At 34.1% G+C, this 72,089-nt stretch overlaps 4 protein-coding genes and 1 long non-coding RNA gene across 9 annotated transcripts in view; 2 read left to right on the top strand and 3 right to left on the bottom strand.

Annotated features, from left to right (window-relative positions):
* Positions 1 to 7,334, top strand: part of LOC18421936 (GDT1-like protein 5) — a 7,988-nt gene extending 654 nt beyond the window's left edge. Inside the window, exons 3-12 of the mRNA XM_006826809.4 lie at positions 2,097 to 2,156; positions 2,331 to 2,378; positions 5,133 to 5,221; positions 5,330 to 5,363; positions 5,703 to 5,750; positions 6,050 to 6,118; positions 6,230 to 6,274; positions 6,354 to 6,415; positions 6,539 to 6,611; positions 6,702 to 7,334. Coding sequence (XP_006826872.1) covers positions 2,097 to 2,156; positions 2,331 to 2,378; positions 5,133 to 5,221; positions 5,330 to 5,363; positions 5,703 to 5,750; positions 6,050 to 6,118; positions 6,230 to 6,274; positions 6,354 to 6,415; positions 6,539 to 6,611; positions 6,702 to 6,776 — 603 coding nt within the window. The 3' untranslated portion in view covers positions 6,777 to 7,334. The remainder of the gene's footprint in view (positions 1 to 2,096; positions 2,157 to 2,330; positions 2,379 to 5,132; positions 5,222 to 5,329; positions 5,364 to 5,702; positions 5,751 to 6,049; positions 6,119 to 6,229; positions 6,275 to 6,353; positions 6,416 to 6,538; positions 6,612 to 6,701) is intronic.
* Positions 7,335 to 30,537: 23,203 nt separating this feature from the next.
* LOC18422044 (G2/mitotic-specific cyclin S13-7) lies at positions 30,538 to 33,401 on the bottom strand. Its single transcript, XM_088865618.1, has 10 exons — positions 33,139 to 33,401; positions 32,981 to 33,040; positions 32,838 to 32,880; positions 32,469 to 32,690; positions 32,257 to 32,385; positions 32,057 to 32,146; positions 31,743 to 31,964; positions 31,334 to 31,432; positions 31,067 to 31,245; positions 30,538 to 30,958 (listed from the first exon to the last, which is right to left on the bottom strand). The coding sequence occupies exons 1-10, from the start codon at positions 33,237 to 33,239 to the stop codon at positions 30,814 to 30,816; spliced, it is 1,290 nt and encodes a 429-aa protein (XP_088721744.1). The 5' UTR covers positions 33,240 to 33,401; the 3' UTR covers positions 30,538 to 30,813.
* Positions 33,402 to 42,108: 8,707 nt separating this feature from the next.
* NDHL (inorganic carbon transport protein-like protein) lies at positions 42,109 to 44,517 on the bottom strand. Of its 4 annotated transcripts, none has more exons than XR_016054768.1 (5): positions 44,303 to 44,517; positions 44,138 to 44,227; positions 43,906 to 43,994; positions 43,600 to 43,694; positions 42,109 to 42,321 (listed from the first exon to the last, which is right to left on the bottom strand). XR_016054768.1 is itself a non-coding variant. In XM_011622897.3 (5 exons), the coding sequence occupies exons 1-5, from the start codon at positions 44,489 to 44,491 to the stop codon at positions 42,204 to 42,206; spliced, it is 600 nt and encodes a 199-aa protein (XP_011621199.1). In that variant the 5' UTR covers positions 44,492 to 44,517; the 3' UTR covers positions 42,109 to 42,203. The 4 variants fall into 4 exon arrangements, 2 of the variants coding, with proteins under 2 accessions (XP_011621199.1, XP_006826875.2); XR_016054767.1 differs by having other exon boundaries at positions 44,138 to 44,236; XM_011622897.3 differs by having other exon boundaries at positions 43,887 to 43,994.
* A 6,416-nt stretch (positions 44,518 to 50,933) lies between these two features.
* Positions 50,934 to 53,275, top strand: LOC110007111 (uncharacterized). Its single transcript, XR_016054769.1, has 3 exons — positions 50,934 to 51,416; positions 51,606 to 51,676; positions 53,026 to 53,275. It is a non-coding gene; the product is annotated as an uncharacterized LOC110007111 (long non-coding RNA).
* A 1,968-nt stretch (positions 53,276 to 55,243) lies between these two features.
* On the bottom strand, positions 55,244 to 59,090 carry PLA2-ALPHA (Phospholipase A2 family protein). 2 transcript variants are annotated; one of them, XM_011622905.3, is made up of 4 exons: positions 58,875 to 59,090; positions 58,709 to 58,754; positions 57,709 to 57,834; positions 55,244 to 55,744 (listed from the first exon to the last, which is right to left on the bottom strand). In XM_011622905.3, the coding sequence occupies exons 1-4, from the start codon at positions 59,001 to 59,003 to the stop codon at positions 55,572 to 55,574; spliced, it is 474 nt and encodes a 157-aa protein (XP_011621207.1). In that variant the 5' UTR covers positions 59,004 to 59,090; the 3' UTR covers positions 55,244 to 55,571. The 2 variants fall into 2 exon arrangements, with proteins under 2 accessions (XP_011621207.1, XP_006826876.1); XM_006826813.4 differs by having other exon boundaries at positions 55,244 to 55,747.
* Between the last annotated feature and the right edge of the window lie 12,999 nt (positions 59,091 to 72,089).

Below are 72,089 nucleotides of genomic sequence, written 5' to 3' on the forward strand. Positions count from 1 at the left end.
GCTCTTACTTCTAATTATGTATTCTGTTCCAATTCATTTATTGTTTCATATAAGGCTTGCATGAGGATTGGAATTACTCGACATGAATCAATTCCATTCTCTTAATTATGTAATTTCTTGTTTCTCTTTGTTTTGTTTACTGATAATGATCTCTGGTTTTTTCCCTTTATTTTATTGGCTCTCGTCCACAAAGTGTATTATGCTTATTGAAATAAACAACTTTTTACTTAATTGAGGTATTTATTTCTTGTTGATGTTGCTTCTAGGCCAAACCAAACTCAGTTAAGCATGAGTCAGCTTAGTTAGATCATAAGAAAGAAGACTTTTGTCAGTTTTGAATGAATTTGTCCTCCTTATTACTTATATACACATTCGAAGTTGTAGAGCTAGTTGATCCTTGAACGCGGGGATTTTATATCAATCACGCTATTGATACTATATTTAGTTGCATGTTACTTTTGTTTGTAACATATATACTCATTACATATAGGGAGAATATATAACGAGACCTTACCTTTAGTACAGGGTGGTTACAATTAATCTTGACCAATGGATGTGAAATTGGCTGGCTGCGTTTATTTCATTGACCAAGCTCAAAGTTCAAAGGAAAATTTCTTGAACTTTGTGACACACCCAAGACATCTGATTTCACATCGGATGGTTGTAAGTAATTGTGACTTCTCCGTACCAAAGTTAAGTGGTCCCTTACACATATTTTATCTTTCGCTTATATAGTTCTTATACCAAAGAGAGTGCTTGAAGAGTTGTATGCATCCCAAAGTTTAGTTCCTTTAGTCGTACACTATGTCAAGTGCTGGAAGAGTTGTACACATCCCAAGTTTAGTTACTTTAGTCATACTCTATGTCATATCTGTAGAAACCTAATTGCGGAGGGCTTTTTACAAGAACAAGGAAGATAGCTTTTCTTCATGCTCGACATTCTTGTTGCATGTTTCCTTGATGTTTTCTTTAGTTTTGGGTTCGCCTCTTGCTCTAGGTTAGGATTCTTTGATCAACTTGGTTTGGAGCCAATATTCGTATAAATTTCTTTAACATAATTGACAAGGAATGTTTTTACCATGAAAATTTGAGATGAAACTTATACCATTCTTTAGGAAGTTTGTTGTAACATTCAGGCTTTGTGCCCGGTGTTATTTGGAAAATCCTAAGTTGTTGGTTAATAAACCTGTTTAAGGTTTTCTATCTTCCTAATCGAATTTACCTTCTTTCATGATACTATGTCTCTTCAAATAGGGATCTCCCATTTGCTTTATTTTCTCATTGAAGCTTATGTGGCTTGGATTTGTATTTTGTGGATAAACAACAATTTAAGGGGTATCACAGTGCATTTTTGCTACATGATTCATTGAAATTCCCTAGCCAACCCCAAACAGTTGGGAGAAGGCCCTGTTGATGATGATGACGATTATTCATTGAAATTCTCTACAAGCCTGGGAAATTGCTCTAGATTTTTGGATGGGAAGAAGTATGCTCCATGTTCATTTTGCTTTGGAATTTTACTAAGGGGTGTGAGTTCTTGGGGGCTATGTAGATGGTTCCACTTCTAAACCTGTAGATTAAAATATGTTGGTAGCAGGGGGAACTAGGTGAGATCATTTCGTTGTGTGGTGTACTGCAAGTTTTAGGCATCATACTTGCTTTGCCTATGCCTCTATGTGCAGATAATTTCCAATACTCTGATAGTTGTCTTTCAGCTAGCCCATTGATGGGGGCTTTGAGTGAGAGTGACGAAGATGACATTTTCTGCATTTTCTGTTAGTTTGGATTCTTGTTATGTGGTTCTTGGATTTCTAATTCACTCTGGGGACTCCTCTATATCTATGGTTCAGGGAAAACCTCATCTAACAAACACTATATCCTTAGTTGCTTTTTGTTTTTTTTTAATGTCAGTGTTTTCTTAGTTGCTTTGATTGTTAAATTTCTAATGGAATAATTTCCTTTTGTTTTACATTATATATGTTTCTTTTCTTTATTTATGACTATTATACATTTGCGTATGCTATTTGTTCTCTTATATAATTTCTAGAATACATATTTCGTTCTGACTTCCATATGGAACTTCTGATGTTTTAAAGATCTTGGCAATGCGTCATCCTAGAAGGCTAGTCTTGGCCGGATGCCTTGTTTCTCTAATCGTAAGCTTGCTTCAGTTCATTCTTGCCTTTAAAGTCAACTTGTTATGAACCTAGAGTTTTTTTTCTTTTTAATAGATAAAATGAATAAAATGGACTAAGACTTAACTCTGTCGAAGATACTACATTTCTTTTGTTTTTGACTGTGTTAAATATAGATATATATTTCAAATGCAGGTGATGACCATTCTTTCAGCTCTTCTAGGTTGGGCAGCACCAAATCTTGTGAGTATCTTTCTTGCCAAAACTAATTTTTACTAACTCAATGATATTTCAATTTGGCAATAATCCTTTGATCGAATGTGTTTATGATTTGAGTGATAAATGGAAGTGTAGTTTTCTTAATATCTGGAAAATATTTTTGATTTCCTTCTAGGGGAAAGTATTGCTTTGGAAATGTTTTACTAAGGAATCTGTTAATGTGAATATAAGATTTTGTTACTATTAGATATATCACACTTAAAGAAGTCTTAGTAATGGGTTCATTGCATAAGTTTCACTTCTTTTGTTTCTTTCCTGTAGAAATTTGTGGTTTCTTAGAGTTTTAAGTTGTACTGACTTGCCAATTATTTCATACAACACATGAATTTCTGTGTTTAGATCGAATCTTCCACATTGACTAGTTATCAAGAAGGATATGGTCATGGCTGTGATTGATACAAATGGGGTGTGCTTTGTTCCATACCTAGCGGTCTCCAAGAACCATATCCTGCAGTCTTTTTGAATTGAGTTCATGTCTAATATATTTATATGCTTTTGCTTTGTGGCGAGAGAATTTTCAAACTATGTTTGATGGTGCATGGTTTTAATTGTACCTGATATTTGATGGTGCATGGATTTAATTATGCCTGTGTATCTGGAGGCTCTAAATGTTTTTGTGATTGTCTTTGCCCCTTTGTGTAAAGTTCATAGTGTCATTGGAACCAGCCCTTCCTTTTTCCCCTGAAATGTGCAACTTTGTAGGTAGGGTGTTCGTTGGTGACATCATAACTAGCTTTACATTGGCCAAGACTGATACACGCCATTCCCCTTTGCTATTAAATACGCAATGAGACGCGCTTCTCATTCTGATGGGCAGGGTGACTGGCTGTTGAAGGAAACATTGATCTGCTTCCACCTCCCCTCTCTCTATTGCACATGGACCAAATAAGAGTCGTTGCTACGTATGAACTTTTTTAGTGAGAAGAGTGGCGCTGAAAGTATGTTCTATGATATTAAGGAGGGTCACCATCACTCATTTTTTATGCTTTAGGACTTTAGTGATAATATGGAAGTCATTATCCAAAATTACAAAGCACCATTTGTCCAAAATTACAAATGTTTTGTTGGTCATATGGCTACTGATGGCTTTCCAAGTTTATTAAGAATATTTATATACCTTTTTTTAGTGTGATGTTTTGACTATGTTATTTTATTGGAATTCTATTTTGTGCAACATGGGTATGCCCTAGGTGGTTGTAGTTATATCTTTTAAGATCATGTTAATACATTGCTTTCTTGAAATAAATTTGATATATCTTTTATTTGCCAATCCATGAGGTAGTTCGAACTTTGAACTAGAAGTATTTAGGTGCTTTTCCATCAATTAGTGTTTTTGTAATTGTTTGCTCATCATGTCATTTGTCTATAACTTCAAAAAGGTAGTGCTGGATAGCAGTAATTGTGACCAAATTACAGAAGATAATAATGATATTTGTCATTTATTCATTTTAGGGCATGTAAGTCGCATATTGTCATTTAATTATGCCAATTAGATTCCTAGTCACTTGGTTAGCTTTGAACATGTATGTAAAGGCCAAAGCAGATAGAGTTCTACTTCAATAAGTAAGTAATTGAGGGATCCTAGGTCTGTTCTAACTTGGCTAGTCCATAGAAGTCCTTGTTCCTCATGTTTAAAATAGTCCTAGCAAGGTTCAGGGCCTTCATTTACAGTGTGCTTGAACTCTGTTTAAACAAGTCATTATGCTCCATGATGCGATCTCGTTCGTGTCACACTATAAATCAGCATTGTTGCATAAAGAGAAATGCAGGGGGTAGGATTGACCAAGGCAATGCTTTACCATCTTTCTTTTCCTTTTTAAGTTTTCTTCCCCTCTCTTTCCTCTCTACTTCTTCTCTATTATTCTCTTCTCCTTCTCCCCCACTCTATTATTATTGTCGTCATCATCATCGTCATCATTGTTATAATCGTCATCCTATCTTCTCTTTAGAATAAGAAAACACTGTAACGTTTTGACAATGAGCATCCTGTGCTTAGTTTTTATGTATATACATTAATTATTATATGTAGAGTTTCCTTTATCATGTATATTCGCTATTACTCCCTTGTTAGTATGCAAGGTCATTGATTCATTTCTGCCAATTTGTAATTACCATAGGGTAGTCTATAGACAATTCATTGGATAGCTTTTCCTAAGAATACTTCACACTATGGTCATTCAATGAAGCTCTCTATCATCTTGGAAGGTTTCCTTCCTTTATGGACTACACACACACACACACACAGAGGGAGTTCTCTTCTTTCCCCTAGAGACTCCTCCAGAGAGACAAGGGGGACCACCGGGGAGTTTTTTTTTTTTTTTTGGGGGGGGGGGGACGGCTTGGACAAGCACTCATATTTTATTAGTGCTCGAATAATTGATGCATTAATAAAAAATACTCGATAAATTCCATATAGACTGGAACCTAAATTGCAGATTACATTCTGTTTGTTCAATTGGATTGCACTAAATATTGGCCTGGAACTTTTATGAATCACAAGTTATTTGACTTAAACTACATACTTCAGAGACTTTGATGGAAGGTTTTGATGTTTTCTTGATCCTCTTGGCTGTTAATATTAACATGTGATCATGTTTGGTATGGTACTCTAAACACTAATCCACAAGGATGTTAGACCTTTTCTGTGGTTCTTTGTGCCTTTTTTTCTACTTCCATATGGACCACAATTTTACAATGTTCTTTCGATGTGGTTTACAGATTTCTCGCAAATGGACTCACCATATAACAACCATTTTATTTTTTCTATTTGGACTTTGGACCCTGTGGGAAGGATTCACTGAAGAAGGGTATGTAAGTCTGCCATTTTTGCATTGTTAGAACCTCCAGGGTACGACCTGAAATACAATGTGGTTTTGTTTTGTGATATATTAAAGACTGTGTTCTTCTGTTGACAGAGAGAAAGAACTAGCTGAAGTGGAGGCAAAGTTGGTGAGTAGGCTTCCCTTTTTTCTGTTTTCCTCTTTTGGATAGTTCAGCTGTGTGAGTCAAACTTTAGATGTAGCGTTGCCACCATCAATTGCTAACCACGCCAGTGCAAGCCCAAGCCCAAGCCCAAGCCCAAGCCCGATTCCCAAGAGGGGTAGGTCAGCTTTGTTTGGTTTTTTGGGACAAGCTTCAAGGATTTGAACCCTTGGCCTCCTTCACCCAAACTGATATATCTACCACTAAGCCAAAGCTTAAGAGACAAGTAGGCCTCCCTTCCGTGCATAGCTATCTGCATTCTCTTTTTCACTTTCTTAATCTCTCTTCATCATTCTTGTTATCCAGGATGCTGATTGGAAGGCCAGCAATGGTACGGCTAAAGCAGGTTCAAAGGTCAGACCAAGACCATAATGCTCCAATTTTGTGCTACACGATTCCACCTCTATGAGAAATTTATGTGCACAAGTATCTTAAACCATTTTTCATTGCATAGCTACAGTTACTTTGTAAATGAAGACCCGTGAAACGACGTACAAATGGGAAACATGCATTGCCTTCTTTCTTTGTTGGCTTACGATGCACCTGGCGACCATCACACTATTCTCTACTCATTATTATTCCATACTGTTAGGTTTCAGAAGATAATGACTGTGAAGTTCTCTTTTTCTTTTTTTTCTTTTTTTGCTTCGCAGATTGATGATGATTTGAAAAAGAAACAGCGACCATTTCTTGCACAGTTCTTTTCGCCAATATTTCTGAAGGTAGTGAAACAACTCATTTGATTAATATTCTTCAAGATCTAAAGTCATTTTTTGATGAGAACGCTAATCATTTTCTCTTTCTAACAATAATCTGGGAACTTGCCATTGCAGGCATTCTCCCTGAATTTCTTCGGCGAGTGGGGTGACAAGAGCCAGGTAAGAAGTGGTGAGAAACCATGTTGTTATCCTTTCTACTATGGAGAAGTGCTAAAAATTTTACCCATGACATTTTCAGATTGCAACAATAGGGTTAGCCGCTGACGAAAACCCACTTGGCGTGGTTCTAGGGGGGATCATGTATGTCTGGTTCTTCCCTTTATGTCATTCTTCTCCTCTCAATGGTTTTGCTTTTGTAATCTTCTTACTTTAAACTTTGTAATTTTTTCATTATTTTCCATGTTCCATATATTTCAACTGCAGAGGGCAAGCGTTGTGTACAACTGCAGCTGTCCTTGGAGGCAAGAGCTTAGCTTCTCGGATTTCTGAGAAAATGGTAGGACTTACTTGTTCTCTATTGTGCTTTAGCCTCGCTTCACCTGGATCCTTGGTCATCAGTTCGTTTTTTGTTCCTTCCCTTTTGCAGATTGCACTATGTGGTGGAATACTTTTCCTGATTTTTGGTATCCAATCATTTCTTACTCCCATTGGAGACTCATAACTAGTCGATCATCCCCAGTCCACTTCTATCCATGAAAATGCTGGGCATTGCAAGGGAGAAACATTTGTAAGACAGCTATTGAGGCTCTTATTACTTCCCTGCCCTGACCTGGCTATTCAGTTATGCTGTAACTGGTATTAGATTTTTTAGATACTTATCTAGGCACACAGGAAATTACTTTTTTTTTTTGGTTCTCCTTACATTGATATGTGTCAGTACTTTAAGGTATTTAGGTTTTGGGTTAGATTTCTCATGCTTGCCGGTGTGATGGATATACTGTCCAAGGAGTAAGTTTGAAAAATAAGTAGTGGCAAGCTATTTTTGATGCCAGGAGTTGAGTTTCATGGAGTGTCATGGAGGGGACTCAATACATAAGGCCTGGCAACTTGGCGAGTTTTTGGGGGACGTGGAGCAAGGCGGCTCATTTGAACCAACGGCATCCCCTCAGAGAGGATGTAGAAAGGGTGATTCTTTTGAGAAACCTTTAAACAGTTCTAGTTTATTTTGAAATGGTTTTTAAAAGTGGTGGTACAGTATAATTTAGATACCATTTTCAAATTTGAATGTGCATTGTTGATGGTATGAAATTTCCACCTTTTAGCAATCAACAAGGGGAGCAACCTTGCTTTTAAACCTCCTTTTAAATGTGGATATTGGGCTAGGCAAGCATGCTGTTTATGGGGACAAATTTCAAGGGTTGATTTTCTTCACCTCCCCCTCACAAACTGGGGGTATCTACTAATTGGGCTGAATAATTTAATTTCTTGTAACAAGAGAAATGAAACTAGGAAAACGTGAGAAGCCTCAGGTGAAACTGATAGTAAGGCTTATACCCATTGTTTCCCTGCATCCGACTTAGCTGAAGCTGAGGGAATACCCAAAAGTAGGGTTGAAGTAACTTGGGTTACTATCATGGTTGCCAAATGAGAAGGTTTTTTCAAGCTATAACCTCTTTCAACAGATATGGTTGGACCTAGTGAGAAATGATATAGGTATTTATAGCCTCACTAAGCTATAACCTAAGCTATGACCTCTTGGGAAACACATTAAGTTATAACCTTTTGGGGAAAAGATTTGATGATGATGAACCTCCTTCAACCGCGAGGATACCTATCAATTTTGTATAAAATTTAACAAGGGTTGATCAATATAGATGGCAATCTAGCTGAGGGTTATCGATTTGGTTGATGGAGATCAGCAACTACATGTTTCATCGCCATACGTATATCATGGTATTGTGCCTTTCATAAAAAAAAAGAAAAAGTTTATATAAATGTGAGGCTCTAAACAATCAAATCAGGATGCTAAGCAAAATTTTCACTATAAGAGGTTGTTTTGATTTCAAAAAATCCTCAAATTGATCATCTCGACTTCAAGATGCCTTGGTACGAGAAAAAAAAATGGATTTCGACTGTATCTTGTAATGTATTTTTGGATAATTTTCAAGATTTTCATGTTTTTATAGATTTGTTCGAGCTGCACTATTTTTGAAACTTTAAATTTTATAATTAGAGATGGAAATAGACTTTAAGGCTCACAAAGATTTTCGGTATTGAAACCACTTTTTTCAATACTATTTGGAGGTGTTTTTTTGCTTTGATTGTTTAGAGCCCCTTCATGCTCTACTTTGATTGTTTAGAGCCACTTTGATTGTTTAGAGCCTTGGCTTTATGCAAACCGCACCTACATGGCAGTTGATTTCCATCATCCAAAACAAAATTGAGAGTGTAACGATGTTTACACTTTGAGCCGGTGTTCGCAAAATCGGCCGGTCCGAACCGGAACTGGCTGATTATATCGGTATTGGCAAGGTACTGACTCTGGTTAAGGCCGGTTTTGCGGTACTACTCAATAGATGTCCCTCTCCAAAAAAACCCAGTACCAAAACCCGACGGTTCGATGTCGAATATGTGGTATTTTCTTAAAACCGGTTGGTTTTCAGCTAATCGGACCGGTTCGTCGATATAATGACGTTTTAGAGTAAATAACGGTAATTTATAGATAATGGCATTATTTTGAAATATATACCATTATATGTAGTAGGAAAACTGTGAATCCAAATTTTCACCTTTTTTTATTCGGTTTTTGGCTATTTTTTGGTTTTTTTCATGTTTTAATGGTTTAAATCACTATATAATGAATATAAAACAAGTAATTTGGATTTAAACATTGAAAAAAAAAAGAGTTTCTTGGATTGAAATGGTGGATTTTTTCGGTTTTTGAAAATTTCCACTTTTTTTCAATAATCTCTTCAATGCTTAATGTTTCTTGAAGAAAATTGAAAGGTTTGACTGCTATTCGAAGTATTTAGTAGATTCAAATTTTAATTTGTTCAGAAAAAAAAATCAAGGGTTTATTTTTGCCCTAAAAGCTGTTGCTCCGAGAACCTGTGCTCTAAGCAAAAATGATGATTTTTTGTCCATTTATTGGTCGTTTTTTATCAAATTCAGTTGCAGATTTCGATCATTGGGGCTTCATATCTCAAATAAAATTGGCATATTTATTTACGATTGAGTGAATTTTTTCATATGAATTTTTTCATTGCACCATATCATGAAAAATTTATAGATCTGAAATTTCTGCCTTTTCTTCAATTAAATTAAAAATATCAAATATTTTTTGATGATATTTGGTGCTTTTGAAAGATGATCGAAGCGTTTACAATGTATGTATGTTCATTTGTTCGATTATCCAAACATTGACGGTCGTTTCTTGCTCGAAATGTCGCTTCATTTTTGGGGTTTTTGAAAAGTCAATTTTTCTAAAAAAGATATAATGTTTAAAAAAATTATGTTTTTTAATGAAATTGGATAGTGTTTTTCTATTTTGCTTAATAAAATTATTTTTAATAGAATTATGATTTTTTAATAAGATTACGTTTTTTGATAAATATGGGAATTGTTTTTCTATTTAGCTTCATTACAAATATAACTATATCAACTTAAAAAAACATAATTAAAAAAATCGAGCAACATTATCATGCACTTATCAAAAAGAAGAATCTATTTCATCAAAAAAATAATTTTATCAAAAGAATAATATTATTAAGAAAAATAGAAAAACAATTCCCATATTGTCACGCCCCAAGAATTTATAATACTGATATTCTTGAGATGGGACAGTCAAAACATATATGCATCTCTTTTTAGGATAAATTTACAATAGCGAAATCTTACAAAGTAACAAAAGAAAATTTAAGCACAACTACAATATCTTCCAGAGTTGATCCTGACGAGCACTCAAAATGAAACTGTAGTTATCCTGAAAAACAATGTTAACCATAATTTGATGAGTTTGGCTACTCAGCAAGTGATCATCATAATCCTAAAAATAATCATCGTTGAAAGATATCAATATTCTCAAAAAGAAGATCTATTAACAGAAATGCATTAACAGTTTCACTTTAAAAAATGCATAATTAAGTATAATCCGAATAATTGAAATGCATATATCATTTTAACAGCAGTGCATAATTCAAATGATTTCATAAATTACCCTACTGACGTCCCAAGTAAGTCACATCTATACCCCATCAGCGTCTTGATGTATCCACTTAATCCCTATCGGCCTCCTAGATAGGTCCACTTAATCCATGCAGGTCCACTTATACCTCACCGACGTACAGGATGACTCTACTTAATCCCTACCAACGTACCGGATAGGTCCACTTATACCTCATCGGTGAACCGGATGAGTCCACTTGCATACTTAAAGTATTTCTAGATCTCTTCAAACATTCGAAAGCAGCAATACCATGTACTCAACATATAACTGAAATTATTAATATGAATTTCACTGAAACCATTAATAACAGTCACTTTCAGAAAGGTAGCAGTTCGTAAAGACATTCTAGCATAATTGCTAATCTAGTATGTATAGAAACACTCTTATAGAAATCCAAGAATACGGATTATCACAATTTATGGGATGTCAATTTGTAAATAAACATTTCGAAGACAATGCTATAATCAAATGCAAAAATATCCGTTTTCAAATAATAAGGCAGTCATTTGCACATGAAATTTACAATGTCTAAATTTTCAAAAACAGTGGAAAGAAATCTCACAATTTTACTAAAAGCAGAAATATCACATTTATTTTTAATAATTTTACAATATCTAAAATTTTCTAACAATAGACAAGAAAAATAAATAAATTTAATTTTCTAAGAATTTACAGCATTTAAGATTTCTAACATAGATAAAATATCACAATTTTATTAAAAAGATTATTTTTCAAAATAATGAGGTCACTTGCGCTTAAAATTTATCGCGCCTAAAATTCTTGATATTAAGCAGAAATAATTATTTCATTTCATTTTTAAAAAGAACGGATTATTTTTCAAGATAATAAAGTCACTTACCTAAAATATTTGAGAGGGAGCTTCCGATAAAAATTTGGCTAGGGAGAGGAGCTCACTGTGTTTATAAGAGGGAGAGCGAGAAAGGAGTTGTTAAGCGACGTCCTACCTTTAGTCCTATTTAATTTCTTTAAAACACCATCACCTCATACATGAGGTGATACAAACCACATCCACTAAAGGACGTGGCAGAAGATAAGAAAAGTGAAGGGTAAAAAGATATACAAGTAGTGATGGTCCCTAAGGACCATAATTCCTATATGAACCATCATACTATAAAGATTTTTTTTTTTTTTTTGAAAATTTAAGATTGTTACATTCTTCCCCCCTTAAAGAAATTTAGTCCTCTAAATTTATGTACCTGATTACTGAAAAAGATAGGGATATTTTTCTTTGATATCGTCTTCTCGTTCCCAAGTGGACCCCTCTCTTGAATGGTACTGCCATAATATATGGACCAAAGGAATCTCCTTGTTGCGCAATACTTGTACCCTTCTATCCAGTACCAAAATTGGCTGCTCAATGAAGGATAGGTCCTTCCTGATCGGTAAAGGTTCATATTTCAAGATGTGGGATGGGTCGGGCTGATATTTTCGTAGTGATGATACATGGAAGACATTATGGACGTTTGCCAATTCGGGTGGTAAGGCAAGTCTATAAGCGACACCTCCGATTCTTTTAAGGATTTCAAATGGTCCGATGTAACGTGAGCTTAGCTTTCCTTTCTTGCCGAATCTCATAACGCCTTTTATTGATGAGATCTTTAGGAAAACTCGATCACCTTCCTCAAATTTAAGATCTCTCTGTCGGTTATCGGCATAACTCTTTTGCCTACTCTGAGCTGTCTTGAGCCTTTCTGGAATTAATGCTAACTTATTTGTAGTTACCTGGACAATTTCTTGCCCCAAAAGCTTTATTTCACCAACCTCATCCCAACAGATGGGTGACCTGTATTTCCTTCCATACAGGGCTTCATATGGTGCCATCTGAATCAGGCTTGGAAGCTATTATTATAAGCAAACTCAATCAGGGGTAAATGGTCATTCCAGTTTCTTGTAAAGTCAATGACACAAGCCCTCAGCATATCTTCCAAGGTTTGGATGGTCCTCTCCGATTGTCCATCAGTTTGGGGGTGAAAGGCAGTGCTAAAAGTGGGTCTCGTCCCCATGGCTGACTGTAGCCTAGCTCAAAATTTAGAAGTAAACCGAATATCCCTGTCCGATACAATACTGACCGAAACTCCATGCAACCGCACTATTTCCTTAATGTACAACTGCACCAGTCGATCCAAAGTATACGTCGTGCGAATCGGTAGAAAGTGAGCAACTTTGGTCAACCGGTCCACAATGACTCAAATGCTATCATGTCTTGAATTTGTTCTAGGCAAGCCAGAGACAAAATCCATAAAGATGTGCTCCCACTTCCACTCTAGCACGGGTAAGGCTGCAACAACCCAGCGGGCCTTTGATGATCAGCTTTTACTTGCGGGCATGTTAGGCACTTAGACACAAATAGTGCTACCTCATTTTTCATATTGTTCTACCACAAGGTTTTCTTCAAGTCCTGATACATTTTAATACTTTCGGGATTGTATCGTATAACGAGAGTTATGTGCTTCTTTCAATATAGCTTTCTTCACACTCTCATCTTTCGGAAGACAAACCCGACATTTGAATATTAGCAAATCCTCATTACATAAAGAGAATTCTTCTCTCTTTCCCAGCGTCACCTCTTCTACAATTGTTATAAGCTGAGGGTCTTTCTTTTGTGCCGATCGAATCTGTTGGATTAATTGGGGTTCTGCCTTAATGTTGGCAATCATACTTACCACACCATTAATGGACGGAGACGGATGTCAATCCACTATTTCCTCTAACAATCTCATTTCTTGAATCATTAGATGAGCTAAGACTCCCGTAGATTTTCTACTTAGAGCGTCGGCCACAATATTAGCTTTTCCTGAATGATAATGGATTATACAATCATAATCTTTTAAGAAATCCATCCATCTTATCTGCCGCATATTTAAATCCTTCTGAGAGAAGAGGTATTTCAAGCTCTTATGATCTGTGTATATTTTGAATTGCTCACCATATAGATAATGCCTCCACATTTTGAAAGCAAATACTATTGCAGCCAACTCCAAGTCATGAATTGGATATTTTTTCTCATATTTTTTCAACTGTCTGGATGCATATGCCACTACTTTCTCATATTGCATTAATACACAGCTCAAGCCTTTATGTGAAGCACCACTATAAATCACAAATCCCCCACTCCCCTCAGGAATAGTTAAAATAGGTGCTGAAGTTAATCGAACTTTTTGTTCTTGAAAACTCTCCTCACATTCACTTGTTCACTCAAATTTGACATTTTTCTGTGTCGATCGATTCAATGGGGTTGTGATTCTAGAAAATCTTTTTACAAATTTTCTATAATATCTTGTCAATCCCAAAAAGCTTCGAACTTCAATCACATTACTTGATCGTTTCCAATTAACAACGACTTCAACCTTTGAAGGATCAACTGATAGACCTTCCTTTGATATGACATGTCCTAAAAATGTTACTTGTTCAAGCCTAAATTCACATTTACTAAGTTTAGCATACAATTTCTTTTCTCTTAATATTTGCAATACCATTCTTACATGCTGCTCATGTTCCTTCTGATTCTTGGAATAAATTAAAATATCATCGATGAATACCACAATAAATTTATCCAAAAAGGGCTTAAAGATTCGATTCATCAAATCCATAAATACAGCCGGTGCATTGGTTAATCCAAAAGGGATAACTAAAAATTCATAATGGCCATACCTTGTTCTGAAAGCTGTTTTGGGAATATCTTCACTTTTAATATTAAGCTGATGGTATCCAGATATAAGATCAATTTTTTAAAACACTTGTGATCCTTGTAATTGATAAACTAAATCATCAATTCTAGGTAATGGATACTTATTTTTCACTGTCACTTAGTTCAACTCTCTATAATCGATACACAATCTCATGGTCCCATTTTTCTTTTTAACAAACAATACCGGAGCACCCCAAGGTGACACAATGGGCATGATAAAACCTTTATCTAATAATTCTTCTAATTGTTGTTTAAGTTCCTTAAGTTATGCAGGTGCCATTCTGTAAGATGCCTTAGAAATTGGGGCTACCCCTGGCAATAATTCAATAGAAAAATCAATTTCCCTGTCAGGCGGTAATCCTGGCAATTCTTCAAGGAAAACGTCGAGAAATTCTCGAATAACTGGAGTGGTATCCAAATTTATCTCTTCTTTCCTATCTTCTTTAATATAAGCAAGAAAGCCTTGACACCCTTTTTGAAGTAGATGATTAGCTCGAATACAGGAGATTAAATATGATGGGGAGTCTTCTTTGATACCATTGAAGTAAAATACTGGTTGATTCGAAATACTAAAGGTAACCAATTTCTTGTAACAATCAATACTTGCATGGTATGTAGAAAGCCAATCCATGCCTAAGATTACATCAAAATCTTGAATTTCTAGGAGTATTAAATCAACCAACAGTTCCTTTTCTTCTATCTTTATTACACAGGATTTGTACACTATATTGGTGTCACTTGAATTTCTCATCGGTGTGGCTACCTCTATAATGTATTCTAATTGTTCTGATTCTACCTTTAAGTGGCATGCAAAGTGTGGTGACACAAATGAATGAGTAGATCCAGGATCAATCAAAATATGAGCTACTTTTTGGAAGATAATAAGAATACCTTGGATCACTGATTTTGAGGCCTAAGCATCTTGTTGGGTGATCGCAAATTCTCTTCCGTTCATCTGAGGCTTTTGAGCTATCTCTCCCTGCTTTAGAAGCTGTTGCATCTATAAGCGAGGACATTTTCTAATCTGGTGTCTCAATTTTCTACATTTAAAATAGGCTCCAGTATTCCAATAACAAGGGCTCGATCCATGCTTTTTCCCACATTTTTACATGGTTCTATTGAGCTTTGAAGTGGCAAGGGCTTTGGCTTCTTGTTTGCCCTTTCAAACTGTTGTCGATTAGATGGTGTGGGTCTAACCTGACTTTTTTGATTTTTCATCTTTTGGTAATCTTCGAAAAATTTTTCGACAATTTGGGCTCGATCAACTATTTCAGCATAAGTTCTCAATTTTAAGACTGATATTCTGCTTCTAATAGCTGGTCTGAGACCCCTTTCAAATTTTTTCACCTTTCTTGCCTCATTGTTAATCATATGTGGTGCAAATCTGGCCAATTCAGTAAACTTGGCCTCGTACTGTGCTACTGTCTGGTTTCCTTGGATAAATTCAAGAAATTCCATTTCTTTTTTGTCTCGAATAAAATTTGGGAAATACTTTTCATTAAATGTCTCTAGAAATACTTCCCAAGTCAATGGTTTATTTTCTTTGACCAATACTCCTTTTGCCACTCGCCACCAATGTTGTGCTTCACCTTCTAACATAAAAACTACCAAAGCCACATTCCTATCATCTGGATATTCCATTACCTCGAATATTTTCTCCAATTGCATAATCCATCCCTCGGCTTCCAGTGGGTTTACAACATCCTTAAAAGATGGTGGGTTCAATTTCTTAAATTGTTCGATATTACTCCCACCATTTCCCGTAACTGACTGCTTGGGTGGATTGTTGTTTTCTATCTGATGTTGCATTAGAGCAACCATATTTCCAAAGCTTTGTGAATTCTTTCCTTATTAGCTTCAGCTATTCTGGATCTTGACTTCGTCCCGATCTGTACACGCAATAAATGTGATTTTAAGTACATTCTTTTTAAATTTCTTAAGAATCTTAAACCTATTGCTCTGATACCACAATTGTCACGCTCTAAGAATTTACAATACCGATATTCTTGAGATGTGACAGTCAAAACATATATACATCTCTTTTTGGGATAAATTTACAATGGCGTAGTCTTACAAAGTAACAAAAGAAAGTTTAAGCACAACTAAAATATCTTCCAGAGTTGATCTTGGCGAGCACTCAAAATGAAACCGTAGTTTTCCTGAAAAAAAATGTTTACCATAATTTGATGAGTTTGGCTACTCAGTAAGTGATCATCATAATCCTAAAAATAATCATACTTGAAAGATATCAATATTTTAAAAAAGGAGATCTATTAACAGAAATGCATTAACACTTTCACTTTAAAAAAATGCATAATTAAGTATAATCTGAATAATTGAAATGCATCTAACATTTTAACGGCAATGCATAATTCAAAGGATTTCACAAATTACCCTATTGGCGTCTCAAGTAGGTCACATATATATCCCATCAGCGTCCTGATGGGTCCACTTAATCCCTATCAGCATCCCAGATAGGTCCACTAAATCCCTGCAGGTCCACTTATACCTCACCGACGTATCGGATAAATCCACTTAATCCCTACCGACGTACCGGATAGGTCCACTTATACTTCACCGGCGAACCGGATGAGTCCACTTGCATACTTAAAGTATTTCTAAGTCTCTTTAAACATTCGAAAGCAGCAGTATCATGTACTCAACATATAACTGAAATTATTAATATGAATTTCACTGAAACCATTAATAACAGTCACTTTTAATAACATTTCAAAAATAACCAGTCAAATATTTTGGGCTCAAATTCAGAAAGGTAGCAGTTCGTAAAGACATTCTAGCATAATTGCCAATCTAGTTTGTATAGAAAAAGTCTTATAGAAATCCAAGAATACGGATTATCACAATTTATGGGATGTCAATTTGTAAATAAAAACATTTCGAAGACAATGTTATAATCAAATGCAAAAATATCCGTTTTCAAATAATAAGGCGGTCATTTGCACATGAAATTTACAATGTCTAAATTTTCAAAAACAGTAGAAAGAAATCTCACAATTTTACTAAAAGCAGAAATATCACATTATTTTTAATAATTTTACAGTATCTAAAATTTTCTAACAATAGACAAGAAAAATAAATAAATTTATTTTTCTAAGAATTTACAGCATTTAAGATTTCTAACATAGATAAAATATCACAATTTTATTAAAAAGATTATTTTTCAAAATAATGAAGTCACTTGCGCTTAAAATTTATCGCACCTAAAATTCTTGATAATAAGCATAAATAATTATTTCATTTCATTTTTAAAAAGAACGGATTATTTTTCAAGATAATGAAGTCACTTACCTAAAATATTTGAGAGGGAGCTTCCGATAAAAATTTGGTTAGGGAGAGGAGCTCACTGTGTTTGTAAGAAGGAGAGCGAGAAAGGAGTTGTTAGGCGACGTCCTACTTTTTGTCCTATTTAATTTCTTTAAAACACCTCCACAGCATTAATAGTAAACCTCTAATGTTTACAACCCACATCCACTAAAGGACGTGGAGAAGATAAGAAAAGTGAAGGGTAAAAAAATGTACAAGTAGTGATGGTCCCTAAGGACCATAATGCCTATATGGACCATCATACTATAAAGAGTTTTTTTATTTTTTTTTGAAAGTTTAGGATTGTTACACATATTCATCAAGAAAACGTAATAATTATTTTTTTGATGAAATTGATTCTTCTTTTTGATAAGTGATGATAATGTCGCTTGATTTTTTTTAATTATGTTTTTTTAAGTTGATATAGTTATATTTGTAATGATGGAAATGGGATATTTTGTTTTTTTAAGTGCATGTAAAAATTTTGGTTACCTTGTGTTCAATGAAACACTACACCTTTTTGTATGTGCTTGGTTCTTCTCTTTTTCCTTTCATTTTGTTTTCTCATTTTCTATCAAGGTTTTTGGAATGTTATGGAAAGAGCCTTTAAAAGATCAGCCAAATTTTAAAAAATCGGCCGACTAACTCGGGATCGGTCACTGGCCGATCCCGATATGGCCCGATTCCAGAGAGAGAGAGAGAGATTTACAAAGGTGATCTTAATTTCAAATCATCTCTCATTTGAGAAATTGATTTTTTTAAAAACAAATTCATTTTGCTTAGTAAAATTATGTTTTTTATCAATATGGGAATTTTTTTCTATATTGCTTAATAAAATTATCTTTCAATCAAAATTATGTTTTTTAATAAAAAATTATGCTTTTTGATGAATATGGGAACTGTTTTTCTATTTTGCTTAACAAAATTATTTTTTTGATAAAAGTTTGGTTTTTTTAATAAAATTATGTTTTATGATGAATATGGGAAGTGGTTTTCCATTTTTCTTAGTAAAATTATTTTTTGATAAAATTATGGTTTTTTAATAAAATTATGTTTTATGATAAATATGGGAAGTGGTTTTCCATTTTGCTGAATAAATTTTTTTTTTGATCAAATTATTTGTTCTACAGTTCTTATTTTTTGATAAAATCAATGCACAATACACTGATATGGATATGGTAGAACATATCACTGTGCTGCTGTGCATTGATTTTTCGTTTTGTTACATATCATGAGATGTACTTTTTATGAAGTACACCTTATTTAACTTCATCGAAAAAGTATTTTATGAAGGAGAAAAAAGTATTTTATGAAGGAAAAAGTTTATATAAGGTTGCAACCGTGTATGTAGAACTATGGATGCACCTCTAAAATCCATCGGAAAAGGTAGTTTTATGATCATCTCGACATCGAGATGTATGACCATGAAAAATATAAAGATTTTAAGTCTCATAAATAGTGCATTTTACAGCATATTATCTACACCGTCTATTTTCAAGATTTTCATATGTTTATAGATCTATTTGATTTTAACCATTTTTTAAATTTAAATTTAAATTTTATAGTTAGATATAAAAATAGATTTTGGGATAATCCTAAGAACATTTTAAATCAAAATTATATACCATGATAAAATTTGAAGGTGCATCTTAACTCTGCTGCTGCGGATGCATCCGTATGCTAACTGCACCCTTGTATGAGTTATGGTTTATTTAACTATATGGAAGAGATCCTTTCTATTTCTTGTCTTAATTAGTTGGCATTTTTATTTGATTTAATAGCATCAAGCTACTTTTGTTATTTGCAATAAAAGTGCATAAACTTTCATTCCTAATGGGAGCGATTTTTGTAAAAAAAAGAAGAAAGTTTTTCATCTAAGGTTTGGGATAAATATGTTAATTCTTGGAAGAAAATGTTACATGACAAAAATATCTTTAAAAAATATCCTAAGATATTTTCATGTACAGGACTATAGTATTCGAATATTAATTTATAAAAAATTGTTTCAATTTTTTTCGTAAGATAAATATATGTAATAAGATATTATACACTTAATCTAAGTATTTCTGTTTTTTAAATTTTTTTTGGGAGTTTTTTACCCATTTTTTTTAAAAAAAATCTACGTACCTGGTTGGTCCGATTAACCGTACCGGTTAATTCAGTAACTGTTCCCAACCCATGTCCGGTTAACCATTCTGGTTCGCTTTTACGAACATTGCTTTGAACAAACCATATTATATGGTAATGGACTCTAGAAAACTATAGTATGTTACCATGATCACCGTCTGATGATAGAGTATGAAACATAGTGGACACAGCAGCCAACCAAGAAATGGTGGACGGTGATAAACAAGGAAACAGGGTGAGAGCACTGGTGTTCTACTTTATTTTCATCACCATCCGTAACTTCATTAAATAGCTATGACCTCAATGGAGTACGGCTTCAGAAAAAAGTGATTGTTTGGCTGCTCTTGCAGGGGACATCAGTTGTAATGAAAAATATTGTGATAGGTAACGTTATACCGATTACATTCCAACAAACCACTTTAGGGCTACTAATGGACCCGGCCAGCCCTGGCTTGGATCACTAAAGGCCTTATCGTGGCTTGGTCCAACTTGGACCAGGATGGAGGGACCATTGCCTAGACTAGATATAGGGGCCCTTGGTAGTTGGCCCAACCATGGGCCCGGTCTATTTTTGGTCGGGCGGTCCAGTCATGACCTCTGTCGGTGGCCTAGCCTTCAGTCATGTCTTTTGGTCAAGTCCAGTGTTTAAAAAAACACCGTCCCGGTTCGACTCGGGATTCTATATTTACTGTGCTGGTTCCGGCACAAAACAGAGAACGGCCCAGGTTCTAGAGCAAAACCGCCGGTTCTAGCGGTTCCCACCCGATTCTAGCCTTCACACGTGTGTACGCGCCGCACACATAGACGAGAGTGACACATGGCAACTCATCTCGCGTTTCTACATACGCAACAAAAAATCTAATACACATGACTTTATAGAGAGCCAAACAACACTCATCCTTCAATGTGGGATAATTCCCACAAAAAGTCATTAAAGCAATATCATTAAATATATTATGGAAGCTAAAAAAATCACATGTGGTGATGTGGCCATGTTGGTTGACAACATCGAAGTTTGGGTGTATGCCCTGAGTTTGAATCCCATAGCGAACACTAACAAATATTTTGAGTTCGAATCCTTTAGCGCACAACAAAAAATATTTTGAGTTCGAACCCTTTAGCGCACAACAAATTTTTTTTTTTTTTTGAGCTCGAACTCCTTAGCGCACAACCAAAAAATACAAAAAAAATTTTGTTGTCAAAAAAATAAAAAAAGGTAGAAAATACTGTTGTAAAAAAATAAAAAAAATATAAAATAAAAGGCTTTTCAAGATAAAGATAAAAAAGATAATACAACATTTTTTTATTTTTCTTGTAAAAAAAATACAATTTGTTGTCAAAAAAATAAACAAAGGAAAAAAATACTGTTGTAAAAAAATATAAAAAATATAAAATAAAAGGCTTTTCAAGATAAAGATAAAAAAGATAATACAATATTTTTTTATTTTTCTTGTAAAAAAAATACAAGGTAATATAACAAGTAGTTCTTGCAAATAAAATAAAACAAAACACATAAAAAAATAAAATGTACTTTGACAGCATCATTTTTTATTTTTCTTGTAAAAATAAATAAAAAGTAATACAACAAGCAAAAAAAAAATGTAGTACAACATCTTCTTCTTTTGTCAAAAAACAAAAACAAAGATAATCAACAAGTATCATATTTCTCTTGTAAAAAAAAAAAAAAGATAACACAATAAGTATTTCTTATCAAAAAAATAAAAAGTATTTTCTTCATACAACCTAGGAATAAATGGTCTAATTATATTTTTTATTTTTATAACAAGATGGTCTTTAACATAAATTTAGTAATATTAATTTATAGATAGGATTCATACAATGAGGCCATTTAAAATCTCTCTCTTTCTACTAACAATCTCTTCCACTAATTTATTTTAGAAACCTAAAAAATTAAAGAAAATTAGTACGCATTCTAATAATTTTTAAATTGATAACCAAATCTTTTAGTTTATTTATTAATTTTTGTATTATAAATCATGTAGTGTACTATTTTTCTTATGGTTAACCATAATACATTTTAAATTAGATGATATTATAAAATATTTTGGATTTGTTATTATTTATATAATAAAATAATTATAAAATATTGTTGGTATATAATATTATAGTTAGTTAGGTTGTAATAATTTTGGTTTTTTTAGCGGATTAGGGTTTTCCGCCAATTCGAGATTTTAATGGCCAAATTTTCATCGATTTAGTCAACTTTTTCTTGTAATCCATATATGATTATATAATTAATCCATGATAATTCTATGATTTCTTTTGTGTGATGTAAATTTAATGGTCAACATAAGTTCATACAGGGAAAGAGCATCTCAATATTCACAAATTGATGAAAAAAATGAAAGTTAATAATGTAGTACCATCATTTCTTATTGGATTCCTAAAAAACAACATTTATAATGAATTTTAATAATTTTTTCGGATTTTTTGAAACTTTAATCCGACCGATTTAGCCGATGTCCAATCCGAATCACCGATTCACCGATCCGAATAAGTTTTTGAGGTGTCTGATCCGGGTCATCGATCCGCTTTTTAAACCATTGGTCAAGGCCATGGTTTTTAAGGGTCGAGCGGACTGGGCACAGGCCATCCGGTCCATTAGCAGCCTTAAGCCAATGCAATAGTCTAGGCGAGTTTTTTTTTTCCTTACCTTTGGTTAAGTCCAATAATTTACAAATAAAATTATGAAAATATCTGACGTGTTGTAGTTAGTTAAGTTGAAGGAATATCTAAAGAGAGTGTAGGGTAGGTTTCCTAGGGAGATTTAGAATCTAGGTTGCATAAAGATAAAGAGTAGGGTAAAATAGATTGTATTTTATACAAGGGATTGTTTGTAAAGAGATTATTTACCCTTTGTACAAGAGGTCACGATCGTTTTGTCCTTTAGGTTTTAAAATGGGTGATTGTAAGAGTCTCATTATGTCTATTAATTAGACATAATGTTCCAAAATATGCCATGTCCCATAAAAGATATAAAGATAAGAAAATGGTAAAATATACTCCAGGATAAATAGAGATAGAGAGAAAGTGTCCTCTAAGCACCGTGTTGGCGCAAGCAGCTAGGTGCACAAGATGCGTGCATTTTGGTGTGTGCATTAAAAGGCGGCTTACGGTTAGATAGGCATCTTTGTGTGCAAGGATGCGAGACAGAGTGGCAAGTGCGACGTGCATGCCAAGCCTGAGCAACCTGTGCGTATGGGTGAAGGCAGCCTGGTGCAAGTGCCTTGTGTGAGTCAAATTGTTGGAAGTACGATAGGTGCATGGTGCAGGTCGACTAAGGTAGTTGCACTCGGGTGGATCAGCCTAGTGGGGCTGAGGAGGCGTGTGGATCAGTCTAGTGGGGCTGGGAATGCACGTGGAGAAGCTTGGTGGGGCTGCATGGCCTTGATGTCTAAGGGTTGTGCTACCTGAGACTAAGTTATGCTAATTGGGCCCTAGGTACAGACGCCTCAGGGCAGGGAAATTTGATTCTACTCCTATATTTGAGTGGAGTGGGGGAGCCTTGGGTCACTTGTGGACAAGGTTCCATCTAGGCGGGTAGACGCCTATGGACACTTAGAGTGGGCTCAACAAGAGGACTCGACCTGGTGAACATGATCAAGTGAACCATGGGCCTAGGTGGGTTGTGTACCTGTGGTTGGGCAGGTACGTGTGTGTGAGATGGTGTGCACAAACATAGGGCACGACGTGGTGTCTTGGTCAGATGGACCTTGCACAGGACGAGCCGTGCACTGGTGCCTGGGCAGGTGCGTGGGCCCTTGCAGAAGGTGGATTGAGGGATGAGTGGGCGCCTGAGCGGGAAGGCACCCCATTCGAATTCAACACCTTGGTGACCATGACACCCCTGTTTGGAGGCCTGAAGAGCTGAGGGGCACAAGACGCAGTCTTGCCCTAGACGTGGCAAAGGCCACAAGTCCAGGAGGAAAGAATTGAGGGGCGAAAGAGTTGGTCTTTCCCTTAGACATGGTAGAGGCCACAAGACCAGGATGGCCAAAGGGCTCGACGTGGTGAGACTTGACCAGGTGGACCGGTGTGTGCGAGCCGAGTGTGACGACTCAGGCAGATCGTGACAACCCAATGAGCGGTTAGACGAGCAGGCCAACTTGATGATACTGCACGCGGGCAGGGCGTGAGACATGGGATGTTGCAGCACTCGGGCTGGCGCATGGGACGCGGCTGGCACAGCGTGCGGTTGTGTTGAGCTGGCGCGTAAGTCGCGGGACAGGCGTGAGACTAGTTCTAGCCCCAGACATGGTCGAGGCCGAAGCCTCGGCCTTAACCGTCAGTGAGGTGGGCAGCTAATGGGAAGCCATAGGCTAGATGCAGGGGCACCACATGTTTTCAGTTCAAAATGAAAAACGGGGCTATAAAACCACAGGCCCAAACCTTAGAGAGGCATATGTGGCTATATTCATTTCAATTGTACACTGAATACATTGTGCGGAGGCCCCTTATTATCTTTGGTTGTGTGTGCTTTGTGGCTCGACTTTCTCTAATCCCCATCTCTAAATTGTGTGATTGTGTGTGAAGGCTAATCTAGCCTTAGATTCAGTGAGGATCAGGGCTAAACGCCGTGTGGGTTAGCACAAAAAAAAGTGACCCGATGATAGAAGGGTAGTATGCTCCCTCTCTCTCTCTCAAATTTTTTCTTTTTTTTGTTTTATTTCCATCTCTCTAAATATTTTAGACCGATCTTTTCATGGTTTACATTTTTATATAGAAAAGTATAAAATAAAGTTATTTATGTTTGGCACAAAGAGATTATTATCGACTCTAGCCGCAGCATGAGAAACAAGGACGTTGCGTGCAACCCGTTCACCATGGCCAAAGTTCAAAAGAAAATCTTCTTTATTTTGAAACATCCCTATCTTTCTTATATGACAGCTATGATGGTTCGTGACCTCCTTGAACGAGGAAAATGGTATTTGGTATATAATCCCTCATCATATATCACTAGAATTAGAAGATCTAAAAAGAGATCCAACACTCTTTCCGCATACAACTGAACACACATTACATTGGGTGGCCAACTTGTTGAATATTGGTGTACTATTCTGGGCGTGGCAATGTGCCGGGGTAATGCCCGGCCTAGATCCTAGTGGTATGCTTAGAGCTGATCCGGGCTTTAACAAAGCTTAGTCACCACATCATGGTTTTCATCTTTTTTCTCGTATTTTTTTTAAAAAACTAACTCTTAAACTATTTGAAAAATGGATAAGACCCTATCATCCTATTGAATTACAAATAATAATAATAATAATAAAACAAGCTTGAAGGGCATCCCTAGCTGGCCTTAATATTGACTAGGTGGCTCTAGCTTGGACTAACCGAACCCTTTATTACATTTTAATAAAATCTTTTTCTTAGCATGCATGTCGCTATATGACTAGCGAGTCTCTTAATTAATAATAGTCCTTCATTGTATAAACAAAGGAAAATTATAGATATCCCCAAAATGAATTTTTTAGACATCTTCTCCCAATAATTTTAATAGGAAAAGTTTATCTAAGGTTGCAACATTAAAATATAGAACTATGGATGCACCTCAAAAATCGATCGGAAAAGGTTACTTTATTGTTGAAAAACCCTGTAATTGATCATCTTGACATCGAGATGTATTATTATGAAAAATAAAAAGATTTTGAGTCTCAAAAATAGTGCATCTTACAACATATTATCTACACCGTCCAGTTTTAATATTTTCATATGTTTATAGATCTACTCGATTTTAAATATTTTTAAATATTTTATAATTAGATATAAAAATAGATTTTAAGATAATCTTAAAAATATTTTACATCAAAATTATATATTATGATAAAATTTGAGGATGCACCTTAGTTGGATTATTTAAGGTTGCAATCTTATAGAAATTGTACCCATTTTAGTATCATACCCTTGACCTTAACACTGTTTTTTCTTGTATTTACTTTACCATCAAGAAGTCAACAAAATTGAGACAAAAATACCCTTACCCTTAAAATGAACTTTATAGACACCCCCCTCTTCAATAATTTTAGTATCACACTTTTGATCTCAACCAATGGTTTAAAAAACGGATCAGTGACCCGGGTCGGGCACCCAAAAAACCGATCCGGATCGACGAATCGGCGATCCGGATCGAGAATCGGGTGAATCGATCAAAATAAAGCTTAAAACAAATCCAAAAAAATTATTAAAATTCATTATAAATATTTTTTTTTAGGAATTCAATAAGAAATGAGGGTACTCCATTAAGAATTTTCATGTTTTTGAATGAATATGCGAATATTGATATGTTCTTTCCCTGCATGAACCGTCATTCAACATTTAATTTACATCACACAAAAGGATAAACATAGAATTATCATAGAATAAGTATATCAACATACATGGACTACAATAAAGCATAAAATTAGTAACATATGATCTAAAAATAAAATGATAGACGACGTTATTGTTCTTCTTGGTCACGCTGGTGCCATTGATTGTATTCGTTTAACAATTCATTGATTCGATCTAAAAACGAATCATCGATATTAGCGGGCGTCTGACTATTCCCGAATCCCTGAGTGTTAGTGTTTTGTTGTGTTCCCAATCCAAAATCCCCGAAGCTTGTCCATCCTTCATGTTCACCTGCACTGTCGTGCTCATCCCTACATTGTTGCTGTTGGGACTCGATATGTGAATAATATGGCTGGGATAGGGTGGCTTCAGAATCATCATCTCTCTCATTTTCTCTTTGAATAATATGGATTAAAAAAAAAAATTAACAAATTTTCAAAAAAATCGATAATGGATTAAAAAATAAAAATCACAAATTTTCAAAAAAATTCTATCATGGATTACAAAAAAAAATTCAATCATGGATTAAAAAAAAAAAATCACAAATTTTCAAAAAATTCTATCATGGATTATAAAAAAACATTCGATCATGGATTAAAAAAAAAAAAATCACAAATTTTCAAAAAATTCAATCATGGATTACAAAAAATTCGATCATGGATTACAAAAAATTCGATCATGGATTACATAAAACTCGATCATGGATTACAAAAAAAAAAAAAACAGAAAAAAACAAAAAATTCCATCGTGGATTACAAAAAAAGAAAAAAACAATTCTATCATGGATTACAAAAAATTCAATCATGGACTACAAAAAATTCTATCATGGGTTACAAAAAAAAAAAAAAAATTCGATCATGGATTACAAAAAATTTTATCATGGATTACAAAAAATTCGATCATGGATTACATAAAATTCGATCATGGATTACATAAAATTCGATCATGGATTACAAAAAAAAACAAACAAAAAATTCGATCGTGGATTACAAAAAAAGAAAAAAACAATTCGATCATGGATTACAAAAAATTCAATCATGGATTACAAAAAACTCTATCATGGGTTACAAAAAAGACAAAAAACAAAAAATTCGATCATGGATTACAAAAACAAAAAACAAACATTTCAATCATGGATTACAAAAAAAAAACAAACATTTCGATCATGGATTACAAAACATTCGATCATGGATTACAAAAAGTTCTATCATGGGTTACAAAAAAAAAAAAAACAAAACAAAAAATTCGATCATGGATTACAAGAAAAAAAAACAAACATTTCGATCATGGATTACAAAAAATTCAATCATGGATTACAAAAAATTCTATCATGGGTTACAAAAAAAACAAAAAAAACAAAAAATTCGATCATGGATTACCAAAAACAAAAAAAAACAAAAAATTCGATCATGGATTACCAAAAAAAAAATAAAAAATAAAAAATAAAAAAATAAAAAAAATAAAAATAAAAATAAAAAAATAAAAAAAATTATGTTCTTCCGTATAGGACTCGCCGATTCACTGTACGGGACTCGCCGATTCCGTACAGTGAATCGGCGAGTCACTGTGCAGAATCGTCCGGTTCTTTCTAGAACCGGACGATTCCCGTTTTTTCCACCCATTCGATCCGTTCATGGCGATTCCCGAGTTGAACCGGGCGAGTCCGATTTGACTCGACGTTTTTTTAAACACTGATCTCAACACAAGTTTTTTTTTGTATTTACCTCACAATCAAGAAATCAGCAAAATTGAGACAAAAATACCCTTACCCTATCTTTACTCAACCACTCTCTTTCTCCCTCATTCTCTCTTTCTCTCTCTGCCCTTTACCCTGTCTCTTTCGCTGCCCGCCCTCTCTCTCTACTCACTTTTTTTTGTCTCTTTCTCTCTCTGGCTGTCCTATCTCACACTCTACCCCCCTCCCCCTCAAATAATTTTAGTATCACACCCTTGATCTTAACACTTTTTTAGGGACGTACTGCGAACCCTACTTCCTAGGGTTACCTCATATTCATTCTCTTGGCACGTAACCTTTTGAACGGTTTTCAGGCCACAGTTTGTGGCCTAGGCCCAACTTTTGGAGTCGGGCCAATGCGAGCGCTACTTACAAGTCTTGAACTAAGTACGAGGCACGCGTGACCCTCTTTTACTAAAGGACTACCAAACTCTTATGGTCCCCACATATTGCCATGGGGGACCTCTCTTTATTTAACCCAAATTCATTGCATAACCTACACACTCAGTTGTAGTTTCATGGAACCTCTCTGCATGAAATCATTTACTTAATGGGAAATGATTTAATGCAATGGTTGTATAGTAGTATAATGTAATTATATTTTTAAAAAATTATATTTTTTGGCATTCGTATGATCCCAAAATTTGCACACAAATTCTCTTCATCCTCATAATCAATCTTACGAAGAAAAAAAATTCAATTTGCACCTTAGATATGGTCAAAATTAGTACCCATCCAACAATGAATCTCGATCATCCATTTGGTGAATTTGATCTAGGTCTAAACAAATTCAAAATCACTTATTTTTCTTTTTTAGCATTATTAATCTAATGATGATAACACCATATTAAAATTTTGAGAATAAAAAAATCCTTTTGAGGCCTATATCTAACCATTTCAATAAAATGAACGATTTATATTAATTGGGCTAGAATGAAAACTTTCTAGAATAGTTTTTTCCAAATTTTCTTTTTTATGATTGTTCTTCAGAATGAAAAGAGTGTACATTTAACATGTCAAACAAATGTCTCTATGGTTTTTAAAAATTCAAACAAATGTCTCTAACATGGTTTTTGAAGATGGTTGCATTATACTACTATACAACCGTTGCATATCATTTATTTAACCGAAATTCATTGCATAACTGACACACTCAATTGTAGTTGGATGCAAGCTGGCCCGCATTTCTACGTATGAAGTGTAAGCATCCATCTTAAAGATGGATGCAAGTAAGTGTTCCATCTAAAAACAACCTAAACTAACAATCCATATGATTTCTTACCATATGATTATTATTTTTAATTTTTTAAATTTCTTTATTCTTTTATATTCATGATCTCCATGTTAGAGATTACATGTCGTTAAAAACTAAGTCTTAAAAATCTATCTCAAAAATAGATTTATTAAGAGGCCATAACCGACACACTCCGTTGTAGTTTGATGCAGGTTGGACTGCATTTCTACATGTGAAGTGTAAAGCATCCATCTTAAAGATGGATGCAAGTAAGTTTTCCATCTAAAAACAATGAAAACTAACTGTCCAAATGATTTCTTACTATATGATTATTCTTTTTAAATTTATTTATTTTTTTATATTCATGATCTCCATGTTAGAGATTACATGTCTTTAAAAACTAAGTCTCAGAGATGGACTGCATTTCTGCGTTGCATATGAAGCGTAAAGCATCCATCTTAAATATGGATGCAAGTAAGTTTTCCATTTAAAAACAATGGAAACGAACTGTCCAAATGATTTCTTACTATATGATTATTATTTTAAAATTTTAAAATTTATTTCTTTTTTTATATTCATGATCTCCATGTTAGGAGATTATACATCCTTAAAAACTAAGTCTTAGAGATGGACCGCATTCTGCGTATGAAGCGTAAGCATCCATATTAAAGATGGTTGCAAGTAAGTGTTCCATCTAAAAACAACATAAACTAACTGTGCATATGATTTCTTACCATATGATTATTATTTTTAATTTTTTTAATTTTTTTATTCTTTTATATTTCATGATCTCCATGTTAGAGATTACACGTCGCTAAAAACTAAGTCCCAAAATCCATCTCAAAAATAGATTTATTAAGAGGTCATAACCGACACACTCAGTTGTAGTTTGTTAAGAGGCCATAACCAACACACTCAGTGGTCAGTTTGAAGTTTAAAAACAAATGGAAACTAACTGCCCAAATGATTTCTTACTATACGATTATTATTTTTAAATTGTTAAATTTATTTATTTTTTTATATTCATGATCTCCATGGTAGAGATTATACGTCCTTAAAACCTAAGTCTTAAAATCCATCTCAAAAATAGATTTATTAAGAGGCCATAACCGACACACTTAATTGTAGTTTGATGCAGGCTGGACCGCATTTCTACGTATGAGGTATAAAAACAAATGGAAATCAACTGTCCAAATGATTTCTTACTATATATGATTATTATTTTAAAATTTTAAAATTTATACGTCCTAAAAAACTAAGTCTTAAAAACCATCTCAAATTTTGATTTATTAAGAGGCCCGTATGTCATGCAGACTGGATTGCATTTCTACGTATGAAGTGTAAACCATCCATCTTAAAGATAGATGCAAGTGTTTCATCTAAAATCAATGGAAACTAATTGTCCAAATGATTTCTTACCATATGATTTTTATTTTTAATTTTTTAATTTTTTAATTTTTTTCTATATTCATGATCTCATACGCATTCTTGAAAATTGAGTCTTAAAATCCATCTCAAATTTTCTTTTTTTTGAGAGACTAAAAAATAAATTTATTAGGAGACCCGCATTTCTACATATGCGGGCTTGGCCGCATAGAAACGGGGTCCTTTTCTACGTATGCCTCCAAATATTTTGCTGCAAACTATTATTTTCCTCCCATATTTTGCTGCAAACTATATAAAAAATAATAAATATGAATGGCAATGCACAGATATCAGACCGTTAATTCCAGTTTGGAAGGGTGGGTTGGGGGGGGAAGGAGAGAGAGAGCACACAATATCCTGTGGAAAAAGCCGGTGCATTAATTCACTGTTGAAATAAATGTTAGAAATAGTAAATGAATACAACCCCAAAAGAGAACTTTAATTCTCTTGCTCTGTCTCTTCATGGTTCTGGTTCTCATGGGTGAAGAGAGAACATCAAAATATAGTATGTTGAACTTTTCACAGCCTGTTTAAGCTTAACAATTAATTAGAAAAGCAAAAGGATTTGAAGCAAATTATTTTCCACAAAAGGAACGACCTTAATTAATCAATGGATATAATTAGTAAGGAATTAAGGGAGAGGTGGGGGTGGGGGTGAGGTGTTGAGGAGAGAGGCGACGCCACCAAACTTGGAGACTGAGTATTTTCTGAAAACTGAGGTGAGTTTTCCTTGTCCTGCCCCTTGACAGATCTCCTCCATCCATTTCACGCATTCCCTGCATCCAAAACACCAATCTTAATCTTATTTTCATTTTCATTTCATTCATTTTCTTCTAATTATAATTAATAAGTAAGGAATCAAGGAGAGAGGGAGGATTGCTCACTGGAGTTTATCTTCGGTGTAGGTGGTATGGGACTTAAGGGTGTTACTCCAAAGTGGAGACAACCTGAGAATGCGCCGCCCTGTATAAACCGCAGCCGCTGATAGCAATGACGGTGAAAATTTCAACATTCTATACTCCACCATGCTCAGCTCCATTAGGTAGAAGGACATCATTTCCAACTGCACACACACCCCACATTCTTTTTCTCACCAAAAAACCTCAACTTGCTGAAAAAATGCCAAACCGCACAGAGAGATAGAGAGAGACCTTGATATCAGATTCTGCCGCCTTTAGAAACCTTTTCATGAACACAAAAGGGGTAGGTACCGACATCTTAAACTGAAGAGTGTTTAGCATCGATTTTTCCTGCAATTGCAAACCAGTGATGAGAAGAAGAAGAAAGAGGAGAAGGAGAAGAAGAAGAAGGAGGAGAAAGAGAAGGAGAAAGAGAAGAAGAAGGAGAAGGAGAAGAAGGAGGAGGAGAAGGAGGAGGAGGAGAAGAAGAAGGAGAAGAAGGAGAAGGAAAAGGAGAAGGAGGAAGAGGAGGAGGAGAAAAAGGAGAAGGAGGAGGGGGAGAAGAAGGAGAAGAAGGAGGAGGAGGAGGAGGAGAAGAAGAAGAAGAAGAAGAAGAAGAAGAAGTTTTGTATTCATAGAGTTTTGGGCCTTAGAGAAGTACCATTTTCAAGACATCATCTCTTGTATAGGCACGATCAGAGATGACGAGAAAGTCTTCGAGAGCTGGAAGATAGACCTCTTCATATTTGCAGGCAAGAAGCATCCCTGTAATCCCAACGAGTTGCAGGGATTTCCTGGTAATGCTTTGGCAGGACAAGTACCTGTCTATGAGGTTAATAGCAAGAAACAGGGTCTCATGAAGCAGCTCGAACTTGTAATGTACCTGTGCGTAGCAATAAACGCTCATCAATTCCTTAATGAGAGAGAGAGAGAGAGAGAGAGAGAGAGAGAGAGAGAGAGATCAAAGTAACAGACCTCGATCAGCCAATCAACTAATATAGCCCTCATTCTATGGTTAATATCAGGCTGGTTCGACATATAATCAGCCGGAACACAACTCTCAAACTGTTACACATTGAATAGAGGACTATGAGAATTCTTCAAAGGTTCCTTGACGAGGAAGAAAAGCAGAGGTACTGACAAGTTAAAGATTATGAAAGAGGAGAGAGAGAAACCTCTGTTTTGCGATAGAAACTGTATATATCCTTAACATACTCCACAACAGCCAATGGGTTTTTAACGTCTAATTCATCTATACACGGCAATGGCGACTCCGCATCTTCCATTTCAATTTCACATGATAACTGCCCAAAATAAATCGACCCCAATTCTTAGAATAAAACAAAAAAGCATGAATTCAAATATAAGTAACCCAATCTTCACTTACATATGATGTCTCTGTAGAAGTTGCATCTGCAGTGAAATCCTTGTTTTCTAAGTGCTTCCCTTGGGTAATAACTACTTCTGCGTCTTCTTTTTCTCTTTCTTCCATGAAAGCATCTATTGGGTCGTTCTCGTTTTGGGTTTTCTTCTTTCTTGAAGACATTGTTCTTCTCTGTTTTGATCTCCATTTCACATTATCCTCCTCCTCATCAATTCTTTCTTCTTTCTGTTTAGTCAATTGAAAAAACCCCCAATTCAGAAAAGCACAGAAGATAAATCGGAAACACATTCTTTAAAGAAACCCCAATAAATTGCAGCACAAATCTATTCTAATTTCAGTACAAAAAAGAAGAGAGAGAGAGAGAGGCTGAACCTTTGCTAGCGTCTGTTTTTTCTCCAAAATGGCTCCAAAGCTCCTTCAAAAATTGAGATTTAAGAAAGAAAAAATGAATATGAAGCTAATACCTGAAAGGTTGAGGCTGAACTTAAAAGAGAGAGAGAGAGAGAGATTGTCACCTGGTTATGGGGCGATCTACAGGTAAAGAAATCTTCTTCTTTGTTGTTAATCCCCTGTTTCTGATGAGAAAATTATCATTCAGCCACAGGGGTCAAGAATCCCCAGTTTACTCTAGAGAGAGAAAAGAAGATGGCTAATGAGAGAGAGATATGCTTACTCCTGAAGGGACTGCCCTTTGGTGACGACGCATCTTGTTGAAAGGGCACCTACCAGGTTGCCGATGTCCCCCAGCGCCCTTCTATTGTTTGCCATTGCCATTCTCACGGGGAGAGAGAGAGGTTTTTAGCAGAGTGGCATGGAGAGAGAGAGAGAGAGAGAGAGAGAGAGAGAGAGGGGGGCTCTGAGAAAGCTCTGTGGGGTGGGGTGGGGTGTGTCAGTCGAGTGGAGAAGAAGAATAAGAGTCGAGAGAAAGGAAGTATAACGGATATATGCCCAGGAGTCACCTTTCTTCAGAGCAAAACCCAACGGTCGACGCTTTGTGACCGTTCGATTCTATCATGGGCGGTCCGCGATTATTCCTTTGGTCGAAGGCTCCACTGAGAAACAGACTCATGGGAATAAATAAATTTGGAAACCAAATCTCGCCACTTTTCTTTCGCATAGCAACGGTAATTACCCAACCCCTCTTCCCTCCCCCACTTCCACACCTTTCATAATCTCTCTCTCTCTCTAAAATGCCTAGACCGGTTTAAGGGTTTAATTTTTCATGTTTCCATCACCCTAAGAGTTTTGGAGCGTACTGGAAAAGCCTATACGAGAAAACTAAAATCAGAGTGAGAGCCGACCCAATTGGGGACTAGACATCCGGTCTCGACCTAGATCCGGGCATGGGTCCAAGAATTAGACCCGACAGATCAGAATAATAACGTCCGACCGGACCAGGACTGGGACCCGGACACTCGTTGCCACCCCCGTGTGGAGCGTGCCATCATCCCGGTATGAGTTGGGTACCTAACACTAAGCCCGTCGTCTCTAAACTTTCCTCTCACTAATTCCCTCTCTAAACCTCCTCTCTCAACCAACTTTTTTTTGTTTTCAACTGTTCTCCAGTGGGCGGCATGTGCGGTGCGGTCCCAACCATCTGACCCCCGCCGCGCCTTAAGGGATTATCCATTGTTGACGCTAACGTAGGGTCTGGATTATTGGCTACTCTATTAGAATCGGATCTGGACCATCCGTTAACGGCATCTTGGGATTATATATGTACCTTCATTTAAAGAGCGCCGTGCCTTAAAACGCAAGCACCCTAATCTATTTTAACTCAGTGGCTAACGGTAACAAGCAAGTAATGGTTTTTGTAATAGAAAAAATATGTAAGGAGATTATTCATATTTGGTAGATGAATGTCTCTTAATCACTAGATGATAAACGGGGCAGTATAAAAATATGCGGCAGAAACCGACGCCAAACCGTTGAGGGGTTAAAATTGGTATTACTTGAATAGCAAATCTTAAAAAACAAAATAGTTAGTAACTTTTTATAGATATGAAATATAAATAAGGGTTATGTCAGAGTACTCGAGTATTTTCGTGAAATAATCCATATTTTTAGACACTTATCATTTTCCAACTATGTAGTAAGTGTTCGCAAAATCGAATCGAAACGGTTGACTGGAGACGGGGTTGGGAGCAGTTTGAACTGGAACCAGACTAACCGGGCGGTTAACCAGACTAACTGATCAAGCCGATTTTTTTTAAAAAATAAATAAATAAAAAACCCTCAAAAAAGTAAAATAAAAAATAGAAAAACTTAGTTTAAGTGTATAATATTTTATTACATACTTTTATCTTACAAAAAAATTGAAACAAATTTTTATAAAATAATATTTGAATACTATGGTCCTGTTCATGATCCCATGCAGGTCTTCCTAGATTAAGATATTGTTTGAAGATATTTTTGTCGTGTATCATCTTCTTTTAAGAATTAACATATTCATCATAAACCTTACATGAAAAACTTTCTATTTTTTTTTACAAAAATAGTTCACATTAGGAATCAACGTTTATGCTCTTTTTTGCAAATACCAAAAGTAGCTTAATGCTATAAAAACCAAATAAAAACGCCAACTAATAAGAAAATAGTAAGAAGGAACTGAGCATTATTGATCCTAAGTAATTCCAAAATCCAAGACAGTTATTTAAAAGCAAGATCAATTTTTTTTTATAACAAAAAATTTTGAAATTGTGAATGCCTCTGCCAACACAATTATAATCCCATTTCCATTACACAATTACAATTCCAGTTCCATTATTACAACAATTACAATTACAATTCCATTTCCATTATTACAAATATAATTATATCACAAACTTAAAAAATATATAAAAAAAATGAAGAAAAGTAAGACCAACGTTATCATGCACTTATTTTTTTGTTTGTTAGAAAAAGAAATATAATATTTAAAAAAGAAGAATTGATTTTTTATCATATATGTCAAAGAATATATTTTTATCATAAAAACATAATTTTATAAAAAATATAATTTTAGTAAGCAAAATAGAAAAACACTTTCCATATTCATCATAAAAAATAATTTTATTGACTTAATAATATAAAAGTAAAATTAATTTTGTTAAAACAATCGATTTATAAAATCTAGCAACATTTCGAGCAAACCCTCAATGTTCGAAAAATCGAACATATCAATACAACAGCTTTATAAAGGCTTCCATCATCTTTTAAAGGCACCAAATCCAATAAAATAATATTTGATATTTTCCATTCAATTTTAAAAAATCACAGAAAATTTAGACCTATGAAATTTTCACAACATCAAGCAAAAAATAAATTCGTATAAAAAGCTTTTCTCAATTATAAATCAACCTACCTATTTTATATGATAGATGAAGCCTTGATAATCAACTCCATAAATCAATTTCATAAAAAGACAAATAAATTGATTAAAAATCTGTATTTTGAATCGAAGACAAGTTCTTCGAGCAGCAAATTTTGAGGCCAAAATCAACCCAAAATATCATGTTTTTTGAACAAATTAAAACATGGCTATGGTAACCAATTCGATTATGATTCAAAACTCTAAAATTTCATCAATAATATTTAAGAAATTAATGAAATGGCGGATCGAATTAGGGTTTTTCGAGCAGCATGAACACAAGTTCTACGAGCAAATTTTCAGGCCAAAATCAACCACCTATATCTTGTTTGTTGAACAAATTGAAACGTGGATATGATAACCAATTCGATTATGATTAAAAACCCTCAAATTTTATCAATAATCATTACCTATTCAAGATAGAATTAACCTAATGTCGGATAAAATTAGGGTTCTTCAAGCAGCTTGAACACAGGTTCTTCGAGCAAAGTTTCAAGCCAAAATCTACCCCCTATATCTTGTTTGTTGAACAAATTGAAACAAGGATATGGTAACCAATTCAATTATGATTCAAAAGCATCAAATTTAATCAATAATGGTTACTTATTGAAGACAAAATTCATTGAATGGCGGAAATTTCCAAAGGATAGAAATTCCGCACTTCAATACACAAGAACCATTGTTTTTTTAATCTTTGATTCGATTTTTGTTGATTTATAGAAAATCTATAATGATTTACAATACTAAATCACCAAAAACGCCAAAAAAGGCAAGGAAATCGAATAAAAGAAGCAAGAAATTTTGAGTTGCTGCAAATAACGGGTTATGTTTCAAAAAGCAGCCGTTATTTCAATTTGCCATTTTTTCCAAAAAAAAACGCCGTTTAACATAAAATCGGTCCGGTTAAATCATAACCGGCCAGTTAGACATAAATATCGTCGGTTCGACCCTAAATCGGCCGATTTTGTACCTGATTTTTTTATGAGAGATAGGTCTAGGTACTGGTACACCAGAATCGGTCCTAACCGGAGTTGGAACCCTAACGGTTCTGATCTAACCGGCCGGTTTTGCGAACACTGTCATGTAGTGACTTGTTTTCCTAGAGATATTTAAGTTAATTAATTAATAATAAAGTTTAAATTATTTATAAAAAAATAAATATTTATTAACTATGGTGGAGGATGACATTATCCATATGAGTGTGACATAACCCACATGGATCAATGATTGATTCTCTACTACTAATAGTAATAGAATGCCACTATTTTTTTATAAAAAATATCTATTTTGTCCCTCCTAATGATCAGAAATGTCATTATAAAAAAAAATATATGTTACAAAACAAGGGTAAATGATTGTTCAAAAAATGCCAAGTATATTAAATAAATACTCATATGTATGACTACCATAATATAACCCTATAAAAAATAACTATTTATAAATATAAAATATAAAAAATTGTCTAACTAATCTAGTTGTTTATAAGTTCAACAGGTCAAAACCAATCAACTGTAGATTTTGACTAGTTTTCAACCTAACTTAGTTTTTGCTTTAGACTAAATAGGCCAGGGCACTAGCTAATGGTCTGATAGTCAGATTGGATGGTCATGTTAGGTTGTGTAACAACTATAATAAAGAACACTTAAATAAAAGGATTATATACTATGAGACATTTTTACTATTCTTAAAAAGACATTACAATCACTCATAGCCATTAGATGCTAAATTCATCATCATGAGGTGTCTCACGAAGTTTGATAAAGTTTTTTTTCTTTTTACCTTTGAATCTAGTTAATGACACACTTACGAACACCTGATTTAAAATCTGATGGATAAGATTGATCATGATCTTGTATTAAAAGCAAGTAGTCTTGAGAAGTCCCTTTATATACTTTACCGAAATAAAAAGTCGCAACTGAGTTTGAACATGTGACATCTTCTTTGCCAAATGCTCTGCCAAGTTCGAATGTTCATAAGGAAATTTTTTTAAAAATAGACTGAGGGTTGAATTTGCATGAACCAGTTTCAATTTGGACTAGCAAATTCAGTGAGTCAGATTAGTTGTCCATGGGGTTGCAAAAATGATAAACTTCGGATGGAAAATATGACAAAAAAGGAAAAATGCGTAAAATGAAAATCAAATATCTTATTTCATCTAGGAGCTATAAATCAAAATCAAAATCAAAATAAAAAAAATTAAAGAAATATGCTACAAAATCACAAATCTAGCTCAAAATAAAACAGAAAACCCATTTTTCATCTCGCAATTTATATAATAGGAGCTATTGATTCAAAAAAATGATTCAGATTCAGTTAATAGGTGAAAAAAAGAAAGTCATGTTTTCTTGAAATAAAATAGACAAAATAAATAGTGGAATAGATGAAATTGACAAAAAATGATGGAAAAAGCCAAAAATTTGATCTTATAGATCTTTGGTTTTGGTAAAATTTTTTCCTGCTTTTGTAAATCAATGAGACTGGAAAATTTTATTCCAAACTGACAAAATAGTTTTGAGATAAGGAAAGAAACTAGAGTTTTTTTTTATTTTTTATTACGCTCCCAAATTTGGATTGTTGGCTTCTTCTACTTTCTTTTTTATATAAAAAATGGTAGTATGGATAGGAAAGATGGCTCAAACACTAGCATTGTTTCAAGATTTTTTTATTATAAATGAACAATTTTTAATGTTTGGACAACAATTTGTTTCATGCATCACAATATGCTTTCATTTTAATATCGATGTGTAGACATTAGCAAAATGTGTATAGATTATTGGGTGTGGTTTATATAAGGCATCGATCTAAACAATTGAAGGTATATATACCTCCAAACCCGCCCAAAGATGAAGATGCTTTGCCGGGTAAGCCCTAGGATGGCCTGAAAATCTACTTCAATTTAAAGCTTGAAAATAGTGTGATTCAGTTCAGTAGATTTATAAGCATTCGAAAATATTGAAAATGAATTGTCAACAGTGCAAGATGTAATTATGCTTTACGATGAAAGCCACATGCCAATTTATGATTTGTAACATGTATTGCATCATTTTACGTGATATTTTTGTGGATTTGGAGTTTCATGCTTCTTCTGTTTTTGGACGGTTTTTTAAATAGTTGTTTCAAAGATATACCTTTTTAGCTTTTCTTTCACATTTGTGTGAAATTTGATGCAAAGTTTTTGTCTTGAGCCCTCTAAATGATCTACTCAAATATTTTGTGATCAAACCCCTTTTAATAGAAATCAGTGCTAAAAAATTGGGGATTTTTTGGATAAATATGTTAATATTGTCCAAAAGTAGCCTAAGATCTGACAATTTTTTTACTAGATTCATACATAATTAAATATGTTTCTTAACCAACGATAAAAAATACGTATTTTTTTGTTGAGCTCACCCTATTATAGCCCTCTCGCACGAATGCGAATGCGCACAGCGGCAGGCGGATGCATGATACATAAAAATATTCCAAAGTCAATATGTGTACGAGTGGAAAAATATACAAATTAAAGCAAATAACTTACTAACACCGAGATTTACGTGGTTTACCTTTTTATGCTGCGTCTACGCGAGAAAGAGACACATCTACTATTAACTGAATGATTATAATAGTCTTCCAAGATATAAACTTTATTGGGTTCGCTGATTTCTTCTAGAAATTTCTCTCTAGAATTTTTTTTCTCTGAGGTTCTTTTCTATCTTAGAGATTTATTTTCTTTTTAGAGGCTTTCTCGCTCTCTAAAAGAATGTTCACTATTTCTCTCTTTTTCTTCTCTTCTCTCTCTACAAAAAAAAGATTTAAGAAGATGGGCAGTAGCCCTTTTTGATCTTCTTGTTCTCTCTAAGAATAAGGGTTGCTCTCTATCTTCTTCTCTCTTCGAGAAAGATAACTCTCTCTTGAGAATGATAGATTTCTTTATCTTTTTCTTCTTTTTTTCAGTAGAAGAAGGCTTCTTGTATTTTTAAGACGAGTTGCCTAAAGAAATGGTCCAAAAGAGATGCGCCCAAAAATGGTTCTAGAGAGGTGACTTTGGTTAAAACTATTATTCGTAAAATCGACCGATCTAACAGCTAACCACCCGGTTAGATCGGAACCAGTTAGTGGCGGGTTTCAGCTTTGGGCAGTGATCAATAGGTATTTTTAAAAAAATATTCTAAAAAATGTATATAAATTCTCAAAAAATAAGGAATTTGATTTGTAATGTAATTTTGAATATTCTTTACATTACGGTAAAGATTAAAAATTATTTTGGTCATTAATACTCACTTTGATATTTTTCCATCTTTTTTAGAAAATTTTAAAAATAGCCATTAGAAAATATAAAATGGGTTAAATTCCATTTTTTTTCATTAATTTTCAACTTCAATTGAATGCATTTTGTTTTAATCATTCTTTATATGCTTTTCATATTTTAACGGATTTTGTTTGTATTTTTTAAAATTTTTTTATACTTTTTTGACCGCTCGGGACTTGCCCGGTTAGAACGGTTGAATTCGCCGATTAAACCGCTTTCAAGCCCATGTCCGGTTATTAGTTCCGATTCAATTTTACAAGCATTGATTAAAACCCAATTAATAGCTCACGGCTCTTTCCCATGAGAGGAGCACACACGCTAAAGAGATCTAGGCCCCCACTTATTGCTCTTATATGCGTCAATGGGATATAGAGGATATATAACCCCATATCAATTACTTCATACCGTATTTCATTGATCGGTCAACAAGTCATATTTTGTCTTTTTAAAACTGCCCTTCTAAAAAGATTATTTTTATTGGTGTCCTTCTCTCATGGGAGAGGATGCTCAACAATTTTGTAGACTTTTTATTATTTTCTATCTAAAAAGAAAAAGAAAATTTAATTTAAAATCTTTTTCCCTTTTTCTTATTTTTTTTAGTTTCTTGTGGATCATCCAAATAAGATTGAAATCGCCAATCTGAATTGGTTTAACAAGTAGAAACTGATTCAGATCTTGATTCTGTGTTTTACAACCCTAAATGGGGCACAATCAAAAGGTTTTAGGAATAGAATTTTATACTAGAGTGAACATCTAATTTGGTGACTGTGTATGGGAAGGGATCGCCTCTGTATGATTTCCACTTGGTTGAGAGACAGCATCTCTGTTCCTTCGGTTGGAGTACTTACATAGGCATACAAGTAGTTTTTTGTTTAGTTAAGATTCTTGTGGCATATATTAGAATTTGAATTGTTTTCTCAGTCTGCTAGAAGTTGGTTGAGTACCATTCCAGAGGAATCATAACCATCTGAATAGTTTTTGGCGCATGAATAGGTAGGGCAATCTTTGTAGCAGTTAACTTAGAACACTCAGTTGGAACTGTTGTTGCACAAAATTTGCACCTAGTTTTCCCGCTATTGGGTTGGAATCTCATTCCTTTTCGAAATTGTGAAGTGCAGTATCTCACCACAAGGAAAGGCGAACATTAGCGACTGCCACTGCAATAGAGTGATGATTCGCTGTGGTTAAGCGACACCACACATTTTTCACCTCAGTTAAGACGCTTCAAAGATCGTCTATGTAATCTTGAATTTAAGGCCTCGAAAGACTCTAAAGCCAACCACTTATATAGAAACCATGAAGAGACTGCTTGTGCTCAAAATCACCTTACACTCTGTAGAGAGGTTATGGAGAAGTTAATGCAGAAAGCAAGATCTAGTCGTATTTGGAAGTAAGCATTGTAGGAAGCAGGAATATTACGATTAAAATCTTTTGGGATGGTCTAAGGGAGTATTAACTTAGATGCAGACGGTTTTTTGAGTATTAACTTAGATGGAGAAGGTTCATAAACCTTATTGCATAAATAGAATGTTTGGTAACATTTTGAGCTCTTTAATCTTTTTATTAGAACCTCAATTAATTGGAAAAAAGCTAAAATGATGGTGAGGAAGAATCTTTTTATTGGAGATATGGAACGCAACTTGCTATCACTCTCTGCATCAAATTACTTGTATAATTTTTGTCATTTCCTCATGTTAATTATGCAAATCGACCATATACGCATGTTAAACGTTAATGCTCTAACCTTTGGTTAATCATGAAAAGTACATCTATCCAAAAAACTATGGGGGACGAGAGTGTATGGTGTCAATAATAAATAAGCTTGTGTGGGTAGGTATGGTATATCTACTAGTTGCAATGATCATGACATCGTGGTCAAAATTTTTTTCCAATTAATTGGGATCGGCTACACGAATTCTAGTCTGCTATTATGCTCTATTAAGGGTGGTACCCTCAATGAGGTCATACGCACCTATATATTTTCTCACTATTTACAAAACCAAATAGAAATTAAAAAGGTCGAAAGTCAGTTTTACTAATGAAGTCAAGAGATGATATTCATACACATCAAATCATAAACATATTACATAATAGCTATGTTTTATGGAGAGGATTGGGGATCTTTCACAGATGGATCTTTGGGCGTAGACCATGGATACTCCATCGTGGGATCTCGTGGTAGTCTTCTAAAGTTGATGAATGGTGCCCACAACATCAGGCTTGCACAAGTGAAAAGGAAAACCAATAAGGCAATATCAACGAGGTATATAATTTGAAGAAAGACTAAAGAAAAGGCAAAACGTGACTTGACAAATAACTACAATAGGAAGAACCGGTTTTGCCAAATATTCCTACAAGAATATGTAATAAAATCACAATTCTTTGAGAGAGACGTGTCAAAATCAAAATGTATGTAAATTCACAGTTCCAAAAATTTTTGTAGGGTGAGATTAATAATCGCCAATCCAGGCTGGGATTTAGTGGGGACCGACCCGGTTCCTAGTTGGAACTAGGACGATTCTCATAGACTCACTCGGTTTCGTCAGAGAACTAGGATTGCCAAGTTTTTACTATTTTTAATTTTTTTTTTTCAGTCTTTGTTTTCAAAACTACAATGAAGGAAAAAGATGTATATCGCCCTCTCTACAATTATAATACCAAATAACCCCTCCGGTCTATAGGAAGCCCATGGATTCCCCTCCAAGTTAAAAAAAAAAAAAAAAAAGTTTTAACTCCTTTTTATTTTTATTTTCATTGTCCAAATGATAATATTCACCTTTTTCATTTTCTAATAACCCCTATTATATAAGTAGAATTTTCTTTATCGTTCAAATTATAATATTTACTTTTTTCTTTTTCTAATAACCCTATCATATAAATAGAATTTGAGATTCGAGATGTCTCTGTAAACCTACTTGAGAGAGAGAAAGAGATGGGGTAAAAAAGGTTAGTTGCTAGAGGAGAGGGAAGAGGATTTTCATGGGTGAACAAGAGAGAGTAAGATAGCGGGAGCTTTTTTAGGGTTTCGATGAATTAGGAAAATAAAAAGAATAAATATTAGAATTGGGATAATGAGAAATGGGCAGAGAGTTTTTTTTTTTTTTTGTTATTTTTTAACTTTGGAGGATGTCCCTAGGCTTTTTATGGACAAGAGGGTTTATTTAGGATTATGATTGAATAGAGGGGAATATAAGTTTTTTTCCTCTTAGAATTTTTGTTAAATTTTTTTTTGGGACTGAGGTTTGCCTATCCTGCTCACCGTTCTCAGATCGGAGTCATATTTTGGAAGGCCTAGTTAGCCCGGTAGATCCGGATTTTGAAACACACCTTAGAGATATGGGGTTTTTATTCTCTTTAGTATTTTATGACTTATTACTAGAGAGATGATCATGTGGATACAAGCCCACAAGAACTTCCCTTATCTATTTTAGGAAATTGTGGTCAATCTCAGCCGTTCTTCATATGGAACTGTCAAGAGAAAAACAAAGATCACTCACCCAGGGAAGAAGATGAACACGAACATGAATTGCAAGTAGAACTCGAAAAATTTTCTTTTGTACCACCGAAGCCTAAGCCAATTCATTATCACTGGCTGCAAAATACAAAGACCCCGATTAGTTTAAAGAAAAAGATTATTAAGCCAATCACTTATACAGTTATACTATAGCGTAAGCCACATAGAGGGATCTATTGGACCCCAAAATTTGCACATATATAGATGACAATTAAAATTAAAATCATGAATTCACATATAAAATGAAGGAAGATGAATCCCCCTTTTTACCGGCATAATAAACAAGTACCAAAATGCAACAGCCCCCCCTTCAATCCATGTCCAAATCCAATCCTCACTAAGATCCACCTCTAGGGCTCGAGCTGGCAAATCAACCGCCTTCACAAACAGGTCCTCTTATTACAACAATTCAAGCATTTAGAGAGAGAAACTTATCTGAATGAAGCATTACAACATCTAAAAGTTTAGAGAGAAATTATAAAAGAGAGAAAGAGGGTACAAACAGTTGTCTCATGACTTACAGTTGAGAGTAGAATTCCCAATTCCGCGAAGGTAGAGAGTTTGATTAGGAACTCGTTTGTAAGTTCTTCTCCCAAAAGATTATTTTTTACCTGAGGCCGCTAAAGAGTGGTCATTCCAGAGAGAGAGAAAGAGAGATGTAATAAACAGAGAGCGATGTAACCAACCTGCGGTAAACAGCAAGCAATATGCATGTTGTTTTTGTGAGTAGAAACTGCAGTAGATAAACGATAAAGCCTAGGAAATTGAAGGTGGGTGCCATTGTAGCGTGAGGAAGAAGATGAGCTTCTGGGTTGAAAAGTGGAGGGTGGAAACGCTCTGATGGCAGGGAGTTGAAGGCTCATTTTTTTTTCCATTTGGATAACTCCTCTTCTTTCTCGTTGGGTCTTATTTATGTGACATATGCTTTAAAACTTAGTTTCAAAAAAATTTACCCTTACCCCTTTTCGTATGTTAAGGTCCAAATTCTTTAAGAAATTCAATGATTACAGGTATGGATAATTAGAAGGATGAATTTTCTGCACCAAGCATTCTAAGCAGTAAAAATTACATTAAAACCAACTATATCAAAAAAGAAAGGTATACAGAGAGCACATATACAAGATCACAATCCCTCTTATCCGTTAGATTTTAGATTTGGTGAATGTAAAAGAGTCATTGACTAGATTTAAAGTTCAAATTTTTTTTTGGAACTTGGTGATATATCCCAAGCCATCCAAGCAGTTTCCCTTAAAGGCACGATATTCATGTGACCAAAAGACTAGATCACATGAACTTAAGTGGGAATTAGTGAGAATATCAAATCAAGGTAAGGGAACCAAAAACTAGAATTTTAATTGGAAATCTCAAGTTCTAAAATCTGGAGTAGGAGATTTTGAAAACTAGGAGGTCAGAAAATTAGCCAAATTAAACCATTTGGCGATATATGTTAAATGAATGAGAATCTGAAATTGTAACTCATCCATGGTAAATCCAGCAAAATGGACGGTCTAGATTACATAAAGAAAAAATATTGTGGATGAGTTGAGAGCATGCCTAAGTATTTTATTTTTTTATTCATTTTATTGAGCTAAGTTTCAGGGTGTATATAACTTTCACTCTCACGCACCTAGAAAAAATATAAAATTATTTTAAAAATTAGAATGATTAGACACGGATCATCCAGAGAATGTTTGACATTTAAATTTTATTTTATCATTCATTCATTGGACTGAGCTAAAAATTTGGGTTCTTATGTTTCTCACCTCAGGCACTAGTAAAAAAAGATAAAACTTGTTTTAATTAATAGAATGATTGGACCTCCCTGAAAGTCCATATTATAGTTCACCCAAAATTCTATCCATCTCAATAATGAAATCTTCATTGGACGGTCAAGAACATGCCTAAGTATTTCAATGGATTGAGATGAAATTTCATTCATCTATAAAACTAAATATCACACACCTAAAAAATATTTCAAAATATTTTGCAAAAAAGTAAAGTGACATGAATACCTCTAATAATAAATGATTGGTATTTTGGACATTTTATTTTCTTTGAATTAGATTTTTATGTTTTTACATACTCTGAATTAGATTTTTATGTTTTTACATATATACCGCAATGAAGCACACATGCTGTCCCAGTTTTATCTTGAGCTTATTTTCAAAAAGAAATAAAATATTTGAAGAATTGTGTCACATTTTCAAAAATGATAAAACAATCTAGAAAATAGGAAATCTATATTTCCCATTTTTTTGACATTTTACTCTTCTGGCGGGGTAGGGATGTGAAACATTTCTCATTTTTGAGGAATGTGGAACTCCTTTCACTGTAGAGGAATTGCCGCATTAGAAATTTTGGCTTTGGACTGAAATTTCTAATTGTCAAATAGTGAAAGTTGGATAAGGTGGTCTAATATGGTGTATATAATTTTTAAATTTTTTTTCCACTAGAACACTTACAAAGGTTCAAGTGAAAAAACTCACTTGAAATAAATAAATAACCAAAGGTGGTTCTCACTTGTTGCCACTAATTACAACGTCTTTTATTCAATGAATAAAACCAACACAATGCTTATGAGAATAAGAAGGCATAAAAAATAAAATACTGCAAACCACAAAACAAGATGCTGGAAGATTACCTCAATCGGACGTAATACACCCCACACCGTGTCTCCTCCTCTAATGATGTACCAGACCAATGGTTTATCTCAGATATACAAAATATGGAAAACCTTAGCTACTACCTTTTATGAACATGAGAGCATGAAACAACTACACTAACCTAAGCATCAATGCCTTAGGTTATGTGAGTGTGGTGTGCCCCCTCTTGGGCCTATCTTGGGTCATGCCCCCTTCTTCTTACTATCTTACTAAGAGAGATGAGAGAGAACTTTGATTGAGAGAGAGAGCCTAGGGGTGGCGTGCTATCCTAAGTGGAGAGTAGAGAGAGATGAGAGGTATAGAGATTTGAGAGAGATATGGTCTCTATTTATAGAGTTTCCAAGGGTTAGGGTTTCTTTAGGGCTCGCTATCTTTAGTGAGATTAGCTCCAGACCATCAATCATAGGAGACTTCTAGGATAAGAGTTCTGAGCCATTGAATCATTTGATCAGCCATTATGATTCAAATGAATGTGCTGGAACCTTATCATTCAACTTCTTAAACATAATCTCATCAAATAATGAAATATGAAAAATGTTACCAATCTTACTTTAATTTTTCATAATCTTCTTACACATACTCTATTTATTGAAATCAATATTTAATTATTTCAAATCATACTATATTATATCAACTTGATTTGCAAGCCTTGGTGCCTTGACCATGTTTTAGTGAGTACTATACAATATTCAATATAGGTGGCGCATGCCACCCTAGGTGGTCTTATGTCCGCCCCACACAATTTCCCATGTGACGAATTTTATAATGGGCCCATAGCTTATGGTGGGCCCATAGCTCATGGTGGGCACTCATATAATTAGTGAATAACAAAATTCATAAAATGATTTTTAGAATATTGAAAATAAATTTTATTTATCTCTGAATATTAAAATATTAAAAATTGAATATCTCTTAATTTATAAATCCATTGTGTAAAAATAAAATATCAAAAAACTCATAAAAATTCAAATAATCAATCCAAAAATTATTTAACATTAAAATAATCAATACTAAATAATTTTGATGAGAATCTGATCTAACTAGATCTAAGAATTATAATATCACTTAAGCACTCCATCTTGTACTGTAGACTATAATCTACACTTATTTTTTTAAATTGATTAAGAAGCTTTCATAATCCATAAACTACCACATAGGTTCATGATTGAATTACAAAAGTCAAGCCAATAAACAATAGAAATGAATACCACAATATTGTAATTGGGTGTGGAAATGCTTCCACTGACGGTCCAACCCCTTTCCTTATTTTTGGCTCTATTTGTTTATTGCGGTGGCAATACGCGACCTTTATATCAAACAATCTTTAGAGGAAGGCGGCAAAATAGGTGCGATCAAAACTAATGTAATCAAGACGTACGGAAGACCCAAGGGTAGGACTCGCCCAGTTTTTAACTGGTCTTTTCTTTTATGGACCCCGGTTCAACGCGGCCATGTCTGCATATATAGAAATGCTGGCCTTTTAATAAATCTATTTTAGAGATGGATTTTAAGATTTAATTTTTAAAAATATGTAATCTCTAACATGGGAATCATGTATATAAAAAAATAAATAAGTTTTAAAAACTAGAAATAATAATTCTAATAAGAAAACATTTGGATGGTTAGTTTTTATTGTTTTTAGATGAAACACCTACTTGCATCTATTTTTAAGATGGATGCTTTACACTTTCTCGACTGCATATACATAAATGCCGTCCAACCCGCATGAAACAAATTTTCTGTTTTTTTCTTTTATCTTTTTGTTTTTTTAAAAAAACTATTAACGAGATGTCGTTGAGAAAATGAAAGAGATACAACCACTTGGCAAAAAACAAGACACGGCGAGAAAGAAAAGAAGGGGGGAAAAGAAAAAAAAAAGAAAGAAAAAGGCAGGGATCAAATAACCGTTGGAACTATCAAGACCACCATTGGCTCCTTCTCCTTTAGAACATATCATGTTAGGAAAGAAGTATTGAAATGTGAGATGAGAATAATTTGAGAAAGGAGAAAGTTTATATAAGTTTGCAATTTTATACTATTGAAACAAATTACACCTCAAAGATCCTGTCGAACAGAGTATTCTGGCATTAGAGAATCCATCGATGATCATCCCAACTTCAAGATGTATCGAACATGAAGAAAAAAAAAGAAAAAATTTTAAGTTAAAAAAATAGTGCATCTTGTAACAATTATTTAAAAATCTATCATCAAGATTTTCAAATGTTTATTGATATACTTGATCTATACTATTTTTGAAATTTTATTTTTTAACTAGGGACAAAAATAGATTTTCAAATCATAATAATATTTCTAAGAATAAGACTTCTCAGCAAATTTTAAAAGTGCGCCTTACTTCTATAGTATGGAGGCCATCTTATACAAGCCTCACCACTTCAGAAAAACAATAATGCATCCAAGTTCTTTGCAGAGCTGTCATGTCAACTCAGTAGTTAGAGGTTCACAAGGGATGGCTGAGGTAATGTTTAGGCATTGTAGTTTTGAAACGTGCCTCAGCGAATATTTAAAAGGTGCGGTTTGTATAGAGTCTAGGATCTAAAAAATCAAATCTGACTCTACTTTCAAATACTATCGGGAAATATGGTTTTATTATTGAAAATATTTGTGACAGCGTTAAAAATATATTTTTAATTTTATTTATAAAGTTCAAAGCTTAAAAAACAGTGTAAATCGACATATCTATGAAAATTTGAAAATCTTGAAAATTGACGGTTTAAAAATACGTTACAAAATATACTATTTTCAAAACTTAAAATTTATTTTTTTCTCATGTCCATGTATCTTGATGTCGAGATGAACAATTTGAAGATATTTGAACATCAAAACAACCTCTTCTAGTGAACTTTTTGATGTAGGCTCAAATTCAATTGTTTAGATCCTCGACTATATATAAACTTTTTCCATATTTAAATGGGGCAATATTAAAAGGGTGAGGTTTGTATAAGTCAGGTGCACTAAAAAAATTTACTTAGAGATGTCGTTTCGACGTCGAATATCTTATAATGGCTTCAAAATCTCTTTTTATCTTCAGTTAAAAAATTTAAAATTTTAAAAATAATACGGATCGAGCACATCAATAAACATTTGAAAATCTTGAAACAGATGATCTAGATAACTTTTTACAAAATATACTATTTTTTGAATTTGGAATTCTTTGTTTTCTTCATGTCCATTCATCTTAAGGTCGAAATGTTCAGTTGGAGGGTTCTCTTATGTCTTAACATTCTCCACAGTAGGATTTTTGAGATGCACCTTTCCTCAACAGTATAAGGTTGCAACCTTATACAAACTTTTCCCATATTAAAAGATTGTCATTTGTGTAAGACCGAGGCTCTAAACACATTGTTGTAATATTAGAAATTTTTATGATGGCCTGAAAGTTTATTTTTATCTCTAGTAATACAATTTAAAAATAAAAAGTAGTGTAGATCGAGTAGATCATAAACACTTGAAAATCATGAAAATTAACAGTCGAGACAATTCATTATAAGATGCAATATTTTCAATAGTTGAAAACTTGTTTTTCTCATGTCCATACATCTTGAGGTTGAGATGATCGAATTGAGGGCTTTTCGATATTGAAACAACTTTTTTTAATGAAATTTTGAACTGTGCATAAATTTGATTGTTTAGAACCCCGCACTTATATAAACCTTTTCCATATTAGAAAGGGTGCAATTTGTATAGGGCCGAGGCTCTAAACAATCAAAGTAAAGCTCACCGTCAAATATTGTCGAGAAATATGATTTCAATACCTGAAATCTTTGTGATGACCTTGAAATAAATTTTCATCCTTAATTATAAAATTAAAAGCTTCAAAAACTAGTATAGATCGAGCAAATCTATTAACACGTGAAAATATTGAAAATTGATGATAATACATTATAGGATGCACTATTTTTAATACTTAAAAACTTGTTTTTCTCATGTTCATATATCTTGAGGTTGAGATGATTGAATTGAGGGTTTTTCAGCATCAATACAACTTTTTTTAATGAATTTTTTAGGTACCCATTAATTTGATTGTTTAGAGCCTTGCATGTATGTAACCTTTTTCCATATTAGAAAAGGGAAAAATTAGCCAAGTGGATATGTTAAGAAAAATAAAGGCCTGTATGAATATTGTTCAAAATGCGCATTCATGCCACACGCATTTTGATGGCCATTTAGCTTGCGCCAGAATATGTTTCAGTGGCTTTCTTGTACACCCTTCAGAACCCCACTGATTCAAAAAACACTGCCAATTTGCGTAATTAAAAATTAGAAAAAATTAGTTATAATTAGCAAAAAGTTTATATAGGGTGTCAATTTGAGACCATAGGAGTGAGGCGTACATCAAAAATCCATGGGAAGACGTTATTCTGACTTGAAAAAACTCAAAATTTATGGATATTTAAAATTAATAATTTTAAATCTTAAAAATAATGTATCTTATAAAATATTATTTGAACCATACGTTTTTAAGATTTTCAACTGATTATAGATTTACATGCTCCAGACAATTTTTAGAGCATTAAGTTTTATGATGGGGGATAAAACCATATTTTGATGCTTTTTTAGATTTTTGGAACCAGAACTACATCTTTTAACCGGACTTAGAGGTTTGACTTTGATTCTTTTAGGGCGTGATTGATAATAGGAAACCAGACTTAGAGGTTCGACTTTGATTCTTTTAAGGCGTGATTGATAATAGGAAGTGGCTTTTGGAAGTTCAGAACTTCTCAACTTTCATGTTTGATAAAAATGAGAACTCCAAATAAAAACTTTAGTTTGCTGTTGATCTTCCAACACCACCATTTTGTAAAAAAAGTTCCGACCCAAAAGTCGGAACTCAAAATTGCCAAGTTCGTAACTTCCTCTCGTTCTGTAACCCTAGCCTCTTTTCTCTTCATCGCTGGTGAGCACCCACCCCGATAAGCACCTCTCTCTTCGCAGCTTCCCATCTTCGCCGCTGAGAAATCCAGACATACAAAGTAACCCCCATTAAATGCCCACGCTCCTCTCTCTCTAAAATTTCTCTTTCTCTCTCATGGTTTCCATTTGCTCACACCGCTTGTGCCAGAAGAAGCTTGCTCCAGTGACTAGGGTTTTTTTTTATGTTTCCTCCATTAAGATCACGGTAAGAACTCTCTCTCTTTCTCTGTTTTTTACTTGCTCTGTTTTTGTTTTTTGTTTTATCCCTCTGCCTTGCTTTTTGCCCTAGAAATTTTGGTTTCTCAATTGTTTTTTTTTTGATGGATTTCTGCACTTTCCGTGCACGTTCTGCAGTATAGAGTGCTGACCTGGAATTTTGTCTTTGGCATTTTAGGGCTCTTGAGGTTTTATGCCCTTTGGCGGCAAAGTGATTGCTTTCCTGCTTTGTTGATTTGTTATTTTTATGTAAGTTAATCACCTTGCTTCTCATGTTGCTTTGAAATTTTTGGTTATAGTTCATTGCATGTTTTTGAAGTAATTTGATTGTTTCACTGTATAATTTTCCTTGCTAGGCCTCATTTTCTTCCAATACTTGGATTTTTTGTTTACACTTTTACCTTTTTTTTTTTTTTTTTTCTTTTTTTTTTTTTTTTGTTGACCAATTCCTTTGTTCGCTTCAAATTGGGCTAAAAAAATGTTCGCTTCAAATTGGGCTAAAAAATGGGTGAGAAAATACGTTCATGGAAGGAGAACCTAGCTCCTTTCAATTTTTATTCTTAATTTTGGATGAAACTGCTGAATTAATAAAGAAAAGGGTTTTTTATGTTTGGATTCCTTCTGTGTATCTTTATACTAAATCATTTCAGGGTTTATTTGCTGAAATTTAAGTCCAATTATCATTTAAACAGATGGTTTGTGCACATGAAAGTCAGAAATGTAATTTCTTCAACTATGATATGGCTCGATTGATTCTGGGGAATTTGTTCCAAAACATGGCTACTATATGACGGTTTTGGCCTGCCTATAACTAAAACAAAGCAAAACAATTGATATCCATCTTAAAGCTTATTTAGACTAATCACATTCATATCTATCTAGTTCCATGACATTGGAATTGAATTTTTTTCAGTGGAATCTAGTATGTGAAAAGCTCATTTTCACAGAACAAATGCTATAGTCATCGCATGCATCTCGGTGGCCAAAAATTGATGCCCTGAAGACTTTTTCTTGATCACCTAACTTTTTTGTTTTGATGCATATAGGTCACTTAGACCATCTAATTTGTGGTATCTTTTTGGATTTTAGATTTTCTGAGGTTCTTTACCTACATTTCATAGTTCATAGGGTTTGATAGTAAAATTATGGTATTAATGTTCCGTTACATTCTTGCATCTGGTTTTTTTTTATTTTTTCATTAATTTCTTTTAATGTTAAGCCTATTTATTGTTATATGCATCTTACAATGTAAGTCATTATGTATATGTAACAGTATGATCTTTGATTTGGAGCCCATGTATATGTAACAGTATGATTTTTTATTTGAAATTTGGAACCCATTTATATGTAACAGTATGATCTTTGCTTCCTTCTCCATTTTCTTGAGATGGTGTGTACCTTCTTTGTGTTGGAAGAATGGTACTTGTGGTTGAATTCTGTATTGGGGTGTTGGTTTTTATATTGTTCTTGTGTATGCTGATTTTTGTGCAATTGCGCGCCTGATGAACTGGTCAATTGCACTACTTTCACTTTGCACATGCACTTACCATTTTGCATATCTAATAATTATATTATCACTATTTTGTGTACAATTTCAGGCCAAACTTACAGAAGTGGCACAAGAACGGGGCAGAGGAATTCATATATTCACAAACTTGGCTTCTATACCATTTGATGGGACCCTGGCTTAGATACCATTTATTTTGGTATGGACTATAGGCCGGTTTGGAAAATAAATTGCATTTTTATCATTTGGTGTTAGTGGTGGGCATATAACAAATGTAACTCTCGCCAATGGGATAAAAACCAGTCTTTTCTCTAATCCAATACAAATATCCAGTTCTTCTTTAACTTTCCAGGAGGTTATTAAACACAGAAACCACGAACTTCTTAATTTCTCAAGAGGTTATCAAACACAGAAACCAAAAACTTATTAACTTCCCAGGAGGTTATCAAACACGGACACCAGTAACTTCTTAAGTTCACAGTTCTTCGGGAACTTCTAATTTATAGTTCATGAACTTGTTTCTAGTTATCAAATAGGCCCTTAGAGTGAGTACATTGTGAAAACCTTTCCATTATAACTATGGAAGCAAAAGCAAACTTTCATACACTAACCCGTAGAAGAAACAAGCTGTAAAACTAGAAGCCTGAAGTGTTAAAAATGTGGTTGTTAAGCAACAATTGTGAACATTTATTAGGAAATGAGGATGCACCCTTACTTATTAATAGAAGTAATGTTGCATTACACCGACTATTTTATTTGAACCCTATAGATTGACATTGTCTCAAAAGACGTACCTCATTTTTGACACTATCTCGAAAGTATTAGTACTTTTAGGTATTTCAAAATAATATATGTTTTAAGTATAGCTTTCCCAAGTTCTTAAATAATTGAGGGAGAAAGTAGTGAGTCCCACTTGACGTGTATGCTTGTATCAACGCAAAGACTTCCTTGCAAGAGTGCGAATCAGGCTTGTAGAAATGAAAACCACAACATAGTGACTATAGTGTGGGGTACTACCATCACGACTCAAACCCCTTTCCCAGATAGGGGAGTTAAATGGAAAAATATTGACATTTCCATTTTGAAATAAATGAGGAAGGGCGCCTTGGTGGTTACAAAATAGAAATGTTACTCTATTTCGAGCTCCTTCCAAACCTTGGACCGTTTACTTCAAAAATTTGGGTACTTTTTGAAATTTGACATGAACTTATAGGACTTGCACTGTTAAATTAACCTTCCACTAGAATTAGGACTAATTACCATGGCTTCCCCAAACAAGAAAATTTTCCAAAGGGGGCAGATTTTCTAACTCATTCTCTTTATAGTCCATCGTGATGAGACTATTTATCTTTGGTACAAAGTGGTTATAATTAATATTGATTATTAGATGTGGAATTAGATGGCTGCATTTATTCCATTAACCAAGTTCAAATTTCAAAAAAAGCACAAAATTGAACTTTGTGACACACTCAAGATATCATATTTCGCAGTAGATAGTTACAAGCAATTGTGGCCTCCTCATATCAAAGATAAATGATCTCATTGTAAACAAATAATTTAAATACCATTTACAATTTAAAATTGAAATACATGAAAGATGTACCATGACAGCATCAAGCTGTATGTCATATTTGTACAAATTTCACCATTGGATCGATTGGAGTCCCTAATGACACTGGTAATTTACTATTTCAATAAAATTGATTTTGGTAGTAAATTGATTATTGTTTGGCAGCGTTCTTTATAACCTTAGTGGCAGTCTTATGTATGGAAAAATAGACAATTTACTTTTAACACAAGAAAGTCGTAATCACTCTTGTCCTGTAAATTTCAAATCGGATGGTTGTGAGCATATCATTGCCTAGATTCAAATTTCAAACAAAAATATTTTCTTGAACTTGGCGACACCCCAAAATATCTAATTTGATATCTAATAGCCAAGAATAGTTATGACCTACTTATAAGAAAGATAAATGGTCTCATAGTATACAATCTCCAAAAATCAAATTTCTTTTATTTTTTTGTTTTTGAAATTGTTCTCCTAAACTCAATTTTGGTTTTTTTAATTTTTTAATTTTGAAATTGTTCTCCTAAACTCAATTTTAACATTAAAGAAAGTAATTTTTTTTTTTAATATAGCTGAAAAGCAAGCAAAAATAATCAAACAATTTTATATATAGGAAAATAAAGCTAGGTAAGTACCAAAGTCTTTCACATCAGGAATGCAGTGTCTTACACCTAGTTTTCTCACACAAAACCTAGTATTCAAATAAAATCTTGGAAATTGTCCACGACATCATGCACCATTATTGAATCTTATGATTCACGTCCCCAAACTTAAATAAAATAATAGCAAACAATATTTTGCAACCCCAATATCAAGAGGTATGCTGTCAATTTCTCTGTTGCATTACACAGATCAAGATCCCCATCCTCCATTAAGTAAGCACAAATTATAATAATCAACCATAAAATAAACTGGACTCCAGAGCCTAACGATCAATGAAAGAGTTTGTCACACAAGTAAACCATGTTCTTCTTCCTTTTTTTTTTTTTTATAATTTTCACAATTAAACAATCTTCATCATCGCCGTTTACGTTAATTTCATTCAAAAGAGAGATCCTAGGAATTTGAAATTAGGGCTTGTGAAGAGCCCTACCAGCTAATAAGGCTGCCTCAATAACCACATAAATTACATCAATCACCTCCTGAACGTCACACTTATTTCCCTCAAACGAAGGACGCCCTGATGCTCTGAACTCAGAAATGCAGTCAAGAAACTCTTGGTTACACTCTTGGCTCAGGTAGTCTTCTGTCAAGATACATAAACAATTCGTCTCTTTAATACAAAAGATTATTTTATAGGGAATTTATTAAAGGGTGAGGTCTATATAAGGCGTCCTGTTTATACTGTAGAAGAAGTAATGTGCACCTCTAAATTTTTGCTCGGTTATGTAGTTTTGATATTAGAAACCTTTATAATGGCTTCAAAATCTGTTTTTATCTCTAGTTATGAAATTTAAAATTCTAAAATTCGTACAGAACAAACAAATCTATAGACACTTGAAAATCTTGATGGACGGTCTAGATAACTCAAAATGTACTATTTGCTGGACTTGAAATTTTTTATTTTTTATCATATCCATACATCTCATGGTTGAGATGATCAATTGGAGGTATTCTAATGTTGAAACTTCTAAAGGATTTTGGAAGTGCACTCTAGTTCAATAATATAAGGGATCCTATACAATGAGAGCATTTACCTTTGGTACAAGAGATCACAATTACTTATGACCATCTGATGCAAAATATAATAGCTTGGGATTATTACAAAGTTTGAGAAATTTTCTTTTGAACTTTGAGCTTGATCAATGGAATAAATACAACAACCTAATTTCACATCCAACGGTTAATATTATTTGTGACTACCTTGTACTAAAGATAAATTGTCTTATTTTATACTTTTCCATAATATAAGGTTGATGCTTTAGATAAACTTTTTCCTTTATCAAAATACACATCACTATTAACTATTTAATATTGAGAAGGGTATATAATAAAACCATTTACCATTAGTACAAGGTGGTCACATTAATCTTGACCGTTGGATGTAAAATTGGTTGGCTACAATTATTCCATTGACTAAGCTCAAAGTTCAAAATAAATTTTTTAGAATTTTGTGATACATTCAAGCTATCAAATTTCACATCGAATTGTTGTAAACAATTGTGACTACCTTGTATCAAAAGTAAATGGTCTTATTTTATACAATCACTATTTACCTTTGGTACAAGTGGTTACATTAATTTTGACAATTAGATGTAAAATTGGCGGTCCCCAATTATTCGATTGATCAAGCTCAAACTTCAAAAAGAAAATTTTTGGAAGTTTGTGAGACATCAAAGCTATCAAATTTCACAATAGATGGTTATAAGCAATGGTGACCACTTTGTATCAAAAGTAAATAGTTCCATTATATACAATTCCTTTAATATTTTACCATTTTGGACTATTTCAACTTATAATTATGTGGATTTTGATGGCTTTTTGAAATTAAATAATTATGTAGATTTTGATGGCTTTTTGAAATTAAATAGAAAACCGGTAAAGTATGAAGTGGTTAATCTTTTTCGTACAATTTGATAAATTTCCTTTGTGCTCCTACGCCATTAATCTTTCATTTAAGGGGGTTTAATTTTGCTCGTGAATTGGTGTCTTAAGAATCATTTAACTTGCAATAATTGCAATTTTGATTGTGATTACTAAAACCAAAGGGAAACAAACTTTTAAATCACCTATTTTATATGTAAGGAATACTGTGATCCATGTGATCATGAGGTCATCACCTGTCCATCATTTGATTGGACGGTGATAGAGGGAGAGTTTTGACAACAAAGCAACTCTATCTCCCACTCTCCCTCAACGCCATCCAACCCATCAATTAGCCAGTGATGACCCTCATGACCGTTGACAATATAAGTGCAAAATTTTCATATAAATTATAAAATAATTACAGTGACTACGTACGGACCTTAAAGTTTTAGAAAAAAATACAAAATGTTTAATTTATAAAAAAAAATTACAAAAAAAAAGCCGATCAACTCATTTTTTTTTTTTTTTTTTTTTAAATTGACCCTCAGTCAACTCAAATTTCGATGCTTGCATTTTTTTTTTTTTTTGTTATTGTCTTAAAAGCTCCGGGCACAGACCTACTTGTAAAAAAAATTCTAGGGTCCGCATGTAAATCACTCAACAACTTGATGAATGACCTACCGTTTTTGGCTTGCACGCAATTATCATGAGTTTGGCAGCAAGCATCAAGGCCATCGCACGGACCCTCGCCTGGGCATCCGCTGTAACCGAGCCCACAATATTTTCCATACCTCAGCAGTGGAGGAACTGCATTTTAATGGAAACCATTTAAACTCAGTAAGAGAGAGTGTACTGAAAGGGTCATGCCAAGAAGTATCCTCACAGATACCTGACAATGGCCTGTCCGCCAAAGAAAAGTTCATATCTATCATTTAAACTAGATTTTATACTCCCGGCTAACTTAAATAACGTGTGGAATGAATGAACCAGCGTTTGGCCATGGAAAAACACCACAACACATATGAGATATATGATCTTTTCCGTGCAAAGTTTCTCAGTGGTATGCATCTAGAAGTGTTTCAAGAAAAATGAGATAAGATGCAGAGAAGTAAAAAGAACAGAAGGGTGAAAAAAAATGGTAGAAATGAACGAAATGTACAGTTGTTTGTACAAAAAGTCAGTTTTGCAGAGGTTTTACACAAGATATGGTAAATAAAAAGAAAAGTGTGCGGTTTGTATGGAGCCTAAGCTCTAAACAATCAAATTAGAGCCTATCTTCAAATAGTATCGAGAAATGTGATTTCGATACTCGAAATCTTGTGATAGTCTTAAAATGTACTTTCACTATTATTTATAAAGTTTAAAGCTTTAAAAATGGTGAAGATCAGCATATATATATATATATATATGAAAACTTGAAAATCTTCAAAATTGATAGTACAAAAATATGTTACAAAATACACTATTTTTAAATTTAAAATTTATTTTTTTCTCATGTCCATGCATATTTAGGCATCAAAACAACCTCATCCAGTGAAATTTTTTAAGTAGGCTCGAATTTGGTTGTTTAGAGCGTCGGCTCTACATAAACTTTTCCCAAAAGAAAATGGCAACACTAATTCATCATCTAAACTCAAAAGTCGAGAGAAATCATTTCACTGAAATGCTATTCAACTGTTACCTGAACAGTAATCAGATTCGCACACGCTGCTACATTCCCTCCTTGACTGAACCAAGACCATGAGAGAGAAACCCAACAAGTGTAATTATAACAGAGAAAAAAGATCGGAAGCAAAAAGAAAAAGATGTTATTTATCTTTTTTTAAAAGTTTTTGTTTTGTACTTACCAAAGTTGCAGACAGACCAGAGGTTTGAAGGTCTACTTGTAATGCCATAACATTGGGGGCAAATGTAAAGGCAAATGGAGCAATGAAAAGAAACAGAGAGGCTAAATTTGAAGCCTGATCAAGACCCATTTTAATGGTCGGTGAAAAAGCTCAAAACTCTCTCTCTCTGTGTTTAAAGTTTGGGCTTCTCTCTCTGCAACTTTCTCTCTCTTTGCTGAAGTTCAGAAGCCTGGGTTTCACGGATTTAAAAATGGGCTTCTCTGGGAATTGACGGCTTGGATTGGATTAGAAGAGCCTTCGATTTTGGGTAAAAGGGGCATCAATTTGAGGGGTGAAGGTCTTTGTCGTGTAATAGCTCGTGATATCCACTTTGTCTTTTTGGTGTTGAGGATCTGAAATAGATATTATTGAGCTTTGCAGGAGAGTCTACCATACATGAGCGGTGTGTAGTGCATTTCCTAGCATGAGTGATGTATTATGTATGGTACACAATGGGACATAGACTGCTTGTTTTTGGTGATGAATGGTGGAGATTAGATGTAGTTCTCCGTCGTCATCGTTCATCCATGTGTTAAATCTCACCGTTTATCATTTCGAAAAACAATCTACGGGCTAAGATTTTCCCACTTTCTTATTTGTTTCTTGGAGTTGAAATATCACGATGTTAGCACTGCGGTACATGTGTAGTCACACCATACAAAAGTGACGCGAAATATGGGAAAGAATTGCCCAATGTTTTTTGGGATACGGTAGGTTGCGAAACATTTCACCTCCAACACAAGTGCCCTTAGATATTTTTATTTATTATTATTATTATTTTGGACTTTTCCCCATAGTTTCATCATTGTTTTGCAAAAGCCAAAAGATTACTCCCTTCAAGTAAAACCTCATTTAGAATAGGGGGTTGGCAACAAAGGATAGACCCAATCTAGGTCTAGATATGGGTTTAAAAATTGGACCCGGCAGGTTGGGTCCGGGTCTAAATTTTGGATCCGAACACTATTCCAGTCTGGGAGTTCGGGTCCGATAATATCTTTCAAGTCTCAATATATGAAATATATTTAAATATAGTTAAATACATAGATATCTTTAGATTTTGGGTCGAATCCGACCCAGTCTGGAACTAGATCCGATGAACTTGGGACCGGTCAGGTCTTGGTCTCATATCATTTTTTCTGGGTCCGGATCAGGTCCTGGACACGACCTGAACCGACCTGTGGCCACCCATAACCTAGAATTAATTTTAAGAACCCAAGTTTTGAGCTCTTCAACGTACAATCTATTCTTAAAAAAAAAATCTTAATTGTACCCTCTATGCATTTTAAAAAAACATAGTCATTAGGGACCATCCGAATTTTAGATTGTGAGATCCAAGCGTTAGGAGAACCAAATTTCAAGAAAACTTTTTTTGAGAATAATCATCTAGTAATCTTTAAATAATTCAAAAAATTTCAGATTGAAAGACAATCCTCTCAAGTAGGTCTTTGAGCGAGGGAGCAGAAAAACAAACTATGCTACTATGCTCCCAAGGGAGCATAATATACGTGCCATTCACGAAAACACAAAAGAGGACAAAAATGAAGTTTCATTAGGAAGCGACCGTAGCTATAAATTTTTAATGGTCATTCACCAAATAATATGTATAGAATTAAGTTATGGTAAACATTAGGGGTAAGGTGATGGAGGCACGACCAGCATGGCGACTAAAATACAAGATATTATGGTCTGATTGAGGCTCTTGACCTTTTCTTTGAAAATTAAGGCTCTTGACTTGACTCCTAATTGCAAAATACATTGCAATGAATTGGCCAGTACAAAGAAGGAATAGTCCCTACTCCCGGGTTCAACATAGCACATGGAAAGAAGCATGTAACTCAAAAAGGAGCCTTAATTTCTTGGCAAGTTCTCAGTATCTGGGCAAATGATTATATGGGTTTTAAATAGGGTGTCTTGGGTGTATTTGATTTGTGGGTTAATTATTTTTGCCATCTTTGCCCTTGTCTTTGAGGAGGGGGATGGGGTTCTATGTCTTTAAAAATGAAAAACACAACATAGAGAGCTGAGCTTTAGAGGAACAATGGATCAAATGGAGTGATTCTCAAGGAGGATATTCAGATTTTATTAAATAGTTTTTAGAGTGATTTACATAGAAACTTTAAAATTTTAGGTAAAATACGAAATGCTCTATTTATATGCGGAAATTACACAGAAGATCGGTCAACCTGCTTTTTTTAAAATAATTCCAAAATTGCCCCTTGAACAACTTGAATTTTGATTTTTTTTTTATTTTATTTCATTTTTTTAGTAGGGAAGTGCCTTAAAGATTGGGGCATTGCTCTACTAACAAAAAAAAAAAACTAAAAAAAGAAATAAAAAATCAATTGATCGAGAGGTAATTTTGAAAAAATAAAAAAAAGGTGGGTTGACCGACTTTCTTTGTAATTTCTGCCTATAAGCGGAGTATTTTATATTTTCCTAAAATATTAGGGTCTGAATGTAAATCACTTTAATTTTTAGGTAGATCAACCGAAAATAGGTATCTTACTCATTTTTATGGAATTTAAGACATCATATTGTGTTACCCATCCCCTTGACCACTTATATGCCTTGAGCTCAATCCCGAATTCTATTAACCTACATTTCATAAAATACAATACGGGCAAAATGGGATGCTCTGACCCATAGATTTTATGTAGGCTCAATTTAATTATTCATTTTATTGACATAGATGAGATTGAAAGCACCAAAAGAAAAGCAAACTAAGTCGACTCAATTTAATTACAGAGTAAATAAGAAAATAAAGGCAACATACATATCTCAAAAAAATTATTGTTGACTACTACTAATAAAAAAAATGTAAATTATAATGAAATGAGTAATTATCACAAATATCCTTTATTTTTTAAAAATTTCAAAAATCAAATTTCAAAACTACTTCCATACCCATTTTCCCACACTTTATTGTTTTTAAAAAAAAACACCCTTCATGTATCACAATTCCAATAGAATCGTGATAATCTATACTTCACCCGATGCCCTCTTGATCTCTCTTACTTCTAGTAACCACTGCAGCGGTGCTTTGAGCATCATGATAGTGTCAATGCCGGGATGATACATCACAACAGTAAAGGTGCCATAATGCGTCTTTATGCACCATGGTGCTTCCTAGATTTTCAGGAAGCTCCGTGGTGGTGCTGTGAGCATCATGGAACTAGGAATACCGTAATACTTCATAGTGGTACTCATATCTCTTTGTGTAAGTATGTGTCTAAAACCGTCATGCCATGATGCATTATTACGGTACTAATAGTGCCTTGGTGCTCAAATAGCCACCGTGGTGCATTGAGGACCATCACAGCACTAGATGATTCATCATGTCACTAGCTCACAGATCGAGCGCTTTTGCGCTGAAGATGAACAGGGCCAAGCAATTTACTGAAGTTGGGAGATGTAAAAATGCATCGGTAGTGGAGCGTTCCGCCTTAGAGTGAAACACCCGCGCAAGCAGATGTGGACGATCGCAGTGCCATGATGCTAAAAGCACCATCGCAGTGCTTCTAGGAAGTGAGAGAGAGCAAGAGGGCACATTGTGTATAATGATTCTATTAGAACTATGATACATGAATGGCATTTTGAAAAATATAAATAATGTGTGGGAAAATGGATATGGATGTAGTTTTAGAAAAATTTAGGTATTTTTTTTAATTTCTAAAAGATAAAGCATATTCGTGACAATTACCCCAATAAAATATGCAGGCTACTAGCTCATTAACAACCAAATTAGTAATAAATGAGGTGTTAACGTAAGGATATGAATATGTATCATACTGATACATATTAGTATGGATATGCAGTATAATATACATATCTCTTGATAAGATTAGGTAGTGTCTATCCATAACCGTTGGTATTTATCTTTAACTGTTACTGGAACATATGGATATCGATATGTATCATATTGATACATATCAGTATGGATATACATCTGTATGGATACATATCTCTTGATAAGATTAGGTGGTGTTTATCCATAACCGTTGGTATTTACCTTTAACTGTTACTGGCTGTATATTTATATGGAGTCTTGTATATTCTTGATTAATCAATTTAATAGAGTTCCCTACAGTATTCTTAAAATTCTAACATGGTATCAGAGCAATAGGCTCCTCAACTTCAGATCTGAGATGCGAACTCAGATCTGGGGTTACCGTGAGGTGTGAGCTCAGATCATAGTTTTGTTATGGTCCTTCAAAAAAACCTTTACTGCATAGTCCTTCACCCATCAATTTGCTCCACTTGCCTATACTCCTTTGCTTCCCTTTTGCTTCACAGTTTGCATTAAGAAATCATCTTCTAGAGAGAGAAAGTGCAATTTGTCATTTTCTTCCCAATTTGCTGATACCAACTGTATTGAACACATCAACTCCCTGTGGCGCATAACCTTTTTTATCGGTGGAAAATCTTTTGGCAGAGCAGCTGAAGTAGTGCTGCATCGAGGAGTTCAAGCTTGGGTCACTTGTGCTCGAGCAGTTCACAGTCATCGACAAAATCTGCGACCTCATCACACAGGTGCGGCTAAGGGAATTGTATCAATGAGAGACATTTCTCTCTCTAAATTTATGTCTGGTGGGGTTGGGGCTTTGGTTCTTATCATTGTTTTTGGGCTATTGAATTCTCTCTTTGAACGGAAGCTAGTGGCCAAATTGCCTTTTTCACCTTCTAGTTTTGTGTAAAAGATGAGGCCTTATTTACAACATGTTCAAGCTATGGCCGACGAATCAGAGGCTCCAAGGTGCGAGCCGAGGTGGGAATGGATGGCGATCGCTGCCCTTTAAGTACCCTGCAATTTTTGAAACCGTCTTTCTTACGTTTAGCCATCCTCTCTCTCCCTACTTCGTACTTTGTTGGGCACTTTTGTTGAGAAAAAATGCACATCTAAGTTTCTTATTATTCCAAAAAGTCTGCCTTCATTTGATAGATGGAAACCTCTTAATTTGGGTAAATTCCTTCTTTTGTTAGGCATCCTCTCTTTTATTCTACACGTGCAAAAAGTGCACCTTGAGCAAGTAGACCGCTAGGTTCTTTACTATTTTATAAAAGGTAAGCCATTGTTGTTGTACTTCCTCTGATCTGTCTCTCTACGAAATCGTATTCTGACTCTTTGATTTGTTTTGGATCTTACTGTTCTCAACTCCCAATCTAAAGTCTAACTGTTTTTGTTGATCTGTTGCTGACTTCTGTTGGCTCTTCCAAGTGCCTCATCTTTGATTATCGAATATCTTGATCCTGGTTGATGATCAAGTTTTTGTTACTTGACCATGTTTAATCATTGAATTTTTTGTTACTCAATCCTATTGGATGATGGGGTTTTTCGTTATTCCATCCTGTGTGATGATCGCGTTTTTTTTTTGTTACTCGATCCGATCTGTTCCAGAGGCCTATTGATTTGGTGTTATGCGAGACTGCTCTGTTTGAGGCGTCGGTTTATGAGGATTGCTAATTTGCAAAATTCACCTTTGAAAAATGGCATATAAAAAGGGTTGATCTGCTATATCTGAAAAATTGTCCCTCTCGTTGTTTGATCTCCGGTTCTTGATCTCAGGGTGATCGGTCTGAACTCTCATCAGCCACTCTGATCTTTATTGATGATCGAGTTTTCTGTTACCAGATCTTGTTTGATGATCGTATTTTCTGTTGCTCGATCATGTTTGATAATCGTGTTTTTCGTTATTCAATCATATCTATTGAGCGAGTTTTTCATTACTCGATCTCAGATGTTTCAATGGCCAGTTTGTCTGCTATTTATAGAGTTTTTCGTTACTCGATCCCAGATGTTCCTGAGGCCGTCTGTTTTTTAGGTATGTCATTTTTTTATGCTTATTGTTCAAGTAATCTGTGTTTGTTGTTCAAGCAATCTGAGCACGGAGACCACTACTTCTATCGGTCACGCCATGAACCTGAAGACCTGAAGATCCAACTAGTTCGTTTATGCAACTTATTGTTCAAACTCCAAATGCTTTGTGTCAAAACATCTTGAGTTTGAGGGAGGGTGTTAACGTATGGATATGATTATGTGTCATACTGATATATATATATATATATATATATATATATATATATATATATATATATATATATATATATATATATATATCTTAATAAGATTAGGTGGTGTCTATCCATAATTGTTGGTATTAATCTTTAACGATTACTGAAACGTATGGATATGGATATGTATCATACTGATACATATCAATTTGGATATGTATATGTATGGATACATATCTCTTGATAAGATCAGGTGATGTCTGTCCTTAACTGTTGGAATTTATCTTTAACTGTTACTGGCCGTATATTATACAGAGTCTTGTATATTCTTGATTAATCAATTTAATAGAGTTCTTTGTAGTATTATGAAAATTCTAACATGAGGAACACATTTATTTCACAACATCAGAAATCAATGATAATATGAGAGAGAAAGATAGCAACCAACAAAGCTAGGACAAAGAAAATATGATAGATTGTTACTCATCGATATTTTACGTAGAGTTCTAAATTACTGTAAGAAGTACAAAGAAGTGTGAGGCAGAGGGGAACTCCACCTAGAAAGAGAAAAATAGCAACCAACACTTTTAGAGAGAGAAATGAAGAGAAAAGGGGAACTCCACCTAGAAAGAGAAAAATGAAGAGAAAATAGAGAAGGGAGCAAGGTTTTTTGGGGGGAGGGGGGAGAGAGAGAGAGAGAGAGAGAGAGAGAAGATAGGAGAGAGAGGAAATAAGGAGATAAGAGAGACATGAATAGAGTGAGATTCCAGAGTAAAGTGTGGGGAGAAAAGAGAACAGAGAGTAGAGACAAAAAGAGGGATCAGAGTGGCAAAGAGAGAGACAGAAGGGAGGGGAGAGATAGAGTAGAGTGAAATTTCAAAGAGAGAGAGAGGCCAGAGTGTAGAGAGAGGACAAAGAGTAGAGAGACAAAAGAATCATAGTATAGTTGTCAAGAGAGATAGCGAGTAAGAAAGAGAGAGCAATGAATACAGAGGGAGAGAGGGAGGAAAGCGAGACAAAGCAGGGTTTAGGACAACATATGGGAGAGAAGCTAAAAGGATTTTAGGGAGGAGAGAGAGGACAAAAGATAATCGGGTTTTAAGGGGTGAGGGGAGAGGAAGAGAAACAGGGAGAGGGAGAGATAGAGTAGAGTGAGATTTCAAAGAGAGAGAGAGAGAGGCCAGAGTGTAGAGAGATGACAAAGAGTAGAGAGACAAAAGAATCATAGTATAGTTGTCAAGCGAGATAGCGAGTAAAAAAGAGAGAGCAATGAAGACAGAGGGAGAGAGGGAGGAAAGCGAGACAAAGCACATATGGGAGAGAACCTAAAAGGATTTTAGAGAGGAGAGAGAGGACAAAAGATAATCGGGTTTTAAGGGGTGAGGGGAGAGGAAGAGAAACAGGGAGAGGGAGAGGGAGAGAAAGAGAGATTATATGGAGGAGAGAGAAAGTAGAGAGCGATTGGAGGGAGGAGAGGGAGAGCGAGCATTTAATATTATTCTTTGAAGAGAGGAGGCATATAGAGAGTTTTTCAAAGAATGAGAGTTAATAGAGGCTTGGGAGGGGTTTCTATGGTCATTAAAGGCTTTATGAAAGCATGTAATCAATATATGATATAGTGGAACAAAAAACTCAAATAGGAGTGTGATTTGGAGGGATCAAGAGATTACGGTCCAAAGGGACCGAGAAAAGTAAAGCTATTTGCCCATATTTAGACTTGACTTGATGAGCTAAGTAAGTCGAGTTGAAAAACCCTTAAATTACCTGAGCATATAATACAACCATGGATGAGATCGGAGTTGCCCATGTGTGTGAGCTAATGGACCTTGTGGCCATTACGTGTGATAGTTGTTTTTTAGATATGAGGGCGAAAAGCTTCATCATTGATCCATCATACATCAAATGCATATGATAGTTGTATCGGGAACGCAAGTCACCATTGAGGGTGAGGCATACACATGTGCGAGAAATTACCCTTATTCACCATAGAGCTATAGTAGCATCAGGTATGTGACCTTATAACTCGTTTTTAAGGGAGAACCTATAATCCATAGACTATGATTATGTTCTCTCACTTAATGACTGACTTTGGTACCCCAATCATGAACCCCTACAGTGGTCTGTGGGTCATGAGAACTGCTAGGTTAGTTTGAAAATACAAGTGTGGATTATAGTTCACAGTAGAAGATGGTATGCTTCAGAAATATTAATTCATAAACCTAGGAGAATCCTATTCATATCTAATTTATTTGGTTTTATCTAGTTTGATGTTAGTTGACATTTTAGAATAATTATTTAAATTTTTTTGTGAGTATCTAGATATTTTATTTTTGTAAAATGAATTTATAAAATAAAAATATTCTTTACCATGGATAGTCTTCTTTAATTTGGAATCAATTTTATTATTTTAAAATTCATATGATATATGAAGGAACCATCCGGACCCCAATGGAATGTGCGTTGGGCCCATTAAAAGGGGCCCTTGATGGCCACACCCCACTTAACGTGGATAGTCCTCTTTAATTTGGAATCTTTTTTTAATTAGAATTCTAAAAAGAATATGAATATGTTTTATGAAGTCCTATGGAGATTGGACTTCTAAAGGAATATGAATATACTTTATGGAGTCCTAAAAAGATTGGATATATAAAAAGAATATAATTAAGTAAAACATTATGTGATATTTTTCATATTTTCTTTTTGATAGGATAAATATTTAGGAAGTTGAAAGATAAGGTTTTAGCTCATTTCTTTGGATCATGATAATTAATTCAAAGAATTTGTGGCTCAGATCTCTTACCCCGCAGGTCTCATAAGATCAATAGGTCTGGACCAATGTACAATAATGACTGTCCCGAAAAAACCCCTATCCCCTTGAAAAGTCTATAAATATGGCATTTCCACCTCTCATTTTTTACATAAGATCTCTCTCATCTCTCTTCGATCTCACCTAGGGTGGCACGCCACCACCTAGGGTTTCTTTATCTCTCTCTCATCCAATATCTCATCTCTCTAAGAGAGATAGGGGGCACGCCTCCATAAGAGAACAAAAGTAGGGGCATGCCCCACTCATATGTTCTAAGGCATTGATCCATAGTTCCATGCTCTCATATTTTGTTAAAGGATTTAGCTAGAGCTTTCCCTATTTTGTTAAGAGGTTTAACCAAAGCTCTTTTAGATTTTGTAGATCTGAAATAGACTATTGATCCCATGCAAATTGGATGAGGAGACCCGATGTGGGGTGTACTAAGTCCGATTGAGGTAATCTTCCAACATCTTGCTTTATGGTTTGAAGTATTTTATTTCTTATGCTTTCTTATTACCATAAGCATTGTGTTCGTTTGAGTTGAATAAAAAAAAGATGCAATTAATGGCAGCAAGCGAAAACCACTTTTGGTTATTAATTTATATATTTTGAGTTAAATTTATTATAGTTGGACCATTGTAAGTGTTCTAGTCAGTGAGCAAAAAAAAGAGTTAAAAATTATACACACCGTGCTAGATCACCTTATCCAACTTTCAATTATATATATATATATATGGTAAACCTTACAACAGATGGCCAGTTATAATGAATAGTGTATACGTGGAATCGAAGCCATCAGATCTTTATGCAGTTCAAAATAATGCACATCTCTATTTTAATTTGAAGTTTTTTTATATAAATTTGATTAATATGAAATTTTGGATGTTTATACCTAACACTATTGTGCGCTATATAAAAATATAAAAAATCATTTTCAATAAATAAAATGATCAAACTACGCTCATTATTTTTTAGGGGTATTTTGGCCATTTTACATTTGGGAAAATATTTGTTTTATATTTTTTATTTGTGCGCCCTTTATTTTAGTACCCATGCCTAAAACGTCATTATGATCCGATTTATAGAAAAATAATTAAAATTAAACCAGTGATATGTATTATGAACCGCATGATGAAGATCTGACGGCTATCATTCCACTTATATTAATATTCATTATAGCTGACCAGCTATTGTTAGCTTTTTCTATAGAGTTCACAATTACTTACAACTATTTGACGTGAAATTTGATAGCTTCGGTGTGTCACAAAGTTCGAAAAAAAAAAATTTGAACTTTGAGGTTAATCAATGTAATAAATGTAACCACCCAATTTCACATCCAAGAGTCAAGATTAATTGTAATCACCTTGTACCGAAGGTAAATAATATCACTATATGGAAAATTTTTTCCAACGCCTATAGGCGAAAATGAACAATGATTTCGTCTACCTTCATCACCGTCCAAAGTTCATTGCACGGTCACGATTGTCTGGTAGTGTTTCATTTTCATGTTTTTTTCTACAAATCGGAATGATCTGAAATTTAGAGTGTGTATACATCTTAGTGAGACGCACCTAATAAAAATACGAAACAAATAATTTGCAAAACAATGACCAAAATACCCCTAAAACTTTTTGGGGGTATTTTGATCAATTTATTTCATATAAAAATATTCTTTTTGATATTTTTTTTATAGATTAGCCTATTTTTTATGAACACACGCTCAAAATTTTAAATAATTTTGATTTGTAAAATAAAATAAAAAATAAAATACTATCGGACAATGGTGATCGTGTGATGAACTTTGGATGGTGACGAGATAGGCAAAATCACTATTCATTTTCGCCTATAGGCGTTTTGTAATATCTTATATATATATATATATATATATATATATATATATATATATATATATATATATATATATATATATATATATATATATATATATATATATATATATATATGAAAAAAGCTGAGATTAGCACACTAGCTCATACGAACATATGAGCTCAACGGTTCAGATTGAATTCGGGCCGATCTAACGATCACAGATGTCCGGTAGTATTTGAATTTTATTTATTTTTTTAAAAATCCAAATCACTTGAAATTTTAGACATGTGTTTATAAGAAAATAGGTGAATCTTCGAAAAATATCAAAAATGTATTTTACACAAAATAAATAAACCAAAGTACCCCCAAAAAGTTTCATGGGGTATTTTGGTCATTTTTCTTCACAAATACTTTATTAGGTGCACCTTGATGAGGAGAACACACAGCTAAAATTTCAAGTGATTTAGATTTGTAGAGAAAAAATAAAATTCAAGTACAACCGGACATCCGTGATTGTCAGACCTAGATTCAATCTGGGCCGTTGGGCTATATATATATATATATATATATATATATATATATATATATATATATATATATATGGGTGCGGTTTTTATAGAGCCTAGGCTCTAAACAATCAAATTAGAGCCTAGCTACCTTCAAATAGTATCGATAAATATGATTTCAATACTAAAGGTCATTGTGATAGACTTAAAATATATTTTTACCTTTATTTATAAAGTTTAAAGCTTCATAAATAGTGTAGATCGATAGATCTATGAAAACTTGAAAATCTTGAAAATTGATGGTAAAAAAATGTGTTAGATATATATATATCTATATATGTGAGCAAATATTACAATAGCTAGGCAGCTATGATGAATAGCAATATATGTAAAATGAGAGCCGTTAGATCTTCTTAATGTGGTTCAGAATACATATCACTATAAGAAATACCCATATACGCCGCAGTAACTGTGGTCGCATTAGGTCAGGTTAGTACGTCTCTAGAGGAAAACTTGAAATCTACAAACTGACATTATGACTCATTGGCTCATTGGCTAAACTTTGATGGCCCGTTAATGAGCCCTTACATGGACTACGGGTCATGAAAAACACTAAGTCGGTTTGATAAAGTAAGTATCGACTATAGTCCACAGTTAAAGGTGGAGTGCCCCAACGTTTATTTATTTAATTCCTTGATCATATGGATCATTTTTCCATCTAATAAATTTAATTATATTTTTTTTTATGATAAATGATTTTTAAAATTATTATTTGAATTTATTAGATCTCTGGATATTTTATTTATCAAATTTGGATCTATAAAGACAGAGATATTGATTTTAGATTGATTTAAAGGTTCAAAGTTGATTTTATGGATTTATAAAAATCGTATAATTAATTTTAATAGTGCATGGGAGGCCCAACATGTTAATGGGCCCACCATTGCATATAGGTGGGGCCTATGAAGTACCACCTAGGATTACACACGCCCTAACGAAACTTTCATTGTGTTAGTTTAAACTTTGGCTTGAAGAGAAAGGTTTGACAGTTTGCCTTAACAAAACTTTCAAAGGATTTTTGGAAAGCATGAGAAGGCTTATGCATAATTTTGGTAAGCACTATTTTATAAATGTAATTATTTTATTTAATTTCTATTGATGAGAAAATGGTTTAAGAATGGGAGATAAAGGTTTTAACATATTCCATAATGTTGATGACCTATATATATAATAGATGGCTCAAATCTCTTACCCCATAAGTCACCTAAGATTAATGGTTCATATTCAATCTCATAAAAAGAGGTAAGCCAAAGAAACGAAACCCTAATCTTATTCAAAGCCTATAAAAATAGATTATCTCTACCCAAAATCTCTACTCCTTATCTCTTACACCTAATTCTCATCTCTATCTCATATCCCACTAAGGGGCACGCCCCATTAAGAATTTCTTTCTCTTTCTCTTAAAAAAAATTATCTCTCTCAAGAGCCCCAAAGGCATACGCCCTACTCTATCATCTTTGATATCTCTCTCATGGTGGTTCTCTCAAGTATCTCATAATCGCTCATCTCTCATTGGGGTTTTAGACTATAAGGTTGTGGTAGAAAAGAAAAGTATTTTTCTCAAACTAGGTTGCTAAGGGGATTCACCTAAGGGTTTGAGATTTGTGATAAAGGAATTCATAGTTCCATTAGAGGGCTTGGTCTAAACTTGCTTTCCCAGTTGAGATTGAAGGTTGATCGTTGATCCCGTGCTATCAGATGGTGGTGACTCGGTATGAGGTGTAATAAATCCGATTGAGGTAATCTCCGACACTCTCTTTTTGCTTCTTGTCATATTTAACTATATTGTCTTTAAATTCTCAAGCATAAGAATTGTGGATATTTTTTTTGTTTAAAGAAAATTGGTTTAATGGCATCAAGGTTTTTAAGATCTTGGATTTGTTAGTTTTATTTTCTTTGAAGCATGCGTTATTGTAATAAGACTACTTGTAAGTGATCGTTGCTAAAAGAAAAGAAAAAAAAAAG

Source organism: Amborella trichopoda, chromosome 4, assembly GCF_054954075.1.
Source record: "Amborella trichopoda isolate Santa Cruz 75 chromosome 4, AtrichopodaSantaCruz75HAP2 v2.0, whole genome shotgun sequence".
NCBI lineage: Eukaryota > Viridiplantae > Streptophyta > Magnoliopsida > Amborellales > Amborellaceae > Amborella > Amborella trichopoda.

Coding starts and splice junctions, on each gene's coding strand:
- PLA2-ALPHA (XM_006826813.4), bottom strand. CDS start 59,003: ATGGGTCTTGATCAGGCTTCAAATTTAGCCTCTCTGTTTCTTTTCATT. Junction 57,835..58,708: donor CGAATCTGATTACTGTTCAG/GTAACAGTTGAA, acceptor ATTAAAATGCAG/TTCCTCCACTGCTGAGGTAT. Junction 55,748..57,708: donor TTGCGTGCAAGCCAAAAACG/GTAGGTCATTCA, acceptor GTATCTTGACAG/AAGACTACCTGAGCCAAGAG.
- LOC18422044 (XM_088865618.1), bottom strand. CDS start 33,239: ATGGCAATGGCAAACAATAGAAGGGCGCTGGGGGACATCGGCAACCTG. Junction 33,041..33,138: donor AAAGGGCAGTCCCTTCAGGA/GTAAGCATATCT, acceptor TTTTCTCATCAG/AAACAGGGGATTAACAACAA. Junction 32,386..32,468: donor CTTCTACAGAGACATCATAT/GTAAGTGAAGAT, acceptor TATTTTGGGCAG/TTATCATGTGAAATTGAAAT.
- NDHL (XM_006826812.4), bottom strand. CDS start 44,491: ATGGAAAAAAAAATGAGCCTTCAACTCCCTGCCATCAGAGCGTTTCCA. Junction 44,237..44,302: donor TTGCTTGCTGTTTACCGCAG/GTTGGTTACATC, acceptor ACCACTCTTTAG/CGGCCTCAGGTAAAAAATAA. Junction 43,995..44,137: donor TGGGAATTCTACTCTCAACT/GTAAGTCATGAG, acceptor CTGTTTGTGAAG/GCGGTTGATTTGCCAGCTCG.